The 72,089-nt window shown below is 36.8% G+C and overlaps 2 protein-coding genes across 2 annotated transcripts; both read left to right on the top strand.

Annotated features, from left to right (window-relative positions):
* Positions 1-19,680: 19,680 nt before the first annotated feature.
* Positions 19,681-61,475, top strand: LOC109082074 (contactin-associated protein-like 5). The gene is made up of 21 exons (XM_042731269.1): positions 19,681-19,820; positions 23,712-23,915; positions 24,139-24,323; positions 26,181-26,324; positions 27,816-28,089; positions 30,642-30,785; positions 31,539-31,710; positions 35,392-35,498; positions 35,892-36,011; positions 37,449-37,649; positions 39,736-39,892; positions 42,804-42,931; positions 48,890-49,060; positions 51,382-51,600; positions 51,747-51,986; positions 54,582-54,806; positions 56,424-56,557; positions 56,793-56,877; positions 57,418-57,621; positions 59,825-59,899; positions 60,408-61,475. Exons 2-21 carry the CDS (start codon positions 23,774-23,776, stop codon positions 60,602-60,604), a joined length of 3,324 nt encoding a protein of 1,107 aa, XP_042587203.1. The 5' UTR covers positions 19,681-19,820; positions 23,712-23,773; the 3' UTR covers positions 60,605-61,475.
* Positions 61,476-63,827: 2,352 nt separating this feature from the next.
* LOC109098149 lies at positions 63,828-65,381 on the top strand. Its single transcript, XM_019111770.2, has one exon. The coding sequence runs from the start codon at positions 64,140-64,142 to the stop codon at positions 65,061-65,063; it is 924 nt and encodes a 307-aa protein (XP_018967315.2). The 5' UTR covers positions 63,828-64,139; the 3' UTR covers positions 65,064-65,381.
* Positions 65,382-72,089: the final 6,708 nt, after the last annotated feature.

Genomic DNA, 72,089 nt, shown 5'->3' with positions numbered 1-72,089 from the left:
CAAGCCTCCTCATTCCATTCATTTCTCTTCAGAACATCTTTAGAAGCATGTCAGTATACTCATTTAATCTCATATGCCAAATTCATCAGCTCCATTTCAAAAATACATCTTTTCAACATCCTTTTCATCATGTTCTGCATTATGACGGAGTTATGATTTCTAATCATCTTTTGTCTTAGATTCCAAACACAGCGCACCTACCTGATACATCTGATTTTGTTCTGGCACAGGTAGTGGTGAGAAGCAGAAGTCTTTTTGCTGGGAGACAGAAAGCAATTTGTTGGCATTATTGAGTCGGATCTCTTTGTAGAGCAATGTTTGTTTTGGTGAAGTGCAGGCTGCCTAATTAGGGACCGAGTGATGCCAGTCTCCCGTACAGCACCGCGCATGCAGAGGCCACGAAATAACAGCTGTTCAAAAGCTATTAGGAGGAAGTGCTGACCAATAATGCTGAAAAAGGATAGCTGGCAGAGTAGCCAACAAGAAACATGTCTCACAGCCAAGGAAAGTGGGGAAATTGACACAAAACATTCATCAAAATCTATTCAAGTTACAAAAATACCATGTTTTAATCTATTTAGCAATGTTGGACATTATGTTCATCTACAACAAAAAAAAATATGGGCCATCTGGCAAGCCGAGAAAGTCCAATCGAAAATTCATTTAGTAATGAATTATCCTGAGATTTTCGCAGTAAGGCCAGGCATATTCAGAGGCATCAGGCCTATTCAAACTGATGCACCCCCACAGATTTTTGATCCAAATGGATTTCAAATGCAACTTCCAAAAGACAAGACAAAAAAAAAAAAAAAAAAAAAATCTTTCTACATTTGATGATTAAGTTCCACAATTATTGTAGGTGCAAAATTAATAGTGACCCAAAGATGTTGCCTTTTGGTGAATTTTGTAGTTTTGAAGCCAAAATATGTTATTTAGTTTATGTGATTCTTTCAGAGATTTTGTGTGGGGGTAGTTGGGGGGAATCTATCCAAAATGTTACAAAAAATAACATAATCTGACAAGATAACTTAATATTTTTAGCATTTAAATATTGAAATATATATTATAACTGAGTATGTCAAAGACTGAACTGATGCAGGACCATATGTTCTTTATAAACTGATGCATGTTCTTTATATCCGGAATAGCAGCAATAAAGATGGTAATGTATGTTCTTAATTCAGTTCATAATTCAAAAGTATATAATTGGCTCTGAAGACGTTGCAGTAAGTATTATGGTAAAAGGTTAGGTTACTTTATTTTAAGGTGTCATTGTTACAGTGTAATTATACAATTAATTATCGAGTATTATTAATTAACTACATGTACTCACTATCTGGTTAGGGTTAGGATTGTGGTTTGGCTTAGGGTTACTTGCATGTAATTATGCATAATTTATTGTTATTATAATAGTAAGTACATGTAACATGTAACAAGGACAGGGTAAAATAAAGTGTTGCCAGAAGTTAAAATAGTTATATTTTTCTCATGAATCACAAAAAAAAGTCATCTTGCATCTATGCATTCCTAGATGAAAATGCAGGATGATCACTAGCAGTCACGTTCAGTTCATTATAAAAATGTATTTGAATCCATCCCCCATGCACACTTTAAAATTACAGTTCTAGACTATCATGACTCACAGTCTCAGGCAGAAGTGCCAGATCTGTCACTGAAGCCCGCTCAAAAAAAAGTAGGTGCATGATACCCCTGGGAATATTCCATAGAAAACAACTATTAATTGTCTTATGAAGTTCACTTTATATCCAATTACAGATGAAAAATTGCACAAAAGATGTTAAAAAGCTTTTATATTTTCTTTTTGTAATATATTGTCATGTACATGGGGGTTAGGGAATTATTCAACCTATCTATGTATGTAAGAAAAAAAAATCCTCTCATGTGTAAAACACTGGGTCAGTCTGGCTGCCTTTAATTATGAGCAGTGGTGCACTCAGGGTGTAACATGCTGTTTTACATCCTTTGCTTGAGTCTCATCAACAGCTTGGGTGATGCTAAAAATTAACTTGGCTGGGTTTCCTGGTGGGTGACCTTCTCTCGATCAATTTAGCAGTTGTCTTGGCAATGGGGTCCCTATAGTTTTCTGGCAAATATGCACATAATTAGCATGAACCTCTTTGATTTTAAGTGGAGATGGCTGTATGACTGGCTACCAGGGTTTTTCACATAATATGCAGTGCATTGAGCTCTTTGGGCTGTGCTGTGTCAGTGTCTTGCTGATATGATTTTTTTTCTATAAGCTGTATTAAAAGGATGATTAAAGGAAAAAGCTGAAGAGCATAATGGATAGCAGTTATCATTGACTTTGAAATAAGGGTTAATGTTTCATAGGCCTGGGTACACTTTCTACTTAAAATCATTGGAGAGAATAATGTATCAAGGCATTGAGTGATGTTCCTATTAGGCTTCATGATGCATATCTGTCACAGAAAGAATTCATTCCCAATCTGCATGAGAAGGTCAAGTTCTCATATGGTTTGTCTTTGGAACAGTATTCTCATGCTAAGTGCTGGGCCAGCAAATCCTGTGTGCATGCAGAGCTACTGCTTTAGGACATTACTCACGTTTTTAAAGAGTGACCACACTCACCGCTAATGACAGTCTTCACACTACTGCTGAAAACAAAAACAGCTTAGAGCAGTTTGGGCCTGTTTTAGATGGGCGGCACTGTTCTCTTTCTGGCACAAGCTTGCACAAGCTGTTACTGGAATAAGACAATGTCTATTACTGGCACTGGCTGGTTAGGCTGGCTATTGCTGCAGGTAGACCATCTCAAACTGTGTAGCCATGCCAAAACCAGCATGAAAGTGGCCAAACCATAAAGCCCTCAAGGCCTTTTCACTTCAAGGCCTTTTCACTTCACCCAATAAAAAATAAAAGTAAATAAATAAATAAAATAAATCTGACTAACCAATGAGATTTTGGTCACATTTCCCAAGCCACTGCCACTGCATAATCCACATTGTTGGTGGCACTAAATTTGCTGACACCAGCAGTGGAGTCCTTCCCTGGTCACTTTGGAAAGTCTGCTAATAAAATATGTGCATATATATATGTGCATATAAAATTGATCCTTATAAAAATATTCCTGCAGTGGTGCTCTTTTACTCGTATAATGCACAAACTCTCTCTCTCTCTCTCTCTCTTTATGTTTTTGTGAAAAATTCAAAAAATTACACACACACTAAAAAAAAAAAAAAAAAACACACACACAAATATGTTTCTCAAAATGCAAATGTACTTTTCCCTGCATTTTGTGGACTAAATTCCCAAGATAATACAACATTCATTTTTAATTATCTTTGTAATATGCTGATATACCTCCTGTATTTTATATGATTCTACGTGGTGTTTTTCGCTATGTTCATTATTTATTTTTAATTATTTCAGTTATATTTGACAATTCATTTCGACTACACTTGTAAAATGTACACTACTGTTCAAAAGTTTGGGTTGGTAAGATTTTTTAAAATGTTTTTGCAGGAAGTCCCTTATGCTTATTTTATGAAATTTGTTTTCTATTTTAATATCTTTAAAAATGTAATGTATTTCTGTGATGGAAAGCTGAATTTTCAGCGGCCATTACTCCAGTCACATGATCCTTCAGAAATCATTCTAATATGCTGATTTGGGAGAAATTTCTTATTGTTAAAACATTGTGCTGTTTAATATTTTTGATAACTTTTTTTTCAGGATTCTTTGATTAACATAAAGTTTAAAAGAACAGCATTTATTTAAATGAGACATATTTTGTAACATTATGATTTAACTGTCACTTTTGATCAATTTAATCCATACTTGCTAAAGAAAAATATTAATTTCTTAAAAATAAATAAATAAATCTTACTGACCCCAAACCTTTGAACTGCGCTTTTCTTTTTAGCTGTTGTTTGATAGTATAGGTAAATTTGGCTCATATAATCTCAGTGATAGCCATGGCTGAGAGACAGTACTGGAGCTGATAGCTTTGTATTGTTCAACCTACATTTCAACTTGCTGAGACTGTAGAAAAAAACACTGAGCTCAGATAGTCTGTCAGTATAGCTTTCTCTAATCAGCTCACCAGACAGCAGTGTCAGTGTCAGTTGTAGGCTACCCTAAAACTAAACAAGCATTCAGTATTATTGGGAACCGAATACTGTCATACATCAGTTTTTAAAGCCTCAACAAATTTGCATTTTTAGCCTTAGCATTTTGCGCTGACCTCTTGATTACACTAAAGGTCAAAAGACATTTAGATGCAGTCAGACACTTTATGACATACTGGCAACCACAAGTGTCCTCGTTAATCTGCTGACAATTGTGAAATATAATTAATGCAGCTAGCATCTGTTTGGGCTGCAGTCTATGACAGTGGGAGTCGATGATGTTAAAGATGGATGGGTCGCTCTAGACCAATGCTGATAGAATCAGATATTGAGAGCTTTCATTTCCCAGCAAGTGTAGGAGTGAGAAAGCTATTTATGCTTATCATTGAGAGCAGGATAATACAATTACATTGAAACCAAATACATATTATCATCGAGGGCCTGTTTTTGACAATTAATCTTTTGCTAACACAACGACACAGACTGCAGAACAAAAACAAAAGCCACTTGATCTAAATGAAATTGGTTATTCTATGAGAAGAGAAATGATGAGAAATGAGAGCAAAGTTCAGGAGAGACACTGAATTACCAGCCAACATGTTAATCTAAGCAAAACTGCTAACTGAAAGAGCCTGATTTGAACTACAGTGTGTGCAATTCACTTGTACCATGTTCACGTGAAATTTGGAAGACTGAGTTTTTTTCTGGTTTTAACATAAACACACAAGCATTCAAGACATGCACACACTGAATAAACCATCAGAATGCTGTTAAAGGTGTTCACATGTTGAGCAAAATATAATATGTAATATGTGTAATATGGAAAATTCTTGGAGTAAACCATGATTAGCATACAGATTTTGCCCATATTGCACTCATTGTCTAAATACCTTTGCTGCCGTTCTGGTGGTTTGTTTAATGTATGCATGTCTGTTTGCCTTCAGAAGTCAAAAACAAAGAGAAACCACTCTTTGGAGATCTTTACCAATCTACGATGTAGCACTCACCTCAACTGATCTTTTTTCTCTGACTCTCTCATATGTTATGTTAGAAAGTCGGAGTCATTCTATTAAACCAGTACATTTGTATGGTTTGAGGAAATAAACAGATACACAGACTGATTCACTGATCTGACACTGTACTATCGTTTGGGTTTGGTCGCATAAATTAGGCCGTTTTGTTTTATTTGGAAGCGTGTAAAATTACCTTATTTGAATGCATGCTCAAACAAACTGTGGTGGTGTAATATGAATTACATTTCTCACAGCTAATGAGACTTTTTAATTATGATGTAGATAGAAATGAGAGGAATAGAGATCATAGTCAGGAAGAATGAATGGGTTAAATCATAAAGGGCTTGAATGGCGCTGTTAGAGCGTGTGACAGTGTGATCAGCATAATCCCTGAGGAGCTCTGATGTATTATGGCTGATATGTAATAGACACGCCAGGAGACACTAAGATGTATGAAAACAGCTTGATCCTCTTCATTTGGCTGTTAAATCAGTATTACAGGCATCTGTTCACATACATGATATGAGTGCAGTCAAGTCAGGTCACGCAGAGGGTTTTTGCAGTAATATGGAATGATATTTTACCTCATCCTCACTCAACCCTTGTTTCTTCATTGAGCTGGAAACATTGTTCAGCTCACTTCAGCCTGTCCTGGACAGCGTTTGAAACCGAATGGATTCCCTAAATGAACATAGCTCTCGACTCGCAGATGGCTGGAATGCAGTGATTATTGTAATCGCTTGGCGGCCGGTTTTCACTGTGTCCTCGCTTGCTCTACAGCAGATTAGAGTTTCTTGCTGTGCACTGGCGTGGAGACGTGGAACAATGGGGAGAGAGTCGGAGCCCAAGCAGATCTGCTCCCCAGCCTTACCCGGATCAGTGGCCTGTGAGTGCTGACACGCTCAGATCGCTGTACTCGTAATCTGCCACTCCACGCTGGAGGCACAGTAATCCTAAATGCAGCTCAACAAGCACACAGGGAGAGCCGGCGCCGCCACAGGCTTTCTCTAATAGATCTCATAAGTTTGTGCAGTTTTGATTCCTTTCCTTTCATCAATAGATTCAGATTAGGTCAATAATTTGCACTAAATTCCAAATCGACATGGATCAGCATGAGCGTCTCTTAGTTTTATGTAAATGACACTGATACTAGTGAGTTTGGGAGAGCGCTCTCAACACATTAATGAATTCCCTTACATGTCCAGTAAAAAAAAGGAGCAACTTTGGCATTACTATGCAGGATTTTCTTTGTCATCAAATCTTTCCATTTTGCGTATGACATATTGATGTTTACACCCTTTTTTTTTTTCCTCTGTCAGTGTCCTAGCTTCTAACCTTTGTATTCTTCGGTCATACAGGTACTGATTCTGTCATTGTCTTGTCTGGTAAAGCATGAGATTAAGTGTGTACTATTGATTCATTTTTTTTGTTCTTTGCATCATCAAATGACACAAACACTACTGTATCTGCAGACCCTATGGAAAAAGAAGTAGGCCTACATTTAAGGGGATAGTTGACCCAAAAATAAAAGTTCTGTTATTAATTACTCACCCTCATGTCGTTCCAAACCGTAAGACCGTTCATCTTCAGAACACAAATTAAGATAATTTTTATGAAATCCGAGAGCTTTCTGACCCTGCATAGACAGCAACACAACTACCATGTTCAAGGCCCAGAAACGTAGAAAGGACATCGTCAAAGGGGTCATGAACTGCCTTTGTTTTTATTTTGTACTGTTCTCTGAGGTCTACGTATAATGTCATCAAGATACATACATAAAAAATATTATAATTTAGAAGTAATAGGCTGTTTTCTGTCCTGTTTTTAGCACTCCTCATAAGAACGCTGTTTGAATAGGCGTGGCAGGAAGTAAATGCCCAGTACTATGATTAGCTAATAGTTGTGTATGTTTGTTAGCGTGCGTTCCTCATAGATGGACGCTGCTGTGATTTATGTTAAAAATGCATAAATAACTCAATACATATCAAACAATCTGTAAGAAGAGACAATGCAATGGTGACTACGTAATGAAAACAGTTACTCATGACTTGTGTGTCGGATCCTGTATAGTCGGCACAGCATCATCTTTTAGTTTCAATCTTTTTGTAAATCCCACATTGAATTGTGCCTTCTTTGTAAATGAATCCGCAGTAAAATAAAGTGAACAAAGGAGTGAGTTCTTACTGATGCAATCTGGATCTTCATTAAAAATAAAGTTAATTTACTCTTTCCTAATGCTGGGATCAGAAGGAAGGCAACGCAAACACTGTTTTTCTACAACTTGGCACTGCACAGCATATTATTGTCCTCAGAGCCCTCTTTATCATTTAGTTTTTGCATAGAGATGTGCGTTTGTTTCTCGTAAAGACTATATGCGTGAAACGGTGGGCGGGGCTAAAAAGGGAGCAATGTAGAGGGTGGTGCTTATCCACACTATTACATCATAGATTAGAACATTCCAAAAGCTGTCATTTTGTCAGACTACCTTTAAAATAAGCTGTTTTTACACTAACAAAGTTTTGAGCTCTGAAACTTGCAAAATGTTTTTATTGTATAATGAACAACAATTCGACGTATGCATGTGTTGTTGCTGACGTAAAACATGTTGAACATGCTGCGCATTGTTTACAAGCAGAAGAATGTACATGCATGCATCATGGTACTCTCATGAATGGCGATGAATGGGGATGCGAAGGAGAAGAATTGTTGAATAAAAGTTATTTTTGTTTTTATTGCACACACAAAGTATCCTTGTAGCTTCGTAAAATTACTGTTAAACCACTGATGTCACATGGAAAAATTTAACAATGTTCTTACTACATTTCTGGGCCTTGGAACCTTTCAGTTGCATTGCTGTCTATACAGGGTCAGAAAGCTCTCTAATTTCATAAAAAATAACTTTGTGTTCTGAAAATGAACAAAGGTCTTATGGGTTTGGAACGATATGAGGGTGAGTGATAACAGAATTAATAACAGAATTTTCATTTTGGCTGAACCCTTTAAGCATACTTTTAAAAAAAGTACCTATTATAGAAATAATATACTTAAGTGCATTAAGTAAAAACACCCTACTGTTGTACAATGTGTACACCATTGTGATCACTCTTCACAATAGAACAATTTGTTTCTTAATGTGTAAAACGTTTTTAATTAGCACCAAATTATAACTCAATGCACCTTTATCGCTTACTGTGTACAGAACCTATAATATCTATATTTCTAATAAATGCCAAATACATTTTTCAACATCATATGGAAAAAATACTCAAAACCCAAATTCTCATAAATGGATGAACTTTTATTACTTTCATCTGAGGAATTCATGCAAATTCAGATTTGAAAGGTCTAATTATGAATTTCCTAATTATTAACGTTTCATGGCAGCCTTCACGAAAGCAGTTTTGTTGTCTGCTTTTGTTGGTCTCATCACTGCTAATCTGCAAAGGTCAAGAGAGCTTGAACATCAAATTATGACGAAAAGATTCAGACACTGCAGTGACTTCACATATGTATGAAGGTCAAAAGTGGTTAACACTTAGCAGGAGGCTAATAGCTGAACATATGTCAACTAAATTTAAAAGGAGGGGTTATCTGGAGCATGCAGCATTTGTCTGTGATGCGTTCTGTGATTGAAATACTTAATGTCATTCATGTACAGAATGTATAGATCAGCCCCTGTGAACTTACAACAACCGATGACTATAATTTCATGATGTTCATAACTATCAATTTATTTAAGTACCCTTTTAAGCTTTTGACTCTGGCTTGTAACATTGGATGGCAAGCATTAAGTACGCCAGAATGTTTTTAAAATGGAAATGTCTTTGTGGAATGCAACACCGGTAGGGAGCTGACCAAGAAATCCCATGTGTAATTATTGATATTCACTTACCCTTTCATATCTCTTTCTTCCTGCCTCAAGGCCTTTGCTTGCAATGCAGAGTAATTCACATAATTTGGGGATCTGTAATAAAAACCGCAGTGAAGGATCTGAGCATCTCTAGCAGACTCCCAAGAGAAGGTTCAAAAAGAGTTTGGCGACATGCTAATTAAATCCATTTAGATATTAACTCATTGATTAAAAGTATGCGGTTGTCTTTAGTTCAGAATGGCGCATGTTGTGTTTTATAGTAGGTTTTAAAGTAATTATGCCCTGAAGCTATTGGAGGTCTAATTGAGGACACTTCATGTGGGACAAACAGCAACAAATTTAATTGACCTTGCAAAAGAATGTTTATTTTTATGGGCAAGATTTTTACTAAATGTTTTTGGAAATTTCTAGATTAATATGTATTTGTGATGAATTTTGTCAAATAGAATTTGTTTCACATTATATAAATAGGTGATTTATTTATCTGTGAACTTTACATAATAATATAGCACATAACCTTTTCCATCAAACAGTAAAGTCAAGACCCCTACTGAGTTTTAACCCTAATTATGACACTTTTACCAACGTACAGTGGTATATTTTGCTGTTACCATAGAGATAACCTTCAGCAGTTGCTTTCTTGACCCAGAAACCTGTTTTTCTCTCCATCTCATTTTTAAGCTTCTGACCATGAAGCCATTTTTTTTTTTTTTTTGTATAATTACAAAGATTATACAAAATCTAAAACATGTAGAACCATGTCAGTGCCAAACCTTTATGTGTACATTTGTTTAATTACTTATTTCAGCTTGGATCTGTACATTGATTTCTGTTTTTTTCTTCAGGTTCTCCTTCAAATCTACAGGTAGTAGAATATTGCAACTTCTGAATTTATTAAGAAAAAAGTTCACTTATTTATTCAAACTCTCAAAATGTTGCAGCTAGGTTTGATATGAACAAAAGGGGTGCATAAAGATGGATTTGCCACACAGTTCCACAATATCAGGATTATTTAAAGGTATCAGTATTAGTGAAGCGATCCATCTCACCTGTCTGATGGAAGATTATCTGAACGGAAAAGGATTCGTCTGAAGAAAATCTGTAAGTAGAGGGGTTTATTTTCACATGAGCTAATATGTGTCTGTTTTATATTTGTTGTGTTATCCAGACAGCTGTGATGGATCTCTGGTATCTCTTCTGCCTGCAGCCTCCTTTCAGAGTTCTTCACATTTCTCAGACAGTTGGGCTGCATACTTTGCCAAATTAAACAAAAAAGATGGTAAGTTTAAGTTTTCATTTGCATGTTAATTCACTCATATCTGTCAATTAGGAAGACAATGTAAATTACACTTGGGAAATTTAAGCCTTCTTAGTGTTAGCCATTTATTTACGAACCCTTGAGTACAGCAACCCTTCCTTGCCTGGAGTGTACATGCTATACTGATTATTTATTAATGTATTTGGGTTTATCATTCTTCGATATATAAATGCTGCTGAAAATAACAGACTTATTTAAAAATCATTAAAAAAAACCTTAACATTAGTGTACATGTTCATTTTTTTATTTTTTATATATATATATATATATATATATATATATATATATATATATATATATATATATATATATATATATATATATATATATATATATATATATATATATATATACAAATGTTGTACAATATTATATACAATTAAACTATATTTAATGTTTTATTCATTTTTGATCTGTTATTATCAAGGTAATGTATCAAGAATATTTTCATAATAATGCATCATCATCATCAGTATAAATACTGTGTCTAAACGTTTTGTTTAAAACCATATAAATAAATCATGGGGCAAAGAAAAGCTTACAAGATGCGACTCATTAAATATTTACTGCATTCATGTGAATTTAATTCATGCCCAAAATGACAAGAAAGAAAACATAACTCCAGAAAATTGCAGGTTTGAGATATTATTGAGCTTTCACTCTTGCCCTATCTGTGCATGTCCTCTGAGCTATTTATAGATGTGACCAACCTCTACCACTTGCATCTGTAACAAACTAAATGATTCCTCTCTCCAGGGGGTCTGTGTAAACGCTGCTTCTTTCAAGTCAGAGGTCCTCAGTTTAAAATTCTGCTCTGATCTTCTCCCGTGGTGTTCGCAGTGCTTGAGTAATGAACCTCTCTGCCTGTGTCAGACCAATTTCTCCATACAGTGAGCTTGAGGATTGTGGAGGCAGAAACGCATCTTTATATGGAGCACATGTGCTGGCAGCCCTCTCTGATCCAAAGTGAATGCTGTACATGTTAAGTGAGGTCAAGAGGTCGACGCTTCTTGGCTTGTTTTGGAGTGGAAGCTGTCTACTGATTGACAGCAGCTCACCCCTTGAATACAAAACCAACTGAAAGCCAAATTAAAATGCAGTTTTGATAGTTTCATATAGTTGCTTGAATGAAAGCCAGAGCCAATTTCTTCTCCCATACGTCTTGCTTTTCAGCAAGGACATTGTATGGCACTCAGAATCGAATAATGTTTTGATAAACGTTGACAGAGGTCTTACGGGTTCTCTAGGAGGAGGTGGGTGGAGCCCAGAGTCGACGGACAGGTCGCCCTGGCTGCAAGTTGACCTCCAGGACCGAATGGAGGTGACAGCGGTGGCCACACAAGGCCGTCACGGCAGCACGGATTGGATCAGCGCCTACATGCTCCTGTATAGTGACACCGGACGAATGTGGAAGCAGTACATGTTGGAGGACAATGTTGGGGTAGGTGTGCGTATTTTGGTACAATTTCACCCGGCTCATTTTGCAAAATTAACTGTCTGTGCATTATCCCACTTATTACATGGCTGCTTATCTTATAAATAAAGAAATGCAAATGAAAAATTGATTTTAGTCTAAATTATTGTATTATGTGAGAGGAAATAGACTGTCTGGGGCAATGGTAAATTATACAGTTTAGGGGTCATTATGCAAAATTATTACACGGTGCACTTGAATGCTCAGTTCTGATTGGTCAGTCATGGCATTCTGCAGTTGAATATTTTTTGTGTAATGATCGTTAAACTGTTTATTTCACCATTGTTCCTAACAACTAATTTCCTACAATGTGCTAGTTCAATGCTTCTGGTATTACTCTGCAGTCTCTTTCTTCTCACATAATTGGATCATTTCAGCTCAAATCAGTATTTCATGTCAATTTATTTATTTATTTGGTAAGTAATAAGTTGAGATAATGTACATTTACCCATCATTAGCGCAAAATAAACCCCTTTAGGGTTATACAAGAGCCTTTTGCTTTGTGTCGGAGTTCTGATCACCCTGTTTGGGTTCAATTTCCAAAGAGCATGAAAGTAACGTAATTATCCTTTTGACAGTCTTCTTTTGTGGCTGAATATTTACTGATTTAATTGATTACGCATCACCTATGCTGCTGCAGAGGAAAATGATTGTGTTGTTTTGAACATCTTTAGTGCAGCTTATTTCCATGCGCTGAAAAGTTCTGATCCCATTAACGGAACTCTGAATTCAGTTACTAACATACAAATTGCTGCTAGCAGTTTCTGAGATTCCTGAAATAGATCGTTCTAATGATGTTGCACCTGCCACAGCCTCTCAGTCATCACAGGTGTTTGAAGAGAGCTTGATGCTGAGCCGCCAACGCGTCTATTGTCTTTGTCCTCAGGCTTGGCCTCTACACTTATAATGTGTGTAAATGACGGAATTTTCATCGTCCCATATCGCTGCTGTGTAATTATATTCAAACGATGAGACCGCCGCTTTATTAAAGACATAATGACATTTTCAAAGTGTGTTTAATGAAAGGAGAAGATTACAGTTGAGTAAGATGTAATTAGCTTTTAATGTGGTGGAAATGTAGAATAAAGTTGATCAGAAGTGTAAGGGTAACACGCTCAGCAGTGTGAAGCGATGTGGTAATAATCTCTGCCTTTTTCAGGTCTGATTTGCTTGGTTTAGTTGAACTACAGACTTTTTTTTTCTTTTTTTAACATGAATTATGTCAGGAGTCTCTCTCAGTTTTATTAATATTCCACCATCACTTTTATTTGATACACAATGGGCTCATTATAAATCTCTGAATGTTTGACATGATATACAGTAAGAAATGGTTTATATTCGCTGTCATTCTGAGTCATGCTGTGCTGTCATGCATAAAGGATTGATTTAGTAATCTGTATATAAATGCTTCTGAGGTACCAGTCGATTGGATTTATTTATATTTTGTTTAAAAGAAAGTGTCAATCACCAGGTTTAGAAGATTGATCCTTGCCCTTTTATATAAAGATAAATCGATTCATCATAGAAAAGAAATTCCCACAATGTAATATAAATGTCATATATATTCCAATATGCGAGGTATTGGAAAATATACAGATATTTTCATCAGTTATAATTAACATTATGTAAGTTTAGACATCCTTGTAGTAGTGAGTTGCAACACCAGCATTTATGGCTACGCAATGATTAGCTTTAAATCTTATGTATTCAGTAAAATCTACATATTTTCAAACCAAAATAAATAAATGCTGTTCTTTTGAACTTTCTATTCATCAAAGAATCTTGGGGAAACAGTATCACAAAATCCACAATAATACCGTATATAAAGCAGCACAACAGATTTCAACATTAATAATAGTAAGAAATGTTTCTTGAGCAGCTTTTTAGTATATTATGAATTCTGAAGAATCATGTAAAATGAAGGACTGGAGTAATGGCTGCAAAATGTATAAAAAGAAAACAGATAATAATTTTTCACAGTATAATAGTATTACTGTATTTTTGATCAAACGTGCAACATTGGTAACCATTTTGAAAGAAGATACTTCTTTTAAAACCATAAAAAAGAACTTTTGAACAGTAATATATGTTTGATACTCCAGCTGCCTCAGCTTAATTTTTTCTCAAGTGTGATGACATAATATTCCCATAGTTTTTGCCATTGTTGTGAAAACCCATTATGCAAAGATGGTACATTAGGCTGATATTTTTCCCAGCAGCAACATTTAAAGGCAGAGCGAACAAATATTTCCATTCATCAGATCCTCTGCGCTCCTGTATTAGCATTCTTGAATGCATATTTGAAATGCAATGTAAGCCACTTTGTATAAAATGTATAAATATAATGTAAACATAAAACTGCATATCTGAATCCTCTGCTTTTTCTTTCTTTCTCTACTGACTAACTTTTCTTCAAGCTGTGAGAAGGCAACAGTAAAAAAAAATATATATATATATATTACATGGCCACCTTCACATTGTTAAGGTAAAAAGGTTTGGAAAAGAAGGTGTCTGCTAAATGAAAAGAATGGTTTGACAATAAAAAAGAATAAGAAGAAAAACACTCTTAATTTGTTGTCAAGACGGTGCTTTGTTTTAATGAGTGTTGCATCTGTATCTGCTAAGGAAAGCTGTCAAACTGTTTTGGCCAAAGAGGACGGCCCATCTGCAGAGCTTGTTTGCCTCCGCTTTATGTCAGAGAAGGTCTTCCTGTAGGAAGGTGTGAATGGGCTCCCCAAAGTGGCAGATAATTGCTCTCTCCAGTCTGCACTGCTGCTGCTGCTGAGTGTGTTGATGTGTAATATGGTGTGTGTTTGCTGTGAGACAGAGGAGATAGAGAGGAAGAAACAAGCATGTTTTTTTAAAAGCATTTATTGTCTTTAATCAATAACCAGTCAATAACAGTAAATTTTATGCTGTTGATTTTTGATTAAATGTTTGAGGCCCAACCAGCTCATGTCACGTAACGTCTTAATATTGTGGACCTGGTGAATTTGAAGACAGGCTAGCACTTCAAAAGCTGAAATAGCTGTTGACATCTATCTTGCTGGAGTTTCCCTGACACATTTCATTCTTTGTCTTCACCTTGTATTGCCGTCATCTCCTGGATTTGCCTACGTTGACAGAAAATTGCTGACTGCAGAAGCTTTGTGGGGGCCTCACCACGGTCATTTCTCTCGTCTTATAGCCTGTGGGCCTATGAGCTGTTGAGCTGTGTTCATGCCGTCCTTTGTCATTTTCTTTTCACATACAGTGTGTGTGTGAGAGAAGTGTGCTAGTGTCTCTGGGATGTGAGAAGGGTAGCCGGAGAATTTTTCTCTGTCTAGAATGACTGGAATCAAACCGGAAAATGTTAACAACATGACAGATGTTAAAACTGACAGTTATGTAGTCATGACATCCAGGTTACCTCTCTATGACTGATCATTTTGCTTTCAAACACTCTTTTTTCTTTTTATTTCCCTTTCTCTTTTTTCACAACTTCTTTCTTTGTTCCTTTTTCTTTTGTTCTCCTTTTCACGTTTTTTTTTTTTTTTTTTTTTTGCTTTGTGTCTAACATAAGAAATTTCAAGCTTGCATTCTCAACATGAATGTATAAAGCCTGCTTCACACCACACACAATGTTTTTATTTTGGTGGTCGCATTAACAGGTTACAGTATTCACACTGTGAGCATGAGTGGAGCAAGTGAATACTGTAACGTGTTAATATGGAGCCTAGCTGAAGTGGGTGTAAGTTGAGTGTTAGCACTGAGCCTATTTTTACCACGCATACATTTTGAACTATTGTGAAAACAATATGGTTTTTTCCTTATTACCTCGAATGAAATTTCATAACAATCAAATATAACAGTTATAACAGTTATAATCTTTTTTAATCAGTTTTACTAAACAGGGAAAATTAGTTTGAGAGGGCAATTTCAAAACAGTGCAGATGAGTGTGGAAATTTCTGCGGGTGATTTACTAACAATGTGCAAATTAAAGAGCACAGACACAACATCTCATTTACACATCAACCAACACAATATAGCCTATCCAGCGCAGCACAAATTAGTGTAGTCACAAATAAATAATAAAGAAATAAAGAAGCCACAGTACGCTGAAAAGAACTGGAGGCCAAAAAAAATGAAGGGTTGCAGGAAGGACTGCTATTGCGTGACTCCTAGTTAAGAGTTCCAAGTTTATTTCCTGGAGCAAATTAAAAATAACATGTGTTATTAATATGTGTGGAAAAAAAACTATCCCTTCTACCTAGGCTCTCTGTTCTCTGTGGTGCCTGCTCCTAGCAACAACAATTGCAGTCATTTCATGCGCAAAATAGTTTAAGACATGCTGTTTTGAGGCTTTAAATAATGGCGCAAATACCAGTAATTTGATGTTAGTAAAACACATTAAGTGACTCATTGGAATACTCTTCTCCTATAAATTTTGCATCTTAAAGGGAAACTCCTATAAATGCATATTCAATAAAGTCAGGTGCAAAAATAACTGTGTCCACGCCTTTTCAGTGCTAATTCTTCGCTGCATGTCTTTAGTAAATCCTGACAATACTATTTTAACAGCAAAAGACAGTTTGCGCTAACACAAAGCAGTTAGTAAAACTGGCCCTTAATGTGCAACTTCTAGTTATTATTATTATTATTTATGTGAATATTTGAACAGGATATGTGGTAAAACATGCCTAGTAGTCCTTAATCGGGAGGGACACACAACCTTTTTTAAACTGATAACACAGTTTTTTTATAAGGATGTACTCTGCTCAAGAGGGCAGATTTTGTGAAATCCTGGCAGTACTTTCAAGCAAATCATAGGATCAATACCACAAAGGTTTCACCTTACGACAGCAAAACTGTTGTTGTGCTTGAATAACTAGAAGGTTCAAAAGTGGCAGACTATGAAGTCTTTGAACTCATTAAGCTTTTATCATTGACACAATTCTGTTTTTGAACTAGTTATTTCCATTGCACTGAACTATCAAAAGCTACATAAAACAAACTATTAAATTATTCTACTATAAACTATTCTTATATGCGAGTGCATATACTCTTTTAAAGTCACTTGTAATATTTGCTCAATGTTTTTGTATGTTGCAATAAAATAATGTCTTATTATTCTAATTTCAGACCTTTCTCAGCAAAGATATGCTAATAATAATGAATATTTGTTTAATTAATCAGCATTTTATTTAATTATTTGATTTTATTTTTAGTTGATTGACAGCCCTAAATAACAGTCATTTTTGCTTTTCAGTTCATCTTTATTCATATGTCATTGAGAATGGGTAGCTAAATCAACTCATTTCTTTCTATGTCCCTATTTCTCTGGCTCCATCTCTCATCCATACCTCTGAGGTCTCACATTACACGGAGGCTTGAGCAGCCCCATAGGCAATCGATAGGAGGGCCCAAGGTTTCGTTAGATTAGCTTGCTTAAAGCATGAACCTGGCGGCCCATTTGGGTCCCATAAAGTATAATTGATGTAAAAGTCTGCGACTCATTCAGGCATAGCGGGCCAAAATCAGAATCGCAGATGAAGTTTGCTAAAAATCAGATTGTGCGTGAGTTCTCACTTGGCTCACAGTACACATGCTAGCAACAGCCCTACAGCTCTTAGACAATGATGAAATCGTCACTTGCCATGCCTTCGGATGCGTTTATATATTTTATATCCTTTTTCTGCTTCACTGAATGACTGTACATTAAACATTTATGATGTTTCCTAGTGCAGGCAATGCACATTGGAGACAGAGTTAGAGGGAAGGAAGAAACTCCTTGTCTATCGTCTGGGGACAGTTTTGCTGTCTTAGCTCTCGTTTAAACATGGTCACAGAGGCCCTGAGGTGCTGTCTATTTCTGACACTCACGGGCCCTCACTTCTCTGGGGACAGAATGTAATTCATGTTTAGTGTAGGTCAGAGGAAGCTCTATTCGACACTTGGGCAGCTCAGAAACCGCTTTCTCCTGATAAAAAGTGGTAAAACATTTATTTTAAAATGACAATATATATAAATAAAATAGCAAAGTAAAATTTTAAATTTTCTTTTTCTTCAAGTTTTTAATCTAAAAATTGAGTTTCGATCATTTTAGTTTCAGTTAACAATACTGTTATAACCCTGGTTTGCTATTTGAATGAACTGTCTCCGGTCTTTTATTAGAGACATAGCAAGCACCAAGAAGCGTTTTCCTGTCAGATAACAAATACAAAACCCTTCTTTTGGTTCTGGTTCTTCTTTCTGATGTGAATTCACACTGGTTTCAAGGAAGCGAGGACTGGTGAATCATAGGAGGATGGTAACAGTTGCAGACGTAACAGGGCTGATGAAACGGTCCATGGAGAGTTCATGATAACGGCAGCAGTGCATGGGGGCTTAATGAAGGAGGAGGAGGTCTAGCAGGAGTCGATACAGGAATAGAGTTAATGAAGTGTAGTAGAGGGGATGTTTTTGTGTGGGGAGCCTGTAACCGGGGCATCTCCCCGGATCCGATGGGAGCTCCACTGTGCCCTTGGGCTAAGGTGAACTGATAGGTAATTGGATGGATGTGTTGTTGTTTTCTTTTTTACACTCTCAGAGGTGGAAAAAGAGAGAGGAAGAAGCAGTCGGGGACAGGATGTTGTCGTCACTGAGTGCTCAAATGAGAGTGTTGGTGATGTAATGACAAATGTGCTCATGTGGATATTGATGCGTTTAACAATGGAAAAAATACCTAAACCTCTTTTGAAAAGGAGAAAAAAAAATCTTATAATGAATAGAAATGTTTGATATGAACAACGATTATCAGTGCCAAAAAAGATTTAAAATGCATAAATGAGATATGAGTCACAATTCATCCCAAAAAAAAAGGAAAAAATTTTGAAAAACATTGCATTTTACAAAAATGCATTTTACAATAAAAGCGAATACAAAATAGTTGAAATATTCTTCAGAATATATTTGTGTGCACAGAAGAAAGTCATAAAGACAGAATTTTAATTTTTGGCTGGACTGTTCCTTTAAGAATGGAATCTTTAAAGTAGATCTTCCACTAACTCCAGTGCACTGAGCTTGCTTATCTACAAATGTGCTATCCTTAATACTTTTGGCTAGCGTAGTATTTCTTCATCCAAGTGTGTCTGCAAGCAAAACAAAACAGGGCCTTGAAAGTCACTAATGTCAGATTGTTGTTTTTGCTGGAATCATAACAGCATTTGTGGGCTGCGAGTGGCTCACCAGGGGAGGTGAGGATAATGTTGATGTTTCTTATCTCAAAGGGACATGGAATAGTCTATCTTTGAAAAAAGTTGACGTTTTCTTTTTGTGATTCATCCATAACCATGTGGTGTTTTGGTCATCGCTTCTCATGTTCTGTGCAAGTCTCAACTGTAAAGTGACTCAGACGCAAATTACTGTCAAATTATGAGTGCTAGCAGATGAAAAGTTGACATTTACATAAACTGTTGTGACCTTCAAAACAAATAATGCTCTCTGCATTCAATTGGGTTGGCGTATTCATAAATAGCATTTCTGATAAACCAGCATGTTATAAAATATTGTAAGGGACTTTGGAATAATATGGTATAAAATTGGACTTGAAAATGTGATTTTACTTTGTAGTTTTTTTTGTTTGTTTGTTTTAAATCCCTGGTTTGTGATTTTTTTTCTAGTAAGAATCAAAATGAAAAATAAATGGACTGATAATTAATACTGATAATTTTATTAAATTAGTTTTAAAAAGCATTATTTTTATACTAATTAGAACTATTACCTAATATACTATATCTAATACTCACAACAAAAACACATATTTCTTCTTCTTATGATTCTTCTGAAATATTGTGGGAAAAAAATGTTGTATATTGTTTTGATGTTAATTAGATTTTTTTTTTTTTTTATCTTTTGTCTGTTTACAGAGGATAGTGGGTAATGTGAATCCAGACAGCGTGGTCCACCATAAACTCAGCCAGTCTATCAGAACCCGGTTCCTCCGTTTCGTTCCTCTGGAGTGGAGCCCCAGTGGTCGGGTGGGCCTCAGGGTGGCTGTGTATGGCTGTGCTTATTGTAGTTGGTGGTATTTTTTGTTTTTTAAAAATATTTTAAATGTGTATAGGGGGTTTTTTTTTTTGTGAGGGTTTTGTGTGTTTTGTTTATTTTTAGTGATAAGCAGTATTTCTGTGATTAGCTTTACAGTTGGTGTTCAGATGTACACAAAAAAGGGGGTGTGGATTTTCACTCAGAAATTGCTAGAAAATTTAGTAACGCTTTAGTATAGGGACCAATTCTCACTGTTAACTGTTTGCTTATTAGCATACATATTACTAACATATTAGCTGTTTATTAGTACATATAAAGCACGTTTTGTGTACTGCATGACCATATTCTACATCCCTAACCCTACCCAACACCTAAACTTAACTACCACCTTACTAACTACTAATTATCAGCAAATTAGGAGTTTATTGAGGCAAAAGTCATAGTTAATGGTTTGTTAATAGTGAGAATTGGACCTTAAAATAAGATGTGACCTTAAATTTCACAATTAATTGCTAAGAAACACCAAGTAATGCATTGAATTAAATGTAAATGTAAATAAATGTAAACATATCAGACAGGCTGAGTTAGTATTTTCATGTAAAACATACTCCAATAATCTTTGTGGCAGCACTTTAGTTTAGGGATCAATTCTCACTATTAACTAGTTGCTTTTTAGCATGCATATTACTAGCATATTGGTTGTGTATTATCTTATAAAGCACATATTAATACCTTATTCTGCATGACCATATATTACCTTAACCTACCCAATACCTAAACTCAACAACTACCTTACTAACTGTTAATAAGCAGTAACTAGGAGTTTATTGAGGGAAAAATTAATATTTAGTTAATAGTGAGACCTTAAAATAAAGTTTGAACATCTATGTTTTATTTATAAGTTTGAAAATTCATTTTTACAGTGCCACAGATTTTTTTACAGATTTTCATATTATGCAGTCAGTATCTTCTATCATTCCATGAGAGAGCTGTGAAAAGAAAAGAAAAGAAAAGAAAAGAGAAAAGAAAAGAAAAGAAAAGAAAAGAAAAGAAAAGAAAAGAAAAGAAAAGAAAAGAAAAGAAAAGAAAAGAAAAGAAAAGGATTACTGAAGCATCCTAGATACGATAGCAGTTCACACAGCACATTTCCACAGTCTTGGTAACGGGACAATAAAACAGGTGTGACACAGTCTATAAGGTGATAACATTACCCATAATTCTTGCTGCAGATCTTCACATGCCCTCTGTCCTTTGTCCTTTTCTAGTCACACAATATTTTTTCCAGGTGCTGAATTAAGGTGACACAGATAATTCATTGCATGACAGCGGCAGTTTCATTCTGTTTTCCTCTAAATGAAGGTCGTTATTTCACTTTCTTTATGATACTTTTCCAAAACTGAACAAAGACGTCCAAATATCAGACACTTATCAGCCCGTTTTAGCTAGATAAATAAAAAAATGTCCCTTTAATGATACCAAGATCCTTAAAATGGATCAATTGTTGAATTACACAGGCATTTATAAAAAGGTCCCGCAGTTAACGCCTCCATTATTCTGTGGCATGATCCATGTATTAAACTCAAATTAATGTGTGCTTTACTGATAAATGCTGCATGAAGAGTCTCAGTTCAGCTGTCTGTGCTAATCAACCACAGACACTTAAAGAATTCACATGCAAATCCCATGACAAATCTGAACCATAGAGGTCTGATGTGATGAATCTATATGCACTGGTCTGACTAATACACACTAGATCTTGAGTGCTGAATATAACCTTGAAAGAAGAGCATAAATGATCTTTTAATTATACATGATTTGACGGCTAGTGCTCACTGGTAGTGCAGTGATTGCACCTAACAGCTCAGATTAACATGAGCTGCATATCACATAATAGGCAAAATACTAATGCTAATCAGCCAACTGCTGTGACAGTTGTGAACTCAAGCTGAACCTGAGAATGGTGCAATACTAGATAAGTGTCATTATCACGGCTGCAGGATTGCTATGCCCAGACCACGTCCCTCATAGCTCACAGTATCCTTATTTGACCAAATGGAGCAGTTGCTTATTTTTATTATCAGAAATAGGTCATTATATTCAATGCTGGAGTATATGCGGGCTTTTCTGCTTTGCTTCACTAATCCGAAAAAGGAGGAATTCATTTTCTATCTATTTTTTAAACTCATTATTTCGTTCATTTTTCTGTAGGCTGTAGGGTTTTACATCATTATGAGTGCCATTTTACAGTAATGAACTGGAACACTGATAGAGAGATTTCTGCAAAACAACTGTGCACACCTGCATGACATTTTGTGTTTTGATCCTAAGAATATTTAGACTTTTTTCATGGACAAAGAAAAAATGATTAAACTAAGCCTTGGAACACTGGTTCACATTGGCTGCATTGCTCAAGTGGGTAATTGGGAATTGGGATATAGTAGACGCTTTCTTTCAGGTCAAATGCCAAATTCCGTTAACTTTCTGAGTCTTGTATAAGGAGAAACGTGAATTCTTCTCTTTTACTTTAGGAAGCTGAACATCCAGAAAAGAGCTGGTGATCTTTATACTTCATATGGTAATACTTTAATATAGGGAAAAATTCTCGCTATTAGCTAGTTGCTTATTAGCATGCCTATCATTAACATATTGGCTGTTTATTAGTACTTATAAAGCTCATATTCTGCATGATTATATTCTACATCCTTAATCCTACCCATTACCTAAATTTAACAACCCTACTAACTATTATAAGCAGCAAATTAGGAGTTTACTGAAGCAGGAGTCGTAGCTAAAGGTTTGTTAATAGTGAGAATTGGACCTTAAAAAAATGTGACCCTTTATTTTTTTTATTTCACTGAATAAGTGAATGTGAAAATTACCAACACTTCTGTTTACCAGTATCTTATACAGAATTGAGTTATGGGCAGCAGCTGATTTCATGGTGTAATGTCATTCAGACACTAGATTTAAACATTAGTGAAACGCTTGATTCACTGAGTTCATCATCTGTGCTGTGAGCAGTTGAGCCCCATTAACTTGCTCGATTAAAACCTCAATAGAAAAAGCTTCTCCTGTAAGAACTGTACTAATATCTTCAGAGATGCTCATCGTTTTATGATAGCCTCACATTATCTGAGTAGCTCAATTAGTACTCCAGTTGAAAGCTGAAATATGCTACACACCATCTATATGGATTTTTTGCACCAATTTGCAGTCTGGACAAGTCGAGACTAGTCGCTGAGAGTCTGCAGATTTTGGGAAGTCAGAGTTGACAGATTTCACAGGAAACTGTGAAGTGTGTGATGGGCACAGATTTTTTGCTTTAGACTATGATTCTATCTATTGTATATATCAAACGTATGATATTTTGAGCCAATTTTAGAACACATATTGTTCTTATTTGCCACGCACCTTCTAGCAACCAGGTGCATGTTTCTGCGTGAGTTTGTTGTATTCAAGTTTGTTGTATTGTATTTTTGTTGTTGTAAAAGTCTAATAGTGTGGGATCCTCATTCATTTTATGTACTGTAGGATGTCCAGTTTTTCTTTTTAACTTCAAAATTGGCTGATATACGATAACTAGTGTTTTAAAAGTTGTTCATATTTAAAAAGCTGTGTAATGTTGGGTTACAGAAATAATTTGCCGTTTTAATTGATTGTGAATTTGGATTGTAAGTTTGCAAATACAGTGTGTTGTCTCCTAAAATGTTCCTAACAACAGATTCAAGGAACCTGCAAACCACAGCTTTAGAAGTTTAGGCAATCTCATTTTCATCATGATTTTTGTTACAATAACATTTAATGTGAAATGACTCTCCAATTAATCCATTGTTCTGCATACTGTTATGTTATTTGAATTTTGAGTGAAATCAAAATATTTTCAGTGGGTGTTTTATTCAAAATCTCATGTGTCAATAGGATCGTATGTGGCTGATTTTGATGGCAGAAGCTCTTTGCTCTACCGATTCAACCAGAAGTCTATGAGCACGGTGAAAGATGTTATATCGCTGCGATTTAAGAGTCGACAGGCAGAAGGTGTTTTACTGCATGGAGAAGGCCAGCGAGGAGATTATATCACTCTGGAGCTTCATCGTGGCAGGCTAGCCTTGCATCTAAACCTGGGTGAGTTACAGTACTGGGCAAAGCTAGCGACTTCAGAGGGTTGAAGTATTCAAGTATTCAATATTTAACCATAGTTACTTTGGAGTGGAGACCATTGACTGACTACAGACTATTGATGGAATTCATAAGAATGCATTAGTAAAGAATATGTTAATGAATATTCTAAAGAATATATGCAGTGTTAGTGGCACATGACTCATGAGAAACCTTTTCTAATTGGCAGATGACAACAGGGTGAGATCTAGCAGTGCTCGCATGGTGGTCACTCTAGGAAGTCTCCTGGATGATCTGCACTGGCACTCTGTTCTGATCGAACGCTTTAACAAGCAGGTCAACTTCACTTTGGACAGACACACTCAACACTTCAGGACCAAGGGTGATGGAGACTCACTAGAGGTCGACTATGAGGTTGGTCTCTGGGACCCTGTAATTTCCTCTTTTTTGGAATGACAAGCCTTTGATGCATGAAATTTGGTGCTTTTAAATAGTCTGTAATAATAAAAAATAAATAAAATAGTGCCACATGATCCTTCAGAAATTCTGCCGATTTAATCCTCATAATACATTTTTTTTCTACCAGTATTTAAAACAGTTACACTGTTTATTATTTTCATTATTTTCAGGAATCTTTGATGAATAAAACATTTAAAATAACAGCAATTATTGGAAATAGTAGACATTTATAATGTTACAAAATAATTCTGTCACTTTTGATAAATGCAATACATCCTTGCTGAATAAAAGTATTAATTTATTTTTTAAATATCTTACTAACCCCAAACATTTGAATGTTTTTGTATATCAAACACATTAATCTGATTTGAAATGGAATTAAATTAATTCCCAATGTCCAGTCAAAATGTATTATTTGAACAAAGTAACTGAATAAGTAATTGAACTAATTGGCTACGCCTTTTGAAGAGGGCAAAAAAGATAAGATGCTCCAACCAACAGAAAAAAAAAAATCAGGTGTTTGAGGTAATAATATAACTAGCGCAGGAAAAAAGATTTTATGTATTACAGTATTCTTTTTATCACACAGTTTTGGTTTTCGGGAGGCCTAGGAAACGGATTTTTAAATACCCATGAGGCGCTAGATTTCAAAACCACAAGAAAATACATTATTGATCATCAAGGGGAACATTGCGAGTTCATAAATCCACTGTGATGGAGTATCTGCCTCCCCATGTATCACAGATTCTCCAGCTCTCCAGTGGCTGTCCCAGAGCCAGACTTACAATAGAAGTCAAAGGCTAACTGGAGCACAGCTGATGAGGTGCACCTGAAGTTAATAGCACTATAAAGGCAGCAGTTCACCTCACCTATGAGAGACACCACTGTTCTATGTATGAGTAGTACAAGGTGTCCTCCAGATCCGCGAATGGCATGACATAGCTTGGCTGCCACAGAGACGATGACCGCCTGGCCACAGACTGACCTTTATTTCCCACAGCAGCAAGGACACTGCAGTTGCCTTGTCATGCTTCCTAATTACTTGATCGTCTTGTTCTGTTATATATTTATTTTTGAACGTAAGCCCCTATGATCCTACTGGTTTTGAATAGGAACTTACTAGTGCCTTCTGTAAAGGCACATCACGGGACTGAATGTTCCCAGTGTCTTTTTAAAGAGAGTATTGTGGACTGATATGCTTTGTAGAAAGAATTGAAACAGTTCCAACCAAGAAAAACCTCATCTTAAACATTCAAAAAAGTTTGAAACTGCCCCACAGCTGAGCAGCACAGCAGAGTAACTGATGGAAATTTAATTCTGGACTGTATCCATTAATTTTTTACAACCATGTCAGATTCTCCATAAGTGAGATGGCGCTTAACAGAAAGAGGCTCAAACAGCATAACAGTGATCCTTCACAGAATCTACAACTAAATGTCTGAGTTAGAAGAAATTTCATATTTAGAAAAACCAAGTCAGGCCCTGACCTTAAACTCACTGAAATGTTTTGGCATGACCTGAAGCAAATCATGTAAGACAGCCCAAAATACCAAAGACTTCATGCATTTTGTTTACCACAACAGTGTGCTAAGCTAGTCTCAAGACAATGGTTTATTCTATAGCAGCCTGTGAGGAATATATAATATTTCTCTTTATATATCAAATTTTGTATATACATACAATATATGTAATGGCTTAAATCTATCTGTTCAGTTTAGAATATAAATAGACATGGAAAGCAAGCACATTTGATGTTTCATGATTATATATGTTTTGAAATTAGATATGTGTTTTATTCATTCTCTAAAATAGCTAAGCTTTGGCGGGATTCCACTGCCAGGTAAACCAGGAACCTTCATTCGACGCAACTTTCATGGTTGCATGGAGAACCTCTACTACAATGGAGTGAACGTCATCGACTTGGCCAAACGGAGAAAACCTCAGATATACAGTGTGGTAAGCATTTGGTTTATTATGAGATATGGGTTCTAAACTAGTAATGTTGTGATCCACTTACTCAAATGTAATGCTTCAGTTGTGCTGTATGTATTATAATATGTCTAGAGTCCAGACATATTACTTCTGCCACTTCAGTATCAGCAGGAATCTTTAAAGGTGTGCACAAACTGTGCCGAGTTCACACATTAGCTTTTTTCCAGCTTCTTTTCTCAGCAATTTCACAAATCATGTTTTTTTCTGTGACATTTGAGTTCCCTCTTCCCGCTAAACAGCTGCTTGTTAAAAATGACCACATCACATTCCTGTCTGTTTCCCTAAATCAAAGTGACAAGACAACCACAACTCCATCACTTCAGAAGAGAGCTGACTGGTATTCGTCTAGCTCTGTAAAATACAAGCACGTGTGCAGGTTACACAGCTTAAGGCTGTCAGGTTGGAGAAGGTCTGCTGAGGCCTCAGTTCAGCAGTCTGGTGTCTGTACAGCCCTGTGGCACAGGGATCAATGAGGTGTTCACCTCACACTGCAGTAACCTTTTCACGCCTACGTGAGCTTCTGTCCTGCGGATGTGCTCTCTGTGCTTCTGTTGCTCTCCATGGAGCTGCGCTGGTGACATTTATCCAGACCGCCTGCTGCCTTTGTGGGTTTAGCCTATCTGGCTCTCAGCCTCTCAAATTCTCTTGTAACCCTTCAGCATGTTTTCTCTTTTCCTCTTTTTTTCTTTGACATAATCTCTTGTGTTACCAGCTTTCTCAGTTGCATCTCATTTTTCACATTTCAGCAATGACATGGTACTTATTTTTAGTAAGTTTTTCAACTGCATATATACAATGACTTAAATGCACCTTTTCTATAATGAGCATGTTCTAATATCTGTATTAAAATTGTTTTTAAAATGCATATTTAAAACTTGTTTTGCTGCTTATAGAATATATGAATAGTAAAACCGCAGTTGAATAAGCAGAAGAAGATAGGGAAATATATATAATGATATACAGTGATATTTATGAATGAATAATTCACGGTATTTCATGAAAAAAGCAAATATGCAAATTATTAAGATGTGTGTACACTAAGATGTATTCAAGATGAAGAGAAAAATGTTATTACTTTTTACTTGATAATTACACAAAAATACAGTTTTAGGGTCATTAAAATTAAACTTTTCTTAAAAATTGAATAATTTCATTAGAAGTAGTGAATTTCTAAAAATGTAGCATATGTTTTAGACTAGGTTTTTAAATGAGATTTCAATTTCTTTATTGTGAACAGTGAATAAATCTTGTGAATATATCTTTTACTGTCTTTTAACTCCATGGTTTTGGCCTCAGCAATGACATCTGACATTGGCATGAATTTACTGATTACCTTGTGTGTGATCAGCTACAGTAGATATGCAATTGGATCCTTTGTACCGATGCTGCATTGCCATTTGTTCATTCCCTGCTTGCATGTAAACCGATGCTTTGGTGCTATCCCTTCTCTCACAGGGCAACGTGACCTTTTCCTGCTCAGAACCACAGCTGGTGGCCGCCACATTTCAGAGTTCCAGCAGCAGCTTTCTGTCGCTGCCAGCACCTGCACAGATCCTGGAGGGCTTTTCGGTGCGCCTGCAGTTTCGCACCTGGAACCCTGATGGCCTGCTGCTGTCCAGTCCGCTGATCTCTGGCCAGGAGCCCCGTTACCTGATTTTGCAGATCAGCAGTGGGCGTCTCCATCTCACACACCAGACATCAGCGCTGAAGATGTCAGAAGTGTCAGCCGGTGAGGAGACCCTTGCTGCTCTTCTGCAGCTTGACTTTAAATGCCATTTCTCTCAAATATACAGTTGAAGTAGTTGCATTGGGGGTTCTTGGTGGACTAACCCTGCTGAAAAGGCATTTTAAACCAGCTTAAGTTAGTTTGCTGGTCTTAGTCAGTGTCCAAGACATAGTTAGCCATGGTCTCAAGTCCCTCATAAGCAGCATAGTTCAATGTTTCAGTACACAGAGCCGTAGTTCGCTGACAAGCTACGCAGTATCGCATTCATAATCGAATGTGATTCATCTGCGATAATGGACGTGATATTGCAAAGCTTGTCAGCGAACTACGGCTCTGTGTATTAAATGCCACTCCATCTGAACACACACGATGGAGATTTACTACTAATCACAGAACCGGCTTTACTGATGAGATGCACATCACAGTCACATGTTTTAGTGTTTCCCATAGTTCCGACAAAGTTGTGTGGTTGAACTACATTTCACTACCAGTGGTTAGAGATGTAGCTAAGCAAACTAACATGCAGTGCAATATCTATATTTGTTTTTCCATTCATTCCATGTACAGTGGTGGCCAAAACTATTAGAACACCTGACAGATTTGAAAATATTGATATTTTTTGCCTCCAAAACATGATTTCATTTAATTATGTTCATGAAACATGCAGATGGTTGCTCTGAGCACAGCAAATATCAGATGAAGTGAGTCGTACTGTTTTTATCCACTTTTAACTTTAATATTCAGTATGTCCACATTTTGCAGCAATTACAGCAGCATGTCTCTCTGGCATAATGTCAGTATATTTCCTGAGAAATTCAACACTAATGTTATCCCATGTCTTCTGCAACTCAAGCCAAAGGCTTTCCTTTGAAGGTACAATAGATCTGTCCAGTTTATTTTCCAACTCGCCCCAGATTTGGTCAGTGGGGTTGGACCCAGACTTTGAGGGCCCAGTCCATCATTTTCAATGTTCTGGCAGATTCCTTCTGTCTCAGGTAGTTCTGGCAATAGTTCATTTTATGGGTATCGTAATGGAAAATTCAACAAAAACAACTGAAACTGTTCTAATAATTTTGGGCACCACTGTATAATTTCTCCAACGCTGCTACTATGGTAGTTATGCAAAGAGAAGGCTGGTCAGTTGGTTGGTTTTAGAGGGGTTTTGGCTTCAGAACAAGCAAAAAAAAAAAACAGCCTGGTCAGGTTGGGAGACCAGTTTAAACTAGGTAAGACCAGAAAACCCTTTTTTTTTCCAGTAAGGAGAGTATTAAAATGCTAGTATTTAAATGCTAGCATATACATAACCAGTAAAACCAGTAGTAGTAGTAGTCAACAAACCCAGTCACTTTTGTTTGCTAAATCATGTTATTGATATAGCATAGTCTTTTTTAACATGTGTTCTTTAGCTCAACAATTTAACATGCACCAGGCAAATTGTAAAAGGTATAAAGCTTCAGCAAGTGACACAGAAATGCAGCTGTGATCAAATGGTAGAGCTGTCACTTTTATCCAGGCATGACACACTCTAGCCACTGAAATTACTGCTTTGAAGGAGTCTAATTGGAAATGCTGCTCAGTTTCAGCAATTACGTGCGCATAGCGATCAAGAGTATAAATGTCTCTCTTTTTCAATTCAGCCAGCCTGGCAATGCAAAGACTTCCTATTACTTACACAGCACAGAATTGCATGCTTTTTCTCTGGTCCTCTTCTCACCAATGAGATGCATGAGCAAAACAAAGTCACTACTTACAGCTTATCTCGTCACCCACAAAGGCAATAACGTCATTTTTATTGTTTGTTCAGCGTCCTGGACAATAGATGAAAGGAAACATACATGCTGGTCTAAACAAGCTTAGTGTCTGGGACAGACACTTGTGTGTTTCAGTCTAGTGAGGAAACCTGATGTTTGACAACAATCGACACGCGGTAGGGGGAGGAGGGCACTCTCCATCTGTTGTGCAGGGCCAGTCTGTGTTAGAGCGGCTGTTTTATCCTACCTGAAACCAATTTTTTTGGTCTAACTCATGTCATAGAAGTGTTGGCTGAAATAGAGAGTGTTGTAATTACCGGAATAGAAGAAGTGAAGCGCTTGAGCTCAAACAACAAACAGATGGCTGGCACAGGGGAGACTGTACTGTAGACACACAGTGGCCACACACAGCCTGGGCGCCCTTCACATGTAATGGCCAGGATTAATGAATAGAAGAAGTGAAGCGCGGGGTGGAAGGGGGGCAGTGTTGTTTGCCAAACCTCACCTTCAAAGAGAATTTTCACTTTGGGGACAGGGGTGGAAGGGGGGCAGTTTTTGTTTTTGGCACTTTTGTGTTATCATATTGAATTTTCTGTTTCATCATGGCTTTGTTTTGTGTGAGAGTTGATGCTTCACATATTGATTGTTGTCTTGGATGACTTTACAGTATGTGTGTGGTTTATTTGACATTGTAATATGGTTTATATATGACCATATAATGCCGCATGTTGCACTAAAATGCGTTTAATGTTCATATATGGTCACTGTGTTTATTAAACAGTATATGGCATTTTCGATTGACAGGTCAGAGGGTGAATGATGGTTTGTGGCATTCAGTCAGTCTCAACGCTAGAGGTCTGCAGATCATCATGACCCTGGACAGTGAGCCCGCATCCACCATCCAGCTGAAGAGCTACCTGGAACCAAAAGACAAACACTACTTTGGAGGTAAATTGTGAACAAATATTCTCAGAAAGGACAAAAAAGGTAATTACAGTTACAGTTGGGGTAAAAATCCAAACTTATTCCAAAATTCATATTTTGAATTACCTTTTATTTTTATACTTTCAGTTTTGGTTTTAGGTTTTAGTAATCTTGTTATGAGCTTTTGTCCCTTATATTAGTTTTTGGCAGTTTTTTATATTTCTATTACATTCATTTTATTAAATTATTATTATTATTTTATTTCAGTTTTAATTTTAATATATATATTTGTTTAAACTAGTTTTATTTCAATTAGTTGCCAAGGCAACATTTTGAATTCTCTGATATTTATATTTTATTAATTTTATTTTATTTCACCTTTCTGCCAATTAAAGCACAAAAATGATCATAATTTTCATTTTGGTTAACAATAACAATTAAGTTATTATGTATTAAATTTATGTTATGTATAAAATATTAAATGCAACATATACAAATCTATAATAGCAATATTTCAATGTTTTTTAAATCAAGTATTTTGTTGATGTTGACTGACAGGTCAATGTCAGTCAAGCCATAGAACATGATGATGTGTGGAGGCCTTCAAAGTAAAATTGGAAAAATATAAATCCAATGTGCACCCTTTAGGGGTACATAGTGTGTGTGTGTGTGTGTGTGTTAGTTTCATTTTTGAAGCACTTTTTTTTCTTTTTTTTTAGATTTATTGCTTTTAACATCCATACCTACAGTCAGGTATATTTTCATCAATTCTTTCAGGATGTCCTATATCCCAGAACGACTCCAGCTGCTTGAATCCCACAATGGCCTTTCAAGGCTGCGTCCGGCTCATCCTTGTCAACAATCAACCTGTTGATCTTCTGTCAGTCCAGCAAGGTCATCTAGGAAGCTACAATCAGCTACAGTTTGACTTATGTGGCATTCGTGACAGGTGCGTTTTTCCTCACTGAGTCGAACATATGCCTGATAAATATTTCTGTTGCTGTTTTACATTTGTCTACTACAAAATATCTACTGGTTTTCATTTTATTCATGATACCTTGGAAACTTGAACATGTCAGAGCTGTTCGTTGTCATTAAGGCCCAGGTCGTGCTGGCTGAGCTGGACAATCGGCAGAGCACTAATTAGAACTGGGGGAAGTTCATTTGTACTTTCATTTAGGTTTGCTGCCAGCTAACAAGCTTAGTGCTGCGTTTTGCACTTCTCCTCATTACCGTATACTGGAATCAGAGGCCTCATCGACCCAGAGCTGCATGACCCCTGCTGTCCCCCAGGTCTACAGTGGTCCTGCTTTAAGGAAGAGAGATTTCTACTCTTGTCTTCTTATTTACTTTCTTTTGAGTAAACAAGATAAATGCCAACAGCAATGGGTAATGATATCTTCAGTTATAGATCTGTTGGAGACTAAGAGGATGTACGCTATTGTTCAAAAATTTGGATTTTTGAAAGAAGTCTCTTATGCTCACCAAGTCTGCATTTATTTAATCAAAAAACATTAACATTATAAAATATTCTTACAATTTAAAATACTTTTAAAATAAATTTCCATTATAACACAGTATTTTTAAAATATATTTATAATAAATTATCAGTGTTAATTATCAGTTATTTTTTGGTGGAATTCTTTAAAGAATAGAAAGTTCAAAGTCTTTTGTTACGTGTGTATTTACATTTTTGTATTTTTTAATCAATTTTATGTCCTTGCTGAATAAAGGTATTAAATTCTTTAAAAAAAAAAAAAAGTATACACAAACTTCTGACCTGTAGTGTCAAATAGTATTGTCTACAATATTCAACAGAATTATCCTAAAAGATTCTACGGAAAACATTATTTATTAACTTAAACTTTAGTTATTATTAAAATCAGATTGCTGATGAAAGGAATAGTTCACCTAAAAAATCTAAATGCTCACAACACACAACAGAACTTGTATTGGCCTGAAAGGATAAGAAATTAACTGAATTGCATTCTGGGAAATGAAGAGTTCTTCCACCATGGACACAAAAATGTATTTATTAAATATGATGAAATATATAAATTAAATACAAATTTTCTGTAGGTTATATTTCATTTTATACAGTATATGCATGTCTTTGAATTTCAGTTTCATTTTAATTCTACTTCCTTGCATTCAAATTGCAGTTCTTCATACTGTTTGCTACCTCAGGTCAAATTCAGAAACAAGCCTGAAGCTATCCTTTAATTCAGACATTATTCAGTTCTAACCTGGGAACAATATTCTCACCTTTTAGTATATTTTTGCATTATTCAGAGGCACCATAATTGCTCCACTTTAACTGGTTCACAGTACTGGCTTCTATTCAGTCTGTCAATGTGTTTTTATTTGGCGGCAGGGACATGTCCCACTGGCTTGTCTGTACAGCGGGATTTTATTAATAGTGAACTTGTACGAACATGACAAGACCCCTCCATCAGTGGCAAGTCTAAATCATTCATGAGCAGCTGTCATAGTCTGAGGGCCTCCGCTGTGAGCTATGTGACAGTTTTTGTGAGCCTGCCAGAGGGTGAATGCTCCCGGCTGCTAGACTGAACCTTTCCTCCATCTCTGTCCCCTCTGTATGCAGCCTCAGACTGCGTCTCTGATAATCAAGTGCCAAAATAGCTGACCCCTGCAACGCTTTGCCCTCTTTTGGGTTTTGGATATTGTCAAAGAGAGCTTCTCCATGGAGACAAATTTGTTTTTTTGTCTAGCACTTACATTTTCAAACTTAATGAAGACTCAGTGGAAGAAATCTATTTCTTTATTTTAATGATGTAGTCCTTATTTTGTCTGAAGGTGGTGACATGGGAAACAGTTTCAAGTGAGGTATCTGCAAATGAGCTACATCAGCTTATCAGAACTAGTTTGGCTTTGTCCTAGTGCAACTGCAATGTCCCTAGTTACTAACTAAAGTATCAATGCTATAACTTATAATTCTGTTTCAGTTGTTAATAATATCAAGTATAGTTGTATATATTTATAAAGACATTTAAATAAAGATTCTTTAATGAGTAGAAATTTAAAAGAATAGACAAAAAAAAAAAAAAAATTCAAGGGTATCATCATGTCCGAGCATCTGTTTGAAAACCCCAAAGTAACTTCCTCAATATCGCTGCGTGTCTCCTTGATGATAAGGTTATTCATTTTCATATCACAAGTATGTTATAATTCCCTTAAATTCTGATTTATGTCTCTATATTATCGTTATGGCTTTATATTAATGCTGTTCTAAATTTTTAATGTTACTGAAGTATTAAAGTGACTGTTATGTGATTTAATGGGACTTACATGACCAGTTAAAATCACGAGTGGAGATCGGCTGTCCATCATTCATTGAAAACACACACAGTGCATCCTGTTTTTTCCACGTCACCAACCTTACAACAAATTTTCAGGTCATCGGTTTTTACTTTTGACAATGTCCCCTTACCAGAAACCTCTATCAGTTAAATTTCACAAGGCGGTTTATTGCTGCAGAGCAGTTCTGCACATTGGTTGCCATAATTTTATGGTCCAGCAAAACCTTTTTTCAAGCATGACTAGAAATAGCACAGAGGTAATGAAATCATCACCTGAAACAGTATCCAGCCTGCAGTTGACTCTGCCTGTAGTGGTTAATGGTTGTTTGAATGGCTTTATTGTAACAGTACGTGGAGGCCTCATAAAGTGGGCTCTTCAGGGACCAGGCATGCAAACTGAGCTCTGTGAAATAATATATGCAGGCCTAAAAGCCTGGTAATTGTGAAAGTTAAGCAGACAAATTAATGCGCTATTAATCAACACGTCTCCAGCAAGCATATCAATTTTTGTATGTGTGTGTATTATCGACAGGCAAGACTTCCCTACACTGAAGAAAACAAAGGCTCACCTAGCTCTGTTACAGAGGAAAACAGATGGATGAAATCGGCTGAATCGAGTTCTCAATTCTAAACTTTGTTCATGTACATTCATGTATTCTATAAAGGGTTAAAATGACATTTCATGATATCCAGGACTACACTGAATGCCTCTTTTGCATAAGCTTTTAGCTTTAGTTTATTTTGTTCTTTTTTGTTCTTTTATTTGTAAAAGGTTCCCTTTGTTAGAGATTATGAACCATCATGACTCTGTGCTTTTCATACAAAAGCAAATAAATTCTTGAAAAGGAAATTAATTTTCTGCAGGCAAGCGACAGTCACATCCACCCCATCTCTGATACTCCGCTCACACAAATTCACATATTAATTTTACCCTTTCTAAATTAGATCCAGCTGCATTTGGTATAAAATATTCTGTCAAAAGCCCAACGATTCTCTTGATTTAACAGACTGTTTGATGCCGTCTGATCAGTGAGGCCACATAAAGGTCTATTTCAATGCCGGCAACAGACAACTTAATTGTATGCTGACATACTCATTCAGTCTCAGAAAATTGATTTTGACTTGAGATGGACATGTAGTCGGTTCTCTTTCGTCTGAGGTTTTCATTCAAAATGAGCCTGTTAAAAATAAATGCTGACTGCTTATATTCTGTTTCAAAGCACACTGTAATCCTTTGTCACACTTGGTTTGTTCTCATTTTTTACTGTATACTTGAACTAAATGTTTACCTATCTCTTTTTATATGACAGGTGTCTGTATAATTTCTGTGAGCATGGCAGCCGGTGTTCCCAGACGTGGTCATCTTTCTCCTGTGATTGCACTGGTACAGGATACAGTGGAGCTACGTGCCATAACTGTAGGTCTGCACAATGGATTCCTACATTTCAAACACACTTACTGTTCATTTATTATGTGTTGTTCACTGTCAAAATTCCCTTAGGGTTATTTGAATTTGAAAAGCTTTGAAAACATGCACACAGTACAAAAACTAACATGACATACATTGCATGCATTATCAAATACTCAATCAAATTTTTAGGAAGCTTTGATCCTTTTTTTTACAGATCTGTGTTTTTTGCTCAAAGTCTGTTTTTAACAGGAATCATCTTTACATAATTTTTGCTAAAAGTACAGACATCTAGACAGCACTGTTACTGTAAACAGAAGATCCAAACAATGTCCTTGATCTTGTTTGTGAAATGTTTCAGGTGCTTTGATGAAATTTTGTATTCTCTGTTTGAATTCTTAGCCCTATATGAAGCTTCATGTGAACACTACAGGCTTGCTGGAAGCACTTCTGGATATTTCTCGATAGATCTTGATGGAAGTGGCCCTCTTGATCCTATTCAGGTCTACTGTAATATTACAGGTCGGTTATTTTATTCCACCCCCAGCTCAAATGTTAGCTTTCATCAAATTGTTAGATCTTTCATATGTGTTTTACGCAGTTTAAAAGTCATTTATTTACAGGGTCTGAAATTAGCATTATAGATTTATAGATTATACCCTCCAACCATGAGCCTCCAACATTAACAAAACAAACTGTAAAGAGGATCACACACTGGACGAGAATTGGTATGTCTTTAAAATACAAATGCGTTGTATTCTATGAATGTACGCATGCAACTACTGTATGACTCCAGAGCTTGTTAAAAATCCTGCCATGCCATTCACATAGTTTTAAAATAAATTACTTTGACAACAATTGTGGACAAATATTTGTAGGTACTAACTTCACCCTACGCTGGAAGATTGTGTATTGTTCATTTTCAGTATTGTGGGTTGAATAAAGCGTATGTTTCATATAATATTATATAGATCACCTTTTCTCTTTCCATTTTTGTTTTCAAACTCAGTGATGCCACTTTATTCGTTTTTGAAGTGATTTTTTGCCTGTATACTAGTGATTAGATTCACTTCTTGACTGCTAACTTGAACTTGAGAACGCAAGTACAGAATGATTTGTCCTGTGTCCGAACTGAATGTGTGTCAGTGGAGGAATGCTGAATTCAGTAACCCATTATGAACTGACAGTGTGTCTGCTAACCTTCAATGTGTTTGCCATTAAACATTCATTTTTGGAGTGAGTTATGGTTGGGAATTACAACAAACATGGCTTTATAAGAGAAGTCACCAATAAATGTTTTTGTTTCTATTTTATTTTATTTTATTTACAAAGAATGATTGACTGAAAGTCATTTAATGATTCAGAATCAGATTCAATAATTAATATATTTAAATCTAAAGAGTGATTTTGAATAAGCAGTGTATCTTTTTAACTTCTGAGATTTTTGTTTTTGGGTTGTAGAAGTTCTGAATGGCCAGTAACTTAATTTGTTTAAAAAAAATAATAATTTTTTAAACCTGATTATAAAATAAATACCTTTGCAATTCAGTTGTGAAACTATATGCTTTGAGCTGTGGTAGATGCTTGAATAGACATTATAGACAGTCACTTTGGGTGGCAGCATTCTCTGGGGCAGCCCAGGGCACAGCGCTGTCATCTCTTTGTCTTGCTCACTAAAAATGAATGTCTTGGTATGCAACTTCCTGTGTTTTATTTTACTTCATCTGTCTATCCATGTGTCTCATTACCTGTTAGAATCCAAATTTTATTTTATTCTTATTCTTATTCCTTAATTTATGATACTTGGAAATGTTACCTGCATTTGCATACTGCATTTGTTGGAAAGACATTATATATCCCATTTTATTAATGGTATAAAGACACTCTTTTTTTTTTTTTTTTTTGTACCTTTTACATGTCCTGGAATGTTGGAATAATGCAGAGCATTAAATGTTTCAGGGAGCAAAGTGTGGACAGTGGTTCGTCACAACAGCTCGAATGCAGTTAGAGTACGAGGCTCTACACTGCAGAAGCCATATGTGGGATGGTTTAATTATAGTGCCTCATTTGAACAGCTGAAGGCCCTGGTATCTCTGTCAGAACACTGTGAGCAGAGAATCGCCTACCACTGCAGAAGGTCACGGCTGTTTAACCCCTGGGGTAAGTACTGGCCTTAGTCTCTCAGTGATTAGGTATGGATCAATGCTGAAAGATCAATCCATGCTAGATTTACGAGACTGATTTTGTCAGGTACTAAATAATAGCCAAAATGTTTATTTTCTCTTTTTATTTCTTCTGAATTATGATGAATTATGAAATATATGAAATCAGAGTATATCACACACTTTTGAAGAGAATTTTACATTTTGGTCTGTAAAAGCATCATGACAATAAATATAGACAGACACTTTTTATGAAGTGCGTTACTATAAAATTTTACAATGCAAAAATATTCGCTACATTAGCATCTCACCATATGTATGTGATAAAGGTCATAATGGTCATCCAGTGTCTGCAAGAAGGTAGATAGAGAGATTTTGAAAAGCTGTTATTTCAGTTTTGGCAGCTCTTGGAGGGAGTCATGTGCAGTTTTCCTCAGTTTATGAAAAATTGATGTAGCTCTGTTCTCCTGAGGCAGATATCATGTCACTGCAGACTATAAACAAGATTATTATTCCCTACCTATTGTATCATAAAAATGTGGGTGGGGGGTTCTGTTTTTTTTTTCTGTTCTGGTTGGGTTGGCTTCAAAGCATAATTATTTTTATTGCTTTTTGAAACACTGGTTTCTCTCCGTCCCTCTTGCTATTAAAATGTGTTATCTTAGTTATAAGTCAGGTAATATAGGCAAATGTCTTGGTCACTTATTCACAATTTAATTCAAACAAGTCATGCAATTATATGAATTGAACATGCCATGTAAATATTTTTCTCACCAAATCCAAACAATATTGATTTTAAGTCTTCTTCTTCTTCTTCTACTTCTTCTTCTTCTTATTATTATTATTATTATTATCATTGTTATTATTATTACGGCAGTAGTAAAAAAGAAAAAAAAGCGAAAAGAAATATTAGATGTTAAAGACTTAAAAATCCCATTTTTGTTTGTTTCCATCATAGTTGTTTAACACAGATCAGTTTGCATTAAATTATTTTGAGGCTGTTGTCTAGTTTATCAAAGTGCTTTCCTTTCAATTTAGAGGTGAGAGTGAACAAATATTATGGCATCACAAAGTGTAATGTCTCTCACTCACAGCCAGAAGGCAGGTCTTTATAAACAATATAAATGATTTGATCAAATGCTGAAATTAACAAAAGAAATGCCAAATGTAGTTTTAATTTAAGTTGTAAACTTGTAATTAATCAGCTAGCAGATTATTTTTTCTTTTTTTTCTCTCAGTCTGGCAGTCATCCCAGTCTAAATCCATAATTACTGCCCAGATTAAATTCCACTTGGCATTAATATGCATTGCAGATTTATTGGAAGTCATTATTAACACACCTTATCAAAGTGTTTTGATTTAGTGTGCTAAATTAAGCTGTCAGTTTTTTGATGTTATGGTTTTTTTTTGGTGTTCTATAATGATGAATTTTTTTCTTTTTCACAAATATAAAGTGTATTATTTTTCAGTTTTTGTCTGTGTTATCTGTTATAGTGTTTTTAGTGTTAGAGAAGTGAAATGGATATTTCTTCTGTTATATATTTCCATCTATATGAGTCAGTGTGTTTCTCTCCTTACACTTAATGAATGTGTGTCCATTTGAAATTACTGAAATTTTTTACACATTTCCCATGTCAATAAAATTTAGAACATAATTAAGTATTGATGATGTAAATAGAAAAAAAAAGTAACTGGTGTATGTACTATTTCAGTTTTTCTACTTCAAAATGTCATGTTCAATTCAGTGTTACTTTTTAGTGTTTCTATAACTGTAATTTAGTTGTGAAATTCACTAGCAATTTCTGAGTGAAAACTGTATCTATTTTTCCACTGTAACAGTAAATAAAAAAGCTCTATAATGTCGATGTGTGAATTTTATCATTATTAGTCAATTGCAAATAAAATTATGACCCCACATTATTTAACACTCTAAATTTTTTTTTTTTTTTTTTTTAATATTTGTGTCTATTACTGACAATAGCCATCTATATTTTGGTATCTACTGTAAAGGATTGATTTGTAAAAGTCTTAAATGGAATCAATGTGTGCTTTGTGCATTAAAATTAATAAGTCTGGTGTTGCAGACGGCACCCCTTTATCCTGGTGGGTGGACCGCAGAGGAGAGAAGAGGACCTACTGGGGAGGAATTCAGCCAGGGGTGCAGCAGTGCTCCTGCGGTCTGGAAGAGAACTGTGCTGACATGAACTACTTCTGTAACTGTGATGCAGACAGAGTGTCATGGTAACAAGGCCAATGCACCTCATGACATCTATTAGATCACTGAGTTGGACCTTACTTTTTCTAACACTGGCTCTAATTCACTGATAATTGCACACAAGTTGCGCAATTATGTGCGCAGACAAGGCTCAAAACCAAATGAAACACAGTAAACACCTTTTATAAAGCCTAGACTATTTTTTATGTATAATTTATACCTGATCCATAACAGCTGATAAAGCACATCATTTTTCATTGCACTACATAATTTTTATTAAGACTTATTGTAGGGTCACTACAGTCAGTAAAGTGCATTTATAATTTACAATATATAATATGTATTTAAAATTGTATCTGTATTGTATATAAAAGTGTATCTATAGTGTGTGTGTGTGTGTGTGTGTGTGTGTGTGTGTGTGTGTTATATATATATATATATACAGGTGCATCTCAGTAAATTAGAGTGTCGTGGAAAAGTTCATTTATTTCAGTAATTCAACTCAAATTGCGAAACTCGTGTATTAAGTAAATTCAGTGCACACAGACTGAAGTAGTTTAAGTCTTTGGTTCTTTTAATTGTGATGATTTTGGATCACATTTAACAAAAACCCACCTATTCACTCATCTCAACAAATTAGAATACTTCATAAGACCAATAAAAAAATAATAACAATAATAAAAAAAAAACATTTTTAGTGAATTTTTGGCCGTCTGGAAAGTATGTTCATTTACTGTACATGTACTCAATACGTGGTAGGTGCTCCTTTTGCTTTAATTACTGCATCAATTCAGCGTGGCATGGAGGTGATCAGTTTGTGGCACTGCTGAGGTGGTATGGAAGCCCAGGTTTCTTTGACAGTGGCCTTCAGCTCATCTGCATTTTTTTGTGGGCTCCTTTTGCTTTAAGTCCTGCCTCAACCCCATAGATTCTCTATGAGGTTCAGGTCTGGTGAGTTTGCTGGCCAGTCAAGCACACCAACACCAGGGTCATTTGACCAGGTTTTAGTGCTTTTGGCAGTGTGGGCTGGTGCCAAATCCTGCTGGAAATTGAAATCAGCATCTTCAAAAAGCTGGTCACTAGAAGGAAGCATGAAGTGCTCCAAACTTTCTTGGTAAACGGGTGAAGTGACATTGGTTTTTTAAAAAACACAATGGACTAACACCAGCAGATGACATTGCACCCCAAATCATCACAGACTGTGAAAACTTAACACTGGACTTCAAGCAACTTGGGCTATGAGCTTCTCCAACCTTCCTCCAGACTCTAAGTCCTTTGTTTCCAAATGAAATACAAAACTTGCTCTCATCTGAAAAGAGGACTTTGGACAACTGGGCAACAATCCAGTTCTTCTTCTCCTTAGCCCAGGTAAGACGTTGTCTGTGGTTCAGGAGTGGCTTAACAAGAGGAATGCGACAACTGTAGCCAAATTCCTTGACACGTCTGTGTGTGGTGGCTCTTGATGCCTTGACCCCAGCCTCAGTCCATTCCTTGGTAAGTTCACTCAAATTCTTGCATCGATTTTGCTTGACAATCCTCATAAGGCTGCGGTTCTCTCGGTTGGTTTGGTTGTGCAACTTTTTCTTCCACACTTTTTCCTTCCACTCAACTTTCTGTTAACATGCTTGGATACAGCACTCTGTGAACAGCCAGCTTCTTTGGCAATTAATTTTTGTGGCTTACCCTCCTTGTGAAGGCTGTCAATTATTGTCTTCTGGACAACTGTCAGATCAGCAGTCTTCCCCATGATTGTGTAGCCTAGTGAACCAAACTGAGAGACCATTTTGAAGGCTCAGGAAACCTTTGCAGGTGTTTTGAATTGATGAGGTGATTGGCATGTCACCATATTCTAATTTGTTGAGATTTTTGTTAAATGTGGTATTGGGGTATGGGGTATTTTCAAGAGGAAAATGAGTATTGTCAAGAGGAAAATGAGAAACAAGAGACCAAAAATGCAGATGAACTGAAGGCCACTGTCAAAGAAACCTGGGCTTCCATAACACCTCAGCAGTGCCCCAAACTGATCACCTCCATGCCACACCAAATTAAGGCAGTAATTAAAGCAAAAGGAGCACCTACCAAGTATTGAGTACATATACAGTAAATGAACATACTTTCCAGAAGGCCAACAATTCACTAAAAAGTTTTTTTTTTTTTTTTTTTTTTTTTTTTTTTAATTGGTCTTCCGAAGTATTCTAATTTGTTGAGATGAATTGGTGGGTTGTTGTTAAATGTGAGCCAAAATCATCACAATTATAAGAACCAAAGACTTAAACTACTTCAGTCTGTGTGGACTGAATTTATTTAATACACAAGTTTCACAATTTGAGTTGGTTTACTGAAATAAATGAATTTTCCACAATATTCTAATTTATTGAGATGTACCTGTGTGTGTGTGTGTATATATATATATATATACTGTTATACTATGTATATACTGTATAAATAAATGTTTGGGGTCAGGAAATGTTTTTGTTTTTGAAGAAATTAAAAAAAGCCTTTTATGTTTACCAAAGCTACATTTATTTTATTAAAATACCTTTAAATATCTTTTAAAATATAATTTTATTCCTGTGATAGCAAAGCTGAATCTGCAATTATTACTCCAGTCTTCAGTGTCACATGATCCTTTGTTAATCATATGCTGATTTGGTGATCAAGAAACATTTCTTATTATCAGTGTCGAATAGAATTTTTAAAAAAGAGCACCATTATTTGAAAGATTTTTTATTAAAAAAAAAAAGAACGTAAACCTTTACTGACACGTTTGATCAATTTAATGCATCCTTGCTCAATAAAAGTAGTAAATTCTTTCAATGAATACAAAATAAAATATTACAGATTCCAAATTTTGGAATGGTAGTGTATATCTAATATATCCATTTTTTGTTAAAAATAATTATGTGTCTTGTTTCCGTATACATCTGTTGTTCACAGGGAGAATGACACTGGCATCCTCTCATATAAGGAGCACTTGCCAGTGCGGGAGATTGTGATTGGCGATACTTACAGACTGGGCTCTGAAGCTATGTATGTTGTGGGACCCCTGCAGTGCTCTGGTGACAGTACGTGAACTGATCTTTTCAGCTGTTGTCATACATGATGGACGGATTTGGTATGTCCACCAAAGCATTTGTCCATGTGGCTAGCGTATTTTTTCAGTTGTTCTAAATGGAGGCACACCATTTTTTAAAACAGCAGGAGCATGCTGAGCGTCTTTTTCGGGCTGAGCATTTATTCGGGCATTTTTTTCTCGGCGTCGAGAGTTGAAGAATGTTCAACTTTGTGTAAAAAGCTGTGCTCATTATTGTCACTTTCTAGTCAGCTAACCAATCACAGTGGAGGAGGGGCGGCCACCTTGCTTGTACAATGACTGAACGCTAGTTAAGTATTTAACTGTGGTTCTGTGAATTCCAGATGACCGCCAGAGGTGGTGCTTAACCACTAGTGGATTAATCGCAGCGCCAGCTCGGTAGGTCGAGATATTATACCAATAAAGTCTTATGGTTTTGTAGGCTGAGCCTCAAGTATAATAGACACACTAGCTCAGCCTTCGGTCTTGATACGCCTTTCTTGTGCATTCGGAGTGACAAATAACTCTGGCGGTCATCCGGAATTCACAGAACCACAGTTGCATATGTAACAAGCATTCTGTTTCATTCATCCTGACTGCCAAAGGCAGTGCTTAAGCACTAGTGGATGACTCCTACCAACATAGTCATGAGGAAGGTCAAAAAAGTTCAAGGTTGCTCCTGAAGAATTGCAGAACTGACAGCATAAGGGGCAGCAACGTTGAGCTTGTAGAAGCGGGCAAAAGTACATGGGGAACCCCAAGTAGCAGCAGCACAAATATCTGCCATAGAGACTCCTCTGAAAGAAGCCCAAGATGTAGACACAGCCCTAGTGGGATGACAAGAGATACCCTCTGGCAAAGGTTTTTGGGCCTTCTTGTATGCCAAAGAGATAACCTCAACAATCCAATTTGACAATCTCTGCTTTGAAACAGCGGTCCCTTTCCTTGAACCACCATAACAAACAAAAAGCTGATCTGTGCTCCTAACATGGACTGTAGCAGTCACATATCCCTTTCAGGGCTCGCACAGGACACAAGGGGTGATCCCCCTAAATGATCTGACTGTTGTGCTGACTGAAAAGCCGCTAAACTGATTGACTGATTTATAAACTGTGGAAGCAGAACTTTAGGTAGAAAAGAAGGATTTGTTCTGAGCAAAACACCAGAATCATCCGGCAACCAACGCATACATAACTCACTTAAGGACAATGCATGTAACTCACTTACTGTACATGGTTAGCAGATGCAATTGCCAACATAAAAAGCTTTAAAGATATCCATTTTTGGTTAGCTTTCTGCAAAGGCTCAAATGGTGGCAGACAGACAAAATCATGAACAAGTTGCAAATCCATTCGAGAAAAATGGGGGTTATGAGCTGGTCTCAGCCATCTTGCACCCTTCAAAAAACTGCACACAAGATTATGAGAACCAAGAGAAGAACCATTAACCTGAACATGATGTACAGAAATGGCCGCAACATATACTTTCAGTGTGGAGGCTACTTTGCCTGAATCCAAAAGATGCTGTAAAAAACTGAGAACTCCAAGAACTTCACAGTGTACAGGATCTAACCCACGCTCCTCGCACCACAACGAGAAAATCCTCCAACGAGCTGAATAGAGCTGATGTGTGGATGCAGCTCTAGCCCTAATTATGGTACGAACAATGGTGGGCTCACAATCTGTTAAGAGACCGTCGGCCCCGGAGGCCAAACCCAAAGCTGCAGATGGGCCGGATCCGGATGCCAGATAGCGCCATTCATCTCTGACACCAGATCCTTACGAAATGGAAGCTGCCATGGCCTGCCCACCAACAGAGACAGAAGCATGGGGAACCAAGGCCTGGCTGCCCATCAGGGTGCTACCAGCAACACTCTGTGGTTGCACAGAGATATCATGTGTAATCATGTCTCCCACAGAAGTGGAAGAGGAAGAAAGGCACAAAGCAGACAGTTTGGCCACTCGTGATACAGAGCATCTGGCCCCAACGGGCTGGATGTCTCTGTTCTTGCAAGCCATGAGTGACAGTGAATGTTCCCCTCTGTTGCAAAAAGATCGACTTCTGCTTTGCCAAACTGTTCTCATATCCTCTGCACCACATCCTGGTGAAGCCTCCATTCCCCTGGGTGCAGAAGAGCATCTGCTATCTGATTTCTCGATCCTGGGAGGTGAACTGCCCTTAATGATGATAGTCGAGGAAGAGACCAAGTGAGTACCTTGTGGGTAAGATGCAGAGACTTGAGGGACTTTATTCCACCTTGATGGTTCAGATGAAAAACTGCCGAGGTGTTTTCAGAACGAATGAGGACACGATGGCCTGACAGAACTGGCAAGAAATGCTTCAGGGCTAGGAAAACTGTACGCAATTCCAGGAAATCGATGTGGTCCCTGGACCGAGCTGGAGACCACCGGCCACAAACGCCCCTGTGATTCCATGATGCCACCCACCTGAAGAGGGAAGCATAGGTCGAGACGACCTATCAGGAACACCTGATATCAGAAACTCCCGGATATTCCACAGTATCAATGCCTGGACACAACTGTGCAAGACAACAATCAGGCATTGAAGATGTTTTACAGGGCTCAACCACAAACTGTTGTTCCACCGCTGCAGAGGCCTGAGGTGGAGCAAGTCGAGTGGAATCACTGAATTGGCAGCGGTCAGCATCCCCAAGAGTTATAACAATGTTTTGTACTGCAAGCTTGCACCCAGGTAGAAACGGGCAAGGAGCTGCAGAATACTGCCCACTCGAGCATGTGAGAGGGTGTAATTCAGTGTATATACAGTGTAATTCCAATGTAAGTTATTGTTTGCACTGGATTCAGACAACCCTTTGCCTCATTGACTGCAAGACCCTAAACTTCTGCAAGATTTCTGCACATGTTCCAAAAGCAGCCTGGTGTTGCTAGCAGCTTGTTGTTTTGTGGATGAACACAGCAGCCAGTCGTCTAGGTAAGGCAGGATTCGCATTCCTCTGGACCACAGAGGTTGTAGAACTGCAGTCATCCGAAAGGGAAGAGTTTTCAGGAACAGGTTTAGATGTCTCAAGTCTAGAACTGGATGAAAACCACCTTCCTTCTTTGCAACCAGGAAGTAAGTTAAATAAAAAATGTCCCTTTGAAAGTGGGGATGAACTTTCTATGGCTCCCTTCTCTAGCACCAAACAAATGAAAGTGAAAGTGAAAAGTGAAAGTGAAAGTCGTGACATTTGCCAAGTATGGTAACCCATACTCGGAATTGGTGCTCTGCATTTAACCCATCCAAGTGCACACACACAGCAGTGAGAAGTGAACACACCGTGAACACACACCCGGAGCAGTGGGCAGCTGTTGTCATACATGATGGACAGATTTGGTGTGTCCACCAAAGCATTTGTCCATGTGGCTAGTGTATTTTTTCAGTTGTTCTAAATGGGAGCACACCATTTTTTAAAACAGCAGGAGCATGCTGAGCATCTTTTTCGGGCTTTTTTTTTGCTGGACAATATATTTTGTTTTTGAGCAACATACAGAATATTAGAAACAGCAGAATTAGTTTTTTTTTTTGTTGTTGTTGTTTCCTAAAAAGAAAAAAATAAAGACTGACATCTTTATTTAACCTAAATCTGTAATTACACTTATTTAATTTTAGTTAATTCATTTACATATAATTTATATAATTTCATATCATTTAGTTATATAATAATAATCATACACATAGTTGGATTTAATAATAACCCAATTTGAAGCAAAAACAGAATGTTCTGACAAGCTTTGTGAAATTATACTACATGCCTGAATGAAACAAACAGCAGAAGCTCTGAATGAGATGCATATTCACTCTCTGACAGCAAGAGGCGCCTCTGGAACTCCAGATACAGACCAGATACAGCGTTTCCTTGGATACCACTGTAAACAAAGCTGAACTATACAGAGACAAGATGAAAAGAAAATACCACGTAAACTTTTCAGAAGACAGTCAGCTCCCCTCAGAAAAACCCCCAAATCAATATTGAGGATTTTCTTCCAATTGTTTGTGCATCATTAACAGTGAGTGATCTGCCTGCTACAGTATTTTTCTCTGTGCGTCCATCATCAGCGTCTCTGGCCTGTGTTAACGGGCGTTAACAGACTTCATATTTTCACATAAACAACATTTTGGAAAATGATTGCATTGCAACGCATTTTGTGCAAGTCCAGAACAGAGAGTTTCAATAAGGCAAAAAATGGCCGGTTGCCGATCGCGTGAAGACCAAAGTATACTTTGGCCATCTGCGCACCATCGGCATTACATTATTTTCATCATCAAGAGGGCTCACGGACAGCTGCGGTTGAGTATACTTTTGAAAGCTGTGCGCAAGATGGAAAGGAACGCTGAATGTGAAGCGTACCTGGGCCTTAAGTTCGGCCATCCTACACACATGACTGACCGCTCACCCGCACCAACAGGAGGAGGAGGGGTCAGTGTTACTCTCTACACTGCACTCAGCCTGAGGGATTCCTACTCTTTCAGTCTTTGAGGAGACATGGAAAACAGCACATACCATAGGAACAGTATTATGGAAAATATTAGTGGTTTTAAAATCGTGACATTTTCAAATCTCGGTATACTTTGATACCGGTAATCAGCCCACGCCTAAGAGTGCGCTGTAACAGCTTGCGAGGACGATAATTCGCTGCTCTTCTAAGCTGCACTTGACAGCGAGAAAATCAATTGAAAACCGACCTATCACAGACAAACGAGAAAGCGAAAGAGACCAATGGCTGAGCTAGTGTGTCTACTATACACAAATCCGGCGAAACACGGAAGTAAAGCAGCGCCGCCATTACTGCGTGCCTTGCTGCTAAGGAAGTAGCAGAAGTAGCGTGTTGGTCCCGTAGGCGGCTGTAGCAGATGTTAGCTATAAGTTATCTTTATTTAGTTTTTTTAGTACGTATGCTGTCCAGTAATGCCGGAAAGAGCGTGTTGTGTGGTTGGCTGTTTTAACAACAGCACAAAACTATAGGCCTGGAATAAAACCGTTTGTGAAATTCACGAACCTTTGTTACACATTGACTGCCCATGTTTACGGCCATACGGATTACACAGAGTTCCTGGTCGAGCGGAGGACCAAGATGTATTTATTGTTTGAATTTTGTAATAAAATTTACAGAATCTGAGAGCTGAGATTTTTTTTCTGTCATAAGTAATTCAGTTTTATTGTCATCAATTAATACACTTCTTAATTACATTACATTACATATTTTTACATTATTACATTATGTTGTCAATAAATTACCTTTATCAGTAAGTTTTGGCCACTGCCTGACATCATCTACCCAATGTTCCCTTTCACCAAACATTTTCTTTAATGAGCAGGATCCGCTTTCATTAAAATGTCATTAGAGGGCACCGGCAAGTGTCACACCGTCACACTTCACAGGCACGCAGTAATGGCGGCAGGCAAGATGGCGGCGCCCTTAGAGTTCGCGGCGGATTTGTGTATACTCGAGGCTCAGCATAAGTCAGCACGTGACTTTTTTGGGATATTATCTTGACCTATCGCGATGGCGCTACGCTGGTAGAGTTGTTCTTATGGTGCTTATGTGGTGGTTATGGGGGTTGGGTGGAGAAGTTAATATTGCTTGTCTCCAAGTATTTATGTCCTTTACAGATATTGCCGGACTACCATAATATTGTTCTAAAAAATAATGCTTGGAGAAGATTCTCTTTGCGTTTGCCATTAATTCAGCAGATATTCCATATCATAGCAACCACAGCGTCTCAATGGAAAAAAATGCTGTGCTCTCAACCATTCACAGCTGGTCATTTTCAGCAGAGCGCCTGGCATTTTCAGCTGGCAAAAAATGCTTTGGTGGACACGCAGCCTAGAAAGAAGAAAACAAGCAGACAGATAGCAGATAATTCAGTGCATAAAAAGAATATGTAATCTGTCAAATATATGACATTTGTCTCTCTTTCTCTCTGTTAGAGTTCCTGTGGAATGCTGTATCCTTTTACCAAGCGGCTTCATATCTGCAGTTCCCTGCTCTCCAGGTGGAGCTTTCCCTCCATGTCTCCTTCTACTTCAAGACTGCTTCCCCCTCCGGAGTCTTTGTGGAAAACATGGGCATTGAAGACTTTATCCGAGTTGAGCTGAGCTGTGAGTCCCGGCACATCTATAAGAAAGTGTCAATGTTAGATTTCTAATTGAAGAGTATAACATATAATGTTAATAGAAGAAATCAAGATTAAACTTACAAAAACTATAAATTTCTTAACAATTAGTTTATGCAATAGGTATAATGATTTAACAATAATAAAAAAAATGTTTTTAGCATGCATTTAGTATAATTTATCATTTAGATTTTTCAATATACCTGTACTATTGTTCATTGTTCATGTTTGTTCGTAATACATAAAATAATTGTTCTTTTATACAACTTTATACAACAATTTTAAAAATGTTTTTGAAAGAAGTCTCTTATGCCCACCAAGACTGAATTTATTTAATCAAAAAGACATTTGGAAATAACTGTTTTTATCTTAATATACTTTAAAATTTAATTTATTCCTGTGAAGGCAAAACTGAATTTTCTGCAGTCATTACTCCGGTGTCAATTATTATTCTTCAGAAATCTTTCTGGTATGCTGACTTGCTGCTCCAGAAACATTTATTATTAAAAAGAGTTGCTTAATATCTTTGTGGAAACCATGTGCAGTACTTGTTCCGGGACCCATGGCGGATCAGGCAGTTCAGGGCACCATGGCGGAGCAGGCAGACTAGGAAGCCATGGCAGAGCAGGGAGCTCAGGGGGTCATGGCGGAGCAGGCAGCTCAGGGGGCCATGGCTGGGTAGGGAACTCAGGGGGTCATGGCGGAGCAGGCAGCCCAGGGGACTATGGCAGAGCAGGGAACTTAGGGGGCCATGGCGGAGCAGGCAGCTCAGGAGGCCTAACCTCTACAAACGCATCCCTGTAACCCCCCCAAAAAAACTCCTTGGGGAAAATAGCAACCCCTGAGGACCTCCTTGGGGTGGATGTGGGGACTGGAGCCCCCCTTGGGCTGGACGTGGGGACTGGAGCCAACATTGGAGTGGACTCAGGGGCTGGAGCCAAAACTGGAGCGGATTCAGGCACTGGAGCCGACACTGGAGCAGACTCAGGGGCTGGAGCCAATACTGGAGTGGACTCTGGGACTGCAGCCCACAGTCTAACTCTTTAGAGCAGAGGTGAAGGAGACTGCGGCTGTCAGCTGAGGCCTTGAGAGTGAACCAGCCGGTGGGCTCAACATCGGAGTGGCCGGCAGGCTTGAGAATGCCACGGCCAGCGGCCTCAAATTCAGAGCAGCCAGCAGGCTTGACAGTGGAGCAGCTGGCAAGCTTGATGGCAGGCTGGTTCTGGATTGGGGTAGGGCGCTCTCCAGACCCCGGAGGATCCCTTCCCTCCAGCTTAGTCCTGTGGTGTCTGGGAGGTCAACGGGCGGTAGTAATTTGCCCCGATCCAGAACAGCGAGTTGATGGTGGCATCGTTCAACGCCATCGTCGTGGCGAGCCCCCAGAATTCCTGGGCGTACTCAATGAAGGGGAGATCCCTACAGGCTAGGGTGGAGAACCGAGCAGCTCCATCCACTGACATGGAGAGAAACAAGAAAAATGGGAAAACAAAACGGGGAGAAGGGGCACCGCTTACTTTTTGTCGGTCCGGTATTCTGTCACGATGCTGCTGCTACTGTGAAGGAGTGAGGAGCAAAGTAGCAAAGAGACATAGGGAAATTCGTGAAGAAAGTCTTTATTTATAACAACAAGGCACGCACACATAGCAGAGGGGATAGACGAACAATAGCGGACGCTAGTCATGGAAAAACACAGGGCTTAAGAACTTAGAACCAAACGAGACACACCTGGAATAAATCACATCATAAACATAGGAAACGCCTGGGAACCATGAACATAATCAGACATGGGAAAAACTAGATCATGGGGCACGTGGAAAAGGAAAACAGACACAGACACAGAACAAAACACAACAGAGACAGGAGCACAGGACTGACACCATGATACAATTTTTTCCAGGATTATTTGAATTTAAAAAAAATAATAAAAGAACATTCATTTGAAACCTTATCATTCTGTATATCATAAAAGTCTTTGCTGTCAACTTAATGCATCCTTGTTGAAGTAATTATTTTCCTTGAAAAAAAAAAAAATCCTACTGAGCACAAATCTTTTGAATGGTGGTGTATGAATAATCTACACTTACCAAGATGATAAATGTTGTAAAATTATTGTTCATTGTTAGTTTATGTTAGCTATTGCAACTAACGTTAACATATAGAACCTAATTTTCAAATATAACCATAACGGGAATGAACACTCTATATATATTTGGTATATTTGATATTGTTTATCTATCTATCTAGCACTTTTAGAAGTGTTAGTTTTCATTTGTTCAGACTCCTTTCCTCATGTTCCTGTTTACACAGCTCCCTCAACTGTGACTTTCTCCTTTAATGTGGGCGACGGGCCAGTAGTCCTGACCCTCAAATCTCCTGTGCCACTGAACGATAGGCAGTGGCATTGGGTTCAAGCCGAGCGCAATGTGAAAGAAGCATGCCTGCAGGTCGACCAGCTGCCCCTGCGGATCATAGAAACCCCACCTGACAGACACCTTCGCCTTCAGCTTGGAAGCCAGCTGTTTGTTGGTAAAATAAACCTTTTGAAAGTGCACTGCAGAGAGAGAGGAGTTGTTTATTCAGTCCTATAGTATGCATCTGCCTCTGAAAAAGTATTTCTGTTTACTCTTTCTCTTTTTTTTTTTTCTTTTCATAATTTCCTCCTTATCTCTCAGGGGGCACAGCAACAAAACAAAGAGGCTTTCTTGGATGCATTCGAGCATTTAACATGAATGGAGTGAATTTTGACTTGGAGGAACGGGCCAAAGTGACACCAGGAGTGAGTTCAGGGTGTGCTGGTCACTGTAGCAGCTCAGCTGGGCTCTGCCACAATCGGGGGAAATGCATTGAGAAAAGCAGCGGTTACATGTGCGACTGCACTAACTCTGCTTATGGGGGACCCTCTTGCACAGAAGGTAATATTCCAAATTTGTATCAATAAATTAAACCTTTTATAACTGTTAAATCAAGTAATACACAGAAAACGAATAACAGCAATAAAAGAAAGCACTTAAAAAGACTATTCATAATAACTAATAAGATTTTTAATTTGAGAGAATCCATGTTTTACTTTACTAGATGAATACTAAATAAACAGAATATAATAAATAAATAATTAGAATGTAAAATGCATTTCCTTTTTAATAAACAGATTTAATGTAACAATTAACATCCTGAATCTAAAATAGAATTATTTTGCAGACAGTTATTAAGAAATAATGAATGCTTCCAACAGCATCATCTTTGTCTCGGACCTAATGAAACTGCCATGTAATATGTGACATGAATTCATGGATGACTTAGTGACATCTATATATTTGCATAATGTACCTTAAAAATTATTTAGCCATATGTCAGTGGGCAAGCGCTGTCAGTCTTTGAATAACTTTGCTCTATCAAAGGCTCTCTGATGCTGGATTGGAGAGCTTTGATGTTGTCTGTATGAGCACTGAAGGCACAGAAGTCTCGGAGGCGTATGTGTTGAGTGGGATTTTTGAACATCTTGATGTACAGAATCTGAAACAAAGCTACATTTTACATACGTTTCTTCAGTTTACAAAAACTGGCCTTCCATTATGACAGAACAACAAAGTGTTAATGACTTATCTTAACCTTGATATGTTTGAATTTGCCACTTTCCTTGTGTGGGTGGTTTGATATAACATCTTGTTAATTAAATGTATGCCATACTGGCAGACATACTTGAAAACATATCTGATTTTTTTTTTTTTTTTTTCAGAAATATAGTGTTATATAATCTGTCCGTAAACAAGAAGGGAAAATCTACACATTTGTATTCATGAAGACATCAGAAAGTCAGATGTGCATTAAGCTGCCTTTCTTCAGCTTGATCTGATGAGCTGTGCTGATCAAAGGCACTGAGGATGAGATGAGAAAGTCTGACTGTTCTGTTCTCTTGCCTCAGTCTGTCTGTCTGATAGTCTGTATCTAATAGAGCCTGCCATTATGATGATGCACATTATTCAAATAAACACAGAAGAAAATGTAATTATAAATGCCAAAGTACTTGTTCAGATTTTTGTTGCAGTAGTCATTGACATATGATATTGGGAATGTTTAATATCTCAATTTTTAATCTTCTCTGTGTATTCTTTGTCTGTCATTCTGTCTGTCATCTCCGTATGATCTCTGTCTACTGTATCTCTCTGTCTGTCTGTCTTTTTCCTGTTTCACATTGGCAGAAAATGGTTTGCAAATGATGTTTCTTGTTGACTTGTTGACCATCCTGCAAACTTAAAGGATAAAACTTCTAGCAAACCTAAAATGTTTAACATTAACAATCAGAAAATCTCTTCACAGATTTTTTTTTTTTTTTTCAAATTATTTCCTTTTTTTACAAGCACTAGGACACATTTCTCAATACTTAGGTCAGTTTTTCAAAACTCTTCACACAGTTGAATCAACTTGGCACAGCAGTTCATCTCACATTCAAAATTCACTAAAACTACCAAAACACTTGCAATCAAGTCATTCTTTCATAACACCACCAAAGATTGTCACCCAACAAAAACACTTAACGCTAACAACAGGTAGCGTTCACACTTTATTTTAAGGTGCAATTCTCGCTATTAACAAACCATTAACGACGACTTTTGTCTCAATAAACTACTAATTTGCTGCTTATTAATAGTTAGTAAGGTGGTTATTTCGTTTAGGTATTGGGTAGGATTAGGGATGTAGAATACGGTCATGCAGAATATGTTAAAAACAGCTAATATGTTTATTAATAGGCATGCTAATAAGCAAGTATTTGATAGTGAGAATTGCCCCTATACTAAAGTGTTACCCAGGTAGAATTATACAATGTTTTCTTTTGTAAAATATCTTTACAAAACAAGAATGACAGCTCTCTACTATTTAGAATTCACTTCGGTATATTTTAAATGGTTCATGTTTACAGTACATTACAGTGCAAATTGTTCTAAAGTTTGTCCCCTTTTGTACAGATGGGCATAAAATGAAAAAAGTGTTCAGCTATATCTATTTTTAGATTTAGAATATATTTAAATTTGGTTTTCCTGTATAAATGTAGCAAATTGCTGTCTTATTCAGTTCTGTATTACTTTAAGTTTTGAACTTTGCATTTAAATGTGAAAATTGGCCTGTAGATACTTAGACTTTTGGTGGTCTGATTGAGAAAAGAATTTATGTACTTTGAACAAATTAGTCATTATACATATTTTTTGCCAAAGCATTGGGAAATGATCCACAGTTTAGCCCAGAAAGCCCACATAGTTGTGCTCACTGTGTGAAGAGTTTTGAAAAAGGGACCAAACTGTTTAGAAATTGGTTGTAGAGATTTTTATTGTTTACTAAATTATGCACGGCCGTTGCTTGTAGAATCAATTGATATAAATGTTTGCATTGTCAAGAGTCACATACCCCCCGTTCAAAGTGTTTAAACAAAAACACTCTCGTAGGAAATCAGGTGTACGCTAAATAGATTTATAGCCACTGACAATATCCATCTGGTCTTTTTATGTCCACAGAGGTGTCCATGTCCTTTGAAAGAGGAGCTTCGGTCACCTACATTTTTCAGGAGCCATTCTCTGTCATACAGAACCGGTCAGCCGCAGTGCTGTCTGTCCCTTCTCAGTACAGCAAGACCAGAGACAACGTGGCACTGAGTTTCCAGACCACACAGAGTCCTGCCATGCTGCTCACAGTCAACACCCTCAGTCAGCAGTATGTGGCCATCATCTTAGCTCGGAACGGTGAGACTGCTGTGCAAACATATATCATCCTCAATGCTGGATGACATTAGTTTATGAAAGGTTTATATGTCCATAATAGGGATATTGCAGCACTGAATGAATTACCTACATCCCCTACTATCTGGAATACTGTACTGAGAGATTAGATTTAAAGAAACATAAAAAGTTATAGTTCTCTGATTGTGTTCTTCTCTAATTAGATTTAGGCCACAAGGCCATTGATTAATCCTGCTCATTTGGTTCTTAAACTGTCAGTTTTACAGCCTTGTAGATCACTAGAGGTGCTAGAATCGTAGTAAATCACCATTAACTAGCAAAACATTAACAGCCCAGACTAGATAAGACATTGTTATATAACCAAAGCTGTTAATTTCATGCTGTTCTGCAGGCTTGCATTAAAACTCTAACAAAATACAGTTCACTCAAAAATGCAAATGTATTCATTCTCATGTCATTCCAAACCCATATGATATTGTGGAGTTGTAAGGGCAGTATACTTATCTTTTCTAAGCTTTGAAAGTGAATGGCAATCAAAATGTGTCAAGCTCCACAATGAAATAAATACTAAAAGTGAAATAAACAAATTAAAACTAAATAGAAATATATATATATAAATATATATATATATATATATATATATATATATATATATATATATATATATATATATATATATATATATATATATATAGCAAACTAAAATTTAAATCAAAACTGAAAATATAAAATATATATATTTACATCAGAATATAGTACAGAAAACATGGACTGCTGATACTTTTTGTCATTTTTGGTTACCATTTATTTTCATTGCACCAAAACGAGCAGCATGAGCTTTGCACTGTAAGGTTTGAGTTCCATGGAAGAAAGAAAAGCTTACAATTTTGAAACACAAGGTTGAGTAAAGAGCTGTGCTTTTAAGATCAATCATGCCTTCACCCCAGCTTACCAAAATATGGATTTTTATTGTGCAACACTCATTCCTACATAATACTACCACCCACATTCTTGTTGAGCTAAATCCAATCACACAATGCTTTTTAGAAATATTGACAAAAAAAAGTGTTAAGTGCAGTAATCCTTGGCGTACAAAGAAAGTCAAGAGATGTCTCAAATATAACTCTAACAACTTTGTGAGGGAATTTCAGCACGACCTACACCATGACCTTTTATCTGCACTATATGTGTGTAGGAGGGACAAATAAATGTGTATTGATGAATTCAATACAGAGTAGAGCCTAGAGGCTGCCAGGGAATTAATATTTATACATTTTTTAGAGCAGCTGCTAAGGTTCTACATAGTCTATATATAAACACGTTGTCTCATATACTTATGCAAGACTCTTCTTGGGAGCTGGAGCTGTGAAGTCCATCTGCTGAGCTCTGTAAGAACGCTACAGGATGACTCACAATTATATTGGAACATACATAATTCACCGTGACTGGAGTTTCATGGTTTTAATTTTTGCTTGACTAATCCAAGTACCACATGGATAATAAAATGGATTTTTACAATGATTTACAACATGCTCCCAAAAAAATCATTCATCCCTGACTACAGCTATAAGTAACTTTATTTTTGCCAAATATGTTAATGCATTGATCTGTTCCTCTCAGGGAGTTTACAAATCTGGTACCAACTGCATAAGGAGAAGAGACCGGATGTGTTCATCCCCATCTTGAGCAGCCTGGCAGATGGACGGCTGCATAGAGTTCAAATCCAGCGGGAGGGAAAGGACGTATTTGTTCAGGTGTTATATTTCAATACATACATGAAACATGCGTGGTTACACTGAATTTGTTTGAAACACGAGATCAATAAACAAAGCAGTACAGATAGTTCTGAAAAACAGCCTGTTTAGTACATTGATTACTGAATCAGCTACAGTGTAGCCCTTAGACAATTCTTATAGTAGCTTATTATAATTTCATCGCATTTTATGCAATTTCTCATGTATTCATTCAGTTGCTCTTGATTTTTCTTAGGTTGACAATGAAAATAAGAAGTACACCCTCTCATTTGATGCAGCATTTAACTCTGTGAAGTCACTGACCTTGGGAAAAGTCACAGGTAATGAATATAATTGTTCTTTTTTTTTAAAAGACTCTAATCAAATCCTCTGAGGGGAGAAAAGTTGCAAAGGAAGCATTTTTTCACATTATCTGTAATATGGATACAAAATATCTACATTCATACTCATCTTTATGTTGTTTTGCTCCTGACGTTTTCCAGCTACATAGCATCATGACTTTTCAGAACCTGTCATGATGCTTGATGGGTCTAAAATTTCCCCTTTCCTGACATTAGACAAGGGTGATTCAACAATGAAGGCTGACTGCTTGAAACCTTTTATGTTTTTTCAGTCTCTCAAAGTGTCTAGCAGTCATGAAGCACATGTATTAATGGTGAATGAGCAGGATTGTGCTTTTGTCTGAAACATTCAGGGGTTTGAAACTAGTGAGACTTTGTGGGTTCCTGCCTGTCTGTAATTGGAACTTTTGATATGAATGCTCACAATAGCTGTACACAGTGTTTTTGACGAGTAAATTACTGTTAATATGTTTGACAGTAAACAATCTTTGACATGCATGCTCTTCTTTTTCCAAACAGGAAGTGATGTCTTGGATGATGAGGTAGCTCATGCCGGCTCCAAAGGCTTCATTGGCTGCTTCTCATCTGTCCAGTACAACCACGTTGCTCCACTGAAAGCGGCGTTATTGAACAGAGGGAGCTCTTTAGTCAGCATACGAGGACATTTACTGGAATCAAACTGCGGAGCATTAGCTGACCTTTCAACCTCTGTATCTCGTCTTGGTAAGTTCTTGGAAATTAATGCAAAAATAATTAAGCTGTTTGAGAATAGAAAGCTTTTGCCTTTGAGTGCATTATATGCATAGCATTTGACCACTGTACAATTTAAGGAATATGTTTAGGATCGAATGTTGTCAGACCATATCATATCCATAATTTAAATATCGATTTGAAAAGAAGGGACATCACAATATGTGACCCTGGACAACAAAACCAGTCATAAGGGTCAATTTTTCGAAACTGAGATTTATACATAATCTGAAAGCTGAATAAATAAGCTTTCTATTAATGTATGGTCTGTTAGGATAGGACCCTAGGATAATTTTGAACCATACAATGTATTTTTGGCTATTGCTACAAATACTGTATACCCTTGCTACTAAAGACTGGATTTGTGATCCAGGGTCACATACTGTATGTATTTTAGAGCTGTAGTCTTGTCCAAGACAAGTCCAAGACCAGGACTAGTCCAAGTCCAAAAGTTTTGAGTCCAAGTCAAGACCAAGTCCAAATGAGAGAAAAAAGGATCCTCTTCAAGACCACATACTAAACTATTGATACAGCATATCTTCTATTCTAAGAAAATAATCTTACATTATTATTTGTAATGATCAGAAAGCATGTGCAAAGTAACAACTCTGCAGGACAGGGGTCTCCAAACTAGATCCTGGAGGGCCAATGCCCTGTAGAGTTTAGCTCCAACTGGCCTTAACACACCTTTCTGGATGTTTCTAATGTGTCTAGTAAGAGCTTGATTAGCTGGTTTAAGTGTGTTTAATTAGGGTTGGAGCTAAACTCTAAAGGACACCGGCCCTCTAGGACCGAGTTTGGAGCTGTAGGGTCAAATTATTTTTTATGTACTTTATTTACATTTTACTTACTTTATAATGCTGCTGACATTATGTCTGTTGTCAAAAATTAAAATGACTGATGCCTTGGCGCAGCACACACACACACGCAAAGCTCGGGATATGACGCATGCGCGCGGTTAAGGCTAGAAGGGATATGTTTGGCTCTACTGGGCATGTGCACATAAATACAGCGAAATTTTTGTCATACTGTACAACTTTAATTAGTATTTCATTATTGTAAAGGGTAAGTTTAAGGCTGGGGTAGGTGTAGACGTTAATAAAACACAATCTAACAGGTAGAAAATTAAATTAGAATCAACGAATCAGCTTCATCCTTTCCCTTAACAAAATTGAAAGCTAAGCCAAGATGGAGAAACAGCTGATCATAGCTGTACAAGGATAGCCATTTTTTAAATGAATTTATTAGCAGAGCTACTTTAAGGGATTTTTAGTGCTGGAAATCCATTTATCCTTTGCTGAAACTTCTGCGTCTTCATGGAGAGCAGGTCATGGCTGCTTAGCAACAGCAGACGCCACTGGAGCGCAAGCATAGAGCGGAGGCTTCCCAGTGCTTTGGAAAAAAAGGAGAAAGCGGTGCGCCTAGGGTTTTCCACACGTTTTCAGGCACGACATGCAAATGTGGTTTTGTTTTGAAGGAGAAAAACAAATTTTGCTGGACTTGGTCGAGACCAACGAGAACATTTGGCGAGTCCAATGACCAAGTCCGAGTGCAAACACCAACGAGTACGAGACAACAGAAAAATGTCTCGAGACCAGACTTGAGTACTACAGCCCTAATGTGTTTGGTAGGAAACATATCCCAGTTGCCTTATAATTCACCACGGTAAATGTGATTACAGTGGGTCACAGGTCTGCTTTAATGAAATGACACATATATTGCACTCACTTGGTATTTTTTTGTGTTTTGAATGGCTTGTGGCTTTATAGTTATTGTAGGCATAATAAAGACGTCCTGTGGCTGGGTTAGTCATGAGAAAAATAGATGCATTTTATAAAACGAACACTTAAGAAATAGTTGCAGTGAGCATGGTCCAAGTTTTATTTCACATAAAATGAGGAGATCTACGCAGAATTTTAAAAACATTTTACATAGAGTTGCCAAGCAACCATAGCACTAATCTAATTTGTAACTGATATTAATAGATTTAGAGACAAGATTAATTTTTGAATGTTAAAAGAAAATATAATGCAGTGAAAAGGAAGTATAATCAGCATTGTGAAAAACAAAAGGGTTGGACCCTTAAAATGTAAAACAACTGCATCTTGCCCATATATCTCTTTACAATTTAAACTGTGTTGTATTTCTGTGTGATGCATGTGTCACCCCTCTGTAGATCATGGAGAGGAGGTGGGAAAAGATAACGAGCATCACGAAGACGACAGCCAGCCTGATTCAGCTGTAATCGGAGGTTTGTTTTACCACCTCAGTCTGCTTCATTGTTTCATTCGTAACAGTCAGTGAAGTATGAAATGAGCTTTCACTATCACACATATTGTTTGTGTTCATCTTTCCATTTTGCTCTCTTTATTTCAGAAATGGGTAATGACTTTGTATTGGTAATTTGTTGTGCGAAGTAACTCATGGTAATAAAATCTCCATTGAAACTGTCACAAGGGATTGTTCACTGTTAGTTATTTGTTGGCAGCATAAATTTTCCATTAAATGAGAAATATAGTTGTGAGATGTGAGACTGTGGGAGTGTTGCATTCACTGGCATTTGATATTTTTATTATTTTGAACATAGGACTTTCACAAAAGATGCAACCATTTAATCATTTTCTAAGTTGGTTTCCATGCAAACCTGAATCTTTTTTTGTTTGTTTTTTAGCTAAAAAATGCCTTGACAAATTTTGGTTTGCTCCATGTGTTCTGTGTGAACGGCCCCATTTCCAATTCAAAACCATTCTGATTTGCAGGTGTGGTGACAGCTGCGGTCTTCAGTACCCTCTGTGTGCTGGCAGTGATGACTCGTTTCCTTTACCAACATCGACAAGCTCAAAGAACTGCAAGACTCCAAGAAAAGGAACACCAACGTAGCCTTGAAGCTGCTTACAGGGCAGAGTTTCACCTTCACAACTCCATGAGAGACAGCATGCAAGAGTACTACATCTGATGGACAGTCTTGGAGCTTTCGGTTCAGCTATCAGTTCCTCCTGTGTCTCCTTCAGCAAATGTGTCTTGAGGCCCTTTCTATCCGGTAAGGACGGTTAGTTGGAAATTTCCTCGCTTTGGGAACAGTGGAATCTTCTGATCTGTGTAAGTAGTAGCTTGTAGTTTTCACAGTGCTTGCCCCAAGTGTTGGATTAATCAACATTAGGTTATTTATGGGATGTGAATGGTGTGTTAGGAGGTGTTTGTATTAATTCGATAATATGCCCTCTGGATAGAAACTGATATGGAGAGTGTCACCTTTAGTGCATGAATGCAGATGCAGATTCTGAAGTGTTAATCATACTGTTAACAAATCAAACTAAACACACATATTTTAAGCCTGTGGAATTTGTTTAGGTTGCCGGAAGCATCTTCAAAGTGGAAACATTGTGAGAGGAAGTGTTGGTAAATTATTTAAATAATATAATGCTTCAGGTCGAGGACAGTAGCCTGTCCAAACTTGATTTATAATTTTACGTTACTCTGCCTCATAGCTAAGAATAAAATGTGTCCATGCGTAAACATGCAGGACAATTTTAAATTATTTTAGTTTCACGAAGAAGCTGCTAACAGAGACCAAACTCATTCAGTAAAGTGACATGATTGAAAACATTTGCAGAAATATTGTAGAGTTGAACATGATGCTTCCTAATGTAACATTACCTGTCTGTGTTATGTGAAATATCTGCCATATTCATAATGAACAAATTCTAAGAGGTCAGTAAGAATTTTTTAATTAATGCTTTTATTTCCGGAAGGGTGCATTAAATTGATCAAAAGTGACAGTAAAGATATATATATTTTTATTTTAAATAAATGCTTTTTTTATCTTTTATTTATCATAGAATAACAGTTTCCACAAACAGATTAAGAAGCATGAATGTTTTTAACATTGATAGTAATAATAATTGTTTTCTGTGCAGCAAATCCGCATTTTAAAATGAAATATCATGTGACACTAAAGACTGGAGTAATGGCTGCTGAAAATTCAGCTTTGCCATCAAAGAAAAAAAATACATTTAAAATATATTAAAATAATAAAAAGTAACATATTTCATAACAATACTGTTTTTGCTGTATTTTTGATCAAATAAATGCAGCCTTGGTGAGCATAGAAGACGACTTCTTCAAAAAAAAATCTTACCGACCCCTAACTTTTGAACAGTAGTGTGAGTGTAGATTGACTTAGTTGTTCTAATTATCTGGATATATGTCTATTTTGACACGAGTTGTGAACTGATGATGGGAATTTCCCGGTGTTTGACCTTGCTGTGTTACACTAACGGTGTGAATCATGATCACAGATGTGAATTGGGGTGAAACTGGTGTCATAGGCTGTCCTGCCCTCCCTGAGACAATCTGACGATCCGTTAACATCTGCTATTATCATCTGTTTCTGGAGGCAGTGACATAGAATTGCATGTAAAGTTTGACTAAAATACATTGCGCATTCCACTAGAAATCAGAGACCATTCCTTTGAAATCCAATCATCTTTGAGATCAGAGATCAGATCACCCGAGATGGATGATAATATCAGGTGTCTTTGTCGTCCCTGTCTAAAATGGTGAATGCCACTGAATCTCCACCATCAGTTCACAGCATCTAAATGACAAGAATAACACTGGACATCCTTCAATGAGCTGGATAACCGAGAATCTTCACAGACAATTCTGAGTAGGTCATAACTGTAGCAGGTAGTCCTTTAACATTTGCCTGTAATACAAAATCAGTATTGACTCTGAACAAAAGACTTGGTTGCCCTTTATTTTACAGTATGTGTACTTGCATTGTACTTACCTTAGGAAGTACTGGGTAATAAAAAGTAACTACATGGATTAAAGTTAGGTTTAAGGGTAGGTCCAGGGTTAGTACCTACTGTAGTTATTACTCAGTTATTGTAATTACTATAAAAACTACATAGCATGTACATGTGGAACAGGACTCTAAAATAAAGAGCTGCCAAAGATTTTGTCATGCTTATACATTTGTAATTGTGGTTGTTAAAAAACAACCACTTCCTCGAAAGTCTATCAAATTAACACAAAAAGTGTTAACTGTTACTCCAATACACAAGATAATCTTCGTACAGTAAGTGGCATTGTATTATTTATTTTATTTTTTTCCAGATGGTCTTTCATTCTTTTTCCCAGCTAACACAAAGATACTGTAGTTGTTTTATGTAGGACTGGACTGACAGATCTTTCTCTTTCTCTTTGGAAACTGAAGTGTCCTTTGATATATTTCTCTCTCAAACTATTTTGTACCTCTATTGATATTAATTATTTTAGGGGCTGTTTTGTATGAATGTAAATGTACAGCTATATTGTAAATACATGTTTAATAAAAAAGAGACTTTTTTCATTATTGTGCCACATTTTTGAGTTAGTACTCATTACTAAAATTCCATTTAATAATGGCTTTTGAAGATTTCTTTAATCTGTAGATTTTTTTTACAATAGGTTTTTGTACTGTACATTTACAGTATAGAAGTAAGGTTATTTAAGAGCATTAAATGGGATAGTTGATGTGAAAATGACTGTGTGCACTTTATCTTTTACGCAAAGTAATATGTCTTTAAAACCTCAAGCCAGTAAATTAGTTTACTCTCATTTCACATTACAGTTGCTGTCACAATATAATTGCTTTAACTGATTTATTAATTTCCTTCATTCACATAAGGAATGATAATCTGTGTTTCTCTTTTTTTCACATAATAAAGTAAATAGTTTAACAAAAAGATTTGCCTTTATTTTTTCAGGAGTAATTTGAATTATCATTGTGCGTGTGTAGACCTTATATTTAACCCAATGCAATTGTCTTTTACATACTGTATGAAGATGGCACTCACAAACAATATGCAGCATCATTACCAATGCAAATATCACAAAAAGGTTTGCATAATCTTGGTTAATGGTTAATTAAGCATTTTGATACAGGAGCCCAGCTGCATCATCCATATGCAAAACTGAACAATAAGTAACAATGATGAAAATTGTCTTAAGGTTTTAGGCGGCAACCATTCAGCATCCGCTGCTGAGCAAGTGATGTAATGCCAAAGTTTTACAAATATGTTCTGATGAAGAAACAACTCATCTACTGTGCATCTTGGATGGCCTGAGGGTGATTACATTTTAAGCATATTTCCATATTAGGGTGAACTATTCCTTTAAGAATGGAGTCTTAAGAAAGTACAAGGTTTACACTCAATAAAATAAAACTGTTTATAAATAAAGTATTGTTTGAGAATATTATTCAAATAATGTTTGCAGTCACACTGATTACGTAACACTTGAAGATGAGCATGTGGATAGTTTTGTTTTAATCCAGGTAAGAATGTGCGTCATTTGTTTATGGTTGGCCGTCAAGCCACATTTAATTTACCAACCTATTTTACTTTGACCTTATATCATTTATTTGTTGTAATAAAAGCCAGAGTGTATCAGGAACAGCATGACATTGCAGAACGGTCAGCAACTGATTCGAGGCAACAGTGAAGATGGAGCCATGGCTTTATGCTTTGCTCTCCAGTCCCCTTTGCCTCACAGCAACCTTTTTCAACATTATCTTCTCTTTTTGCCTAATGAGACCAGTCGCTGGAGTGACGCTTCGCAATCCACTGCACTTCTTGTTAAGTGTTGTGTTATTCAATTCAACATTTCAACAACTGGTGACTGTGCTGACCATTGTTATGCTGCTTTTTGATGCACCTTTCTGGCTTCAAACGCTAACCAGAGCTTTGATTTATCAGTTTTTCTGCGCCAACTTCTCATGCAATGCCTGGATCAGCATTTTCTACTACATTTCAATTGTTCCTCAACAACATCTCATCTTTATCTGGATCAAGAGGAATATGAATGCCATATTATATATCGGTTTCGTTCTGAATCAAATAGTGCTTCTAATTTCTTTGTCTATGGGTACAGTAATGTATATTTTGCTCGGGCCTGTTCCAAACAATTTCACTTCACCTGAACTAAACAAAACATCACCAGCAGAAAGCTTACAGTCAGACCTGTATTTATTTCATGTGGCTAATTTTACATATTTGCTATATTGCACCTGTCCGTTGTTCACATTATTATTCTCTTGGGGCAAAACCTTTGTTTATCTACGTGAACATATGAAAAAGATGGGACAGAGCGGTGAATCTTTTTCCCAACCCCAGCAGAAGAGCCAAATGCGGGTCACAGTAACAGGCATGGTACAGGCAGCCCTGTTTCTGCCCAGCAGCCTATGGACTATAGCAGCTTCTTTCCTCTACATAACGGACCTCTTCGAAATGGTTGATCCCAATAGATTTGTCACCATGACATTCTGCTCAATGTCCAGTTTGGGAAATTTACTGTGTTTTGGATTCTCCCAGTCTGTGTTTCGCCATGGAACTGTAAGTCTCATTAACAAACTAAAGAGACACAAATGAGGTCTTAGGATTTTCACCATTTATTAAGCATTTCATTATATCTGATGTAAGCAAACGTATTTTTAGAACATGTAGGCTCTAATCTATATTTTCACATAAGTAAAATTGAAATAGGAAATGTATGGAAATTAACAATAATGTTTTTAAGGGAAGACCAGGGAATGTTGTAAATGTTTTGTTTAAATTTCTGTATCTCAGTGGTTTTTGTGCTATTTGTGAAGTTTTGCTATAATATTCCCATGATCCTCTGCTTTGAATTACAAATCTACAATTTATCCATAAACTGTGTAATGTCAAGAGTAAGAGCTGTTTTTAACTGCAACCCACAGCTATAACTATTAGCCTTAATAATTGTAACAATACAATGAAAAAAAAAATTGTGTAGAAACAATTTTCACTCAGAAATACTCAGAAAGTACCCTTTTGAATTAAACAGGACATTTTGAGTTAGAAAGATTGAAATAGTATTTTCTTGTAAAACATTCCAATCATCTATGTTTTATTTACAAATTCTAAAAATCATTTTTTAAACAGTTTAGAAAAATGGGTCACACTTTATTTTAAGGTCCAGTTCTTACTATTAATAAACCATTAACTATGACTTTTGCCTCTGTAAACTCCTCATTTGTTGCTTATTAATAGTTAGTAAGGTGGTTGTTAAGTTTAGGTTTAGGTATTGGGTAGAATTAGGAATGTAGAATATGGTCATGCTGAATATGTGCTTTATATGTACTAATAAAAAGCCCATATGTTATAAATATTCGTGCTAATGAACAATTAGTTAAAAGTGAGAATTGGTCCCTATACTAAAGTGTTACCGAAAAATCCAGTTGTTTAGATGCCATAATTTATTATGGCAAGTAACCTTATATGATTTCAATTTAATGAAATATGAAACATTTTTATTGAATAGCAAGCCAAACTGTGAGAAAATATAGGATGCAAATCCAGACAATGTAGAGTATGTTGCGTGTCCCACAATCGTGGCTTATGTTTACATTGTCCTATTTTGGCAAATTCTGCTGTGCTTCGCTCTGTTTGGTCAGGACTGTCGGTAAAGGGCAGACGCCCCTTTATTTGCATCTAAAAAATCTCCTTTATGGTACTTTTTTCTGTGTAGCAAATCCTGCACATGACAACCTCTGGATTCAATCTAACCATTCGATTTGATTGAAATGTATAGTCAAATCCGTCTTTCCCTTTAGGAGTGAGGAGAATTTGCATTCACTACACCTGCCGTATGCCTCATTAACTGTGATGGGGGTGTGTATAGCACATGTTTTGCTGAGCAACCCGTGATATGTCAGTCAGTGAATAAAATACAGTCAGCTGGATATCTTTCTTTAAACTGATGCAGACAATTTAGGGTTAAATTAACAATTATAAAGCGCCATAATACTGCATGTGTGTAAAGATTCACAGTGTACTGTAGCATGTCAAAATGTGGAAGTCTCTTTTCCAAGCTATTTCAAACAAATTGTCATGTGTGAAGATTTATATTCAAATTATTTTGCAGTGGAACGTCGCACTTTAGTATGTTTCACGAATTTCCCCAGGAGTTTGTCACAATAGTGTTCAGCCACGACTTAATCTGTGCACTCACGCTGCGTATATTCATCTGGTTTTCGGTCTATGCAGTGTGTGATAGGCAGTTGTGACTGACATTATATAACACACAATATGTGATTGTTTTAACACAGACTAGGCTACTGCAGATTTGAACATGCCATTGAATGAAGAAAAATAAAATTTATTTGAAATGTATTCTTTGCACTTGACTGGGCACGTTGTTTTCTGTTTTTATGGTTGAAGGTTTCAGATTATTGAATAATTTCCCATTTGCTAATATTCTTTCATCAGTAAAAAAAGCAATTAAAAATCCAAAAGCATTTTAGGATACTCATAAATCTCTGTGCTTTCATTTTTGTTTTATATTTCAAAGGAGCACACAGTGAGTGGTCCCATTTTTGCAAATTCAGGGAATGTACCTTCTCTAAAAATTGTCTAACATTTGAACTTCTCAGTTAAATTAGTGCCAGGGTGACCAACATTTCTCTCTGTATTTGAAGCTAATTATGCAGTGATGGCTGATGAAGATGTCCCCATTTTATAAACCTCTGGTTATTTAATAAATACTGTAGCTTGAAGGACAATTTTGGCTTTTTATCTCATTATCTGCCTCATCCCTTCCCAATGACAATCCAATAAAACTCTGTAATTATTCCCTCTGGGTGCTAACACTCAGTAAATCATTTAAATGCCAAATATAACTTGGTGAACAGGAAACACTGCAGTCTCTCATTCAATCTGCATGCTTTCGATTGCTTGAAGATTTAAAGGAGTATGAAGGGCTCTTCTCAGCTGCTTTTCACTATTGGTTAGATAAAATAAAATATTTATATAAAATATTGTTGAACAGTGAACATGTTGAAATGGATAATATTTTATTTAAAAAATAAGGATGTGCGTACCTGATATGAAACAGCTGAAGAGCACATTTGGGTTTATCATGATCTGTCCTTTGAGACCAATAATGCAGTGCAGCCAAGCACTCCACAATAAAACTGTCAGTGATCGCAATGATTACTGTTCTCTCTCCTGAAGAATATCTTTATCTAATTTAACATGAGTCAGTGGCCACTAAGCAATGAACAACCACAGCAGATAATTAACTCTGAATGTAGATCAAGGAGAGATGCGGATAGTTTGTTAGTAATCTGCTTTTGATGAATTGGGCTCAATCCATGCCAGATCAGCAGTGTCTGGATTTATTTATTTTTATTTGAAATGTATGCTTAGATGGCTTGTTCACATCAAGATATGCGTTCAGAAAATAGATAGGATGAGTTTTCATTTCATACGGATGGTCAGAAAGCACAGAAGTGTGTGAAAAATCCTTTATGTTGGGTATTCATGAAGAAGTCGCTTAGACAAAACATTTTTTATACGGTATCATACAGCAAACAGAACTGTAAAGCCATTGCCAGCCAATATGATGGAAAATATAACAAGTGATTCCACACAAAAACCAATCAATTGTGAAATATGACGATACACTAAACTGAATATTTGCATCCCAGGTAAACAATCTCCTGAATAGCAATTCTAGTTTTGCGTCTCTCATAACACTGAGATATCCATTAATGTGTCATATGGCGAAAGCTCAATAAATTTGAGCTTTCAGCTTATTATAAATCATTGAAAATAAATACAGACCCAAAACAAGCACCACACATTAGGGATTGTGCTTCAGATTGAATACGCCCATAAATTTAAGTGTGCAGTGATCAAAACATACACAGGAATAAGAGAGAGACTGGCAGAAAATGGCTCAGTGGTATGATGCATATGCCATCATTTGTTCTGCTACCTGGAGAGAAAAATGGTGGGGATAAATTGATTTCCCCCAACATTAGAAAATCGTTATTGCCAAAGCTGGTGGTGAATATAGAAATGGCAGGCATTTTTCACATAATAGCAGAAGCAAAACGACAGTTTCATATGAAGCAGATACCAAATTATTTTATACATTCTCCATATGCAATTTAAACTGCAGGACTCTAGTCTAGATCTGCAAATTGATGGCAGAATTATAAGAATAATTACAAAAAGGAACATGTATCGTTAAAGTTTCATTTGCCTCATGTGGTGTAATTTTCAGCAAAGTGTTTCTGCAGTAGACAAATTACAAGAACTCTTTCTTTGATTTTCTAGACTATAATGGCATAGCCTCATAAAAGTGTTGTCTGCAGCTGTGTCACATAACAAGAACTTTGGCTAAACAACAGAAGGGTCTGTGGATACTGCAGCTTATTCTGACCCACTTAGACAGGAAGAGCAGTATGAATGTTATTTAAGGAAATCAATCACAGTTTGTTTTGCTCATACATGCTGTTTAGGGATGGAGTTAGTTTGGTTAATATTATAATTCATTTTGTATATAGACTACCATGTGAAAGTTTGTGGTTGGTATATTTTTAAAAGCTGTATTTATTTGATTAAAAATACAATAAAAACTGTTACATTTGGGAATATTACCATTTAAAATAATAAATTGTAATTTATTCCTGTGAGGAAAAGCAATCTTCAGTGTCACATTATAAATGTCTCTACTCTCACTTTTGATCAGTTTAATGCAACCTTGCTGAATACATGTATTAATTGCTTAAAAAAGGAAATAAAACCTTACTGACCCATACATTTGAGTGGTACATGTGTAATATTAATAGCACATTATACGTTAGCTATTGGAAATTATCATCAACATCATCATTGGATTATTATCTGCCGACTATATATCAAAAGCAAATGTTACACCAGTTTTTGAAGCACATACTCACTCAGTGAATGTTGGTAAAAGTGTTTTAATTGTTGCATTAAGCCTTGACATTATTGCATTATTAAATAAAGCCCTACTGCATCATCAAGTCAGAGGGATTTTAATACATCTGCTCTCAGGAATTCACATGAGGACTCCATGCAAGCATGTGACGAGTCTGTAACTGACAGTCAATCAGTCTTTAATCAGTGATGGTCCACCGAGTGTCAAGGCTTTAAAATGACCACCTCTTACTGGGGTTTATCAAGCGTGACTCTCACACTGTAGTCCTAATGCTGCTCAGATCTCATGTAGAGAGACGTCCTCATTTGTCACTAAAGTGGAGAGTGGCAGCGGCTCCAAACACAGAATTCAGATGAAGAGGTTCAGTTTGAACACAGAGACTATGGTCGACATGGAAAATAATGGACATGTAAATAAATTATATGTAATTATATATTTTGTCAATGATATATAACTGATTTTCCTCAGTTTTCTAACTTCTGACAATCATCCTTCACCTGCACCACCATGCTTTTCAGTCCATGTATGCTCATGTTTATTCCCTTTCCACTGCAAACCATTTCAGACAGGACACCTGGGAATCTCTAATGGCAGTTTTCCTCTTATCTAGAGGTATGCTTATATGGAAATTTGCTGACCCATATAATCAGACAACACACTCCAAGCAAAGTGCATCCCAACGGTCAGCACTTACAGCGTTAAAGAGCTTTCTGTCAGCAAAAAAAAGAAGGAAAATAAAGGCGAACAGAAAAAGGTCATCTGTTTTTCAGCATGAACTTCCATCTGGGAGCCCATATAGAATGCACAAAAAGCCCCCTTGTGCTCATAAGTGTTTTGATGAGGAGCATCTTAACAGCTTTATTAAAAATAAAAAGAAGGATATTGTAGCTTTTGATATGGCCATCAGCCTCACATTGTGGTTTATGAGTTTTCACAGTTTCAGATATTTTTAAAGACATTTCAGAGTATCCAGATATTAAAGGGGTCATATGATGTGATTTCAATTTTTCCTTTCTCTTTGGAGTGTTACAAGGTCTTGGTGCATAAAGAAGATCTGTAAAGTTGCAAAGACTAAAGTCTCAAATCCAAAGAGATATTCTTTATAAAACTTAAGAGTCAACCATACCCCCCTAAAAGGGCTCATTCTAACATGCCAGCACATGTCTACGTCACAATTTGGGAAGATTTGCATAACACTGCCCAAATGTTCACATATAGTTCACATATCACAAAGAAAGAAGGCGCAACTTTTATTCTCGCTGTTGCTGCCGCTGCCATGTTGTGGAGATGCTGTGTGTTTCATTGTGAAAGCGAAACTACTTTGTTTGGCCTTCAAAAAGAGGACACAACTAGAAATCAGTGGTTAAGTTTTATTTACAACACTGTTCCAGAAAAGTTCAACCCAAATATTCAGATGTGTGCAGCGCATTTTACGGAGGACGAGGACTGTTTCCTGAACCAGTAGCCTACAATGCTTCTGTGCACAAAGGAGGTTTCTACAAAGTGTGGCAATTCCAACTTTTCAAGGACAGTCTGGCGCTTCTCACTCACAGCCTGTAAGTACGTTTTCATATTTAAAGAATTTACTACTGATGATTCAAACGCGAGTTTTGAGCAGTGTAGAGTAGCTCTTTAATATTTATCACCCTAGCAGACTTACAAAGTATTTTCTCAGCAGAAGTGAACCAAACATGTTTGTCTGGGTCGACAGGTACAATTATGCAATGAAACAGCAAACGGTGACTGAAGTCTCCAAAAACTTCAATCGTTCTCAAGGCTTCATACTGAGAGACAATTTATTGAGTATTTGGAGGTAATACTTAAGGGAAAATCCACCTGGTCCTTTTTCAGACTCAAGAGCTTACATGTAAACACTCTCTGATTGAGACAGCGATCTGCAGATGTCCCTATAGTACCAGTGAAAGGTAAATACGGTGTACAGTTAAGTTAAAACAACATGTTCCAAAGCTTACCAAAGTGAGAGATGTTCTGAAAAATATGGAGTTCTGTTGTTGTGTGAGTTCTGAGAAATAATAACAGGAGGACATTCGCACAGGGATGTAATAAGCCTCATTGATGTGTGCCTGCACTTCACATCAGTGCAGCCAGAGGGACTGAGAGAATTCCTCCCTATGATGTGCTGCCGTTACAGATTTCATAGAAGAGCAGGGGAATTGTTTGCTTACATTTAGTCTTTTTCAAAGGACTATAAGGACAGGGTTGATGCTTGAATTCATGAGGCTTAGAAAAATATTTTTATGGATCTTCCCTGAAACAGCTCATATAAAGACATTTAGTGGGCATCAGCACCTCCATCACAGAGCCCGGGACAATGTTACATGAGTGTAAACATCACAGCAGCAGGCTTTGATATCGTTGGAAGAAAATGACAGCTGTCTAATAGAGTTTCCATCTGTTGTTTCACTGCAAACAAATGAGGTTGGATAAATCTGCTCCCAGTATAGAGCTGAAGTGTACAGGAAAATATCTTACCGCAGCACTCTAGTGAATTTATCATTTATAGGCATCTTTTAAGCTAGGCAAAATATTCAGCATTCAGTAATCTTGCCTTTCTTTTTATCTTTTGTTAAAAATCAGTAAATGTAAATGATCTGCAAGGCATTTACAGTCAGTTAAACCTTAAATAGCAAGATGTACCTGAATACATAGCTGTGCTTGGATTA

This window comes from Cyprinus carpio, chromosome B9, assembly GCF_018340385.1.
Source record: "Cyprinus carpio isolate SPL01 chromosome B9, ASM1834038v1, whole genome shotgun sequence".
Classification (NCBI taxonomy): Eukaryota; Metazoa; Chordata; class Actinopteri; order Cypriniformes; family Cyprinidae; genus Cyprinus; species Cyprinus carpio.
The sequence above is the reverse complement of the archived record's forward strand: the minus strand, read 5'-3'. Positions and strand labels throughout refer to the sequence as shown.

What these genes read in the sequence shown, in the direction of transcription:
- LOC109082074 (XM_042731269.1), top strand. Translation starts at nt 23,774, where the DNA reads ATGAGCACGGTGAAAGATGTTATATCGCTGCGATTTAAGAGTCGACAG. An exon ending in AGACAAACACTACTTTGGAG is followed by an intron (nt 30,786 to 31,538) that starts GTAAATTGTGAA and finishes CAATTCTTTCAG; the next exon opens with GATGTCCTATATCCCAGAAC. An exon ending in GATGCAGACAGAGTGTCATG is followed by an intron (nt 39,893 to 42,803) that starts GTAACAAGGCCA and finishes TGTTGTTCACAG; the next exon opens with GGAGAATGACACTGGCATCC.
- LOC109098149 (XM_019111770.2), top strand. Translation starts at nt 64,140, where the DNA reads ATGGAGCCATGGCTTTATGCTTTGCTCTCCAGTCCCCTTTGCCTCACA.